Source organism: Chelonia mydas, chromosome 1 (assembly GCF_015237465.2).
Source record: "Chelonia mydas isolate rCheMyd1 chromosome 1, rCheMyd1.pri.v2, whole genome shotgun sequence".
NCBI classification, from domain to species: domain Eukaryota; kingdom Metazoa; phylum Chordata; order Testudines; family Cheloniidae; genus Chelonia; species Chelonia mydas.
The window spans coordinates 217,804,615-217,876,703 of record NC_057849.1 but is presented as its reverse complement, the minus strand read 5'-3'; the positions used below and the strand labels follow the sequence as shown (position 1 = coordinate 217,876,703).

Sequence of the window (72,089 nt, the reverse complement as noted above, 5' to 3'; positions counted from 1 at the left end):
TGAGACGGCGAGCTGTGCAGAGCGGAGCCGGTTGTGGTGGAGCGGAGCCGTTCGTGAGACAGCGTAGCAGAGCAGAGCCCTGTGGGGCAGTCAGCTTCAGGACACGTAAGGTACCCCTTACCTCTTTCCCCCACACACAGGCACATTTTAGCCAGACTGGGGAGTAACACTCTGCAGATGAACTTTTGAACTCTGGGGCTGGACTTTTTGGATTTTGGGTGATTTGAGGATTGCTGGACTCAAGAGATGTTTGGGTTCTGGGACTCAAGAACCCGAGGGAAAGGATGTGGCCCAATTTTCTGGGGTGGGTCTTTGCTCATGGTTTGGTTAATGAACACTAGTTGTGGTGTTTCCCCAATTTAATGCTGATGTCGTTTACCTCATGTTATTAAAGATTCTCTACTACACCGAGACTCTGTGCTTGCGAGAGGGGAAGTATTGCCTCTTTGAGGTGCCCAGGGGGTGTGTAAGATTTTCCCAGGTCACTGGGTGGGGGCTCGAGCCAGTTTTGTATTTGCTTTGATGAGAGGGAACCCCTGTGTACTGAACCCGGCCCTTGCTGCTATCAACTTGGCCTGGCAGAAGGGTTACATACAGATGGAGAACTGAGGCACACAGTCTCTAAATGACTTGCCTGAAGTCACACAGGATGTCTGTGGCACACCAGGAAAATGAACTCATGTCTCAAGCTCGCACCCTACTTGGTGGGCCACCCTTCTGTTCAATCTATCCTGCCCCCACAAAGAAAAATTGGTGGGAAGGCCTTGCATTTCAATTCACTCCTGAGTGGAAGAAGGACCTTGGCCATTGTACTGTTGACCCTCCTTGTTTTGTCTCTTGTCTCCTTCAGCTGCTGTGTCTCTGGAGTGTTATTACTGCCTTAATGGAGGAAACTGCTTCACCACTCAGAAATGCAGGGATGGCCAGGACCAATGTATTACCAATGTATTTTCCTAGTAAGTTGGATAGTCAGGGGAAGAAGTTGGGGTCACAGACTGTGACGGGTTCTCCCCCCAGGGGGGCACCACTGAGCCACCTGACCCAACAGCCTGGGCTCCCTCTCACGCTGTACTGCTGTGTAGCAGATCAAGCACTCACCACCATAGCACCGCTGGCTAGTCGCCCTGGAATTAGCTCTTTTCCAGTACTCGGAGCGCCTCCTGTTGGCCAGTGTCTCTCCTGCCCCAGGCCCTGTGTCCCTCCCAGACCCCAGTGCCCCTTTCTTTGGGGTTCTGCCCACAGCAGTACCCCCACACTCTGGGTCTCACCTTCTAGGGGAACCCCCTCCCCCTATGCCCACCTTGCCTCAGTGTCTACTGCCAGTCATCATCTAGCCCCCTTTCTCTGGGGCAAACTGCAGTCTGTAATGGCCACTCATCACTGTTAAGGGGGTTGGACCAGCTGCCTCTGCCTATCCCTGGGCTGCACCTCTGCAGCCCCAGTACCTCCTTAAGCCCTTAACAAGGCCTCAGCCTGGGGAGTTGCCAGGCTGGAGCTCCCCTGTAGGATTCATACAAGGTTCATGCACTTGGCAACATTCAGGGCACACCCGGAGTGTTGTGTAGGAGCAGTGCACACACTGCTCCATCCAAGGGCATGAACCTTGGAATCTCGCCCAGATGACATGAACCATGGGAAGCCTCCCAGGACTGGGCTCAAGGCCCGAGAGCAAGGAATATGGTAGATAGAAATTGGTAAATAAGAATGTTAAACAAAGCCAGTGTATTCCTTTTATCTGTTGGAGAATGTAATGCGCGGGGGGAGAGAAAGAATAAAGGAGAGGGTGGAAAGCTGACAGGACAAGTCCATTGGCAGACCAGCCTGCTTGCTTGCTTGCTTAAAGCTTTGTGCTGTCTTGTCATTGAACCGCAACACTCCCCAGCTCCTCTTGCCTTTCCCTAGCACTGCTCTGCTCTGCTCTGTTTCAGGTACCCTGTGCTTCCAGGAAGCTAGGTCCTTCCCACTCCAAGGCTGGAGTGAGCCTGACCCAGCTTCTCCCTTAGCCCTTATATCAGGGCCAGCTGTGGCCGCTTCCCCAATCAGCCTACCTTTTCCCCAGGAGTGGGGTAACTGCCCTGCTACATGCTGTGACAAGCTGCAGAGCCCTCCAGCCTGAACTTTCACTAGCATTCATACAAGTAGGAACTCACGCAGCTGTAGTTACACACTAACTCTCTAACCACCAGCTTCCCAGTCTGGGACCCCAGTTCAGTAGTGTCCTTCCCTGGTCAAATCTGACCAGTATATGGGTTTCATACCCAGCCCACCTCTCCCTCAATGTGAAGAGAACAATGCACATTTGTAGTAACCAAGCAGTGATTTCCCCCAAGCACTCCGGTCAAAACTTACTGGTTTAGATTAAAACAAAATCAAGTTTATTAACTACAAAAAATAGATTAAGTGATCATAAGGGATAGCAAATAGATCAAAGCAGATTACCTAGCAAATAAACAAAAAACTAATATACTAGATAGATTGGATATGAATTAGCAGATTCTCACCCTAAAAGATGATACAAACAGGCTGCAGATTCTCACTTGCTTTACAGCTTGGAATCCCCAGGTGTTCTATACACAGGGTAGAAATCCCTTTAGCCTGGGTCCAGCACTTCCCCTAGTTCAGTCTTTGCTCCTCAGCTGTTTCGAGGAGTCTTCTTGTGTGGGGAGTGAGGAACCACAGATGATGTCATTCCCTGCCTTATATAGCTTTTGCATATAGCGGGAACCCTTTGTTTCAAAGCTTGGTTCCCAGTCCAGTCTGTGGAAAAATATTGACATTCCAAGATGGAGCCCAGCATCATGTGGACTGGTCACATGTCCTTGCAGAGTCATAGCAGCCATTACTTACAGACTGTTTGGACCTTCTCAGGAAGGCTCACCAAGTGGGAGATAAGCTTCTCCTAAGGCCTATTATTCTTTCTAATGGCTCATTGCCCTGACTAGGCCCTTCCCAACCAGCCATTTAGACTGAAAGCGTCTTCTCTAGTGGGGATTACCTATTTGAAATACAGATACATAGGCAATATTCATAACTTCAGATACAAAAATGATACATGCATACAAATAGGATAATCATATTCAGCAAATAATCTTTTCAATGACATCTCACATGATCCGTCTTGCATAAAATGCATCATAACTATGCTATAATCATATCATAATATCACCGTGAAGAATATGGGGTGCAGTGTCACACAGATATCTCAGATTAGTATGATACCTAACTAAGTGCATATCAGGCACAGTGAGCAGGAGAAACCTAACAGTCAGGCCTAAGTCTTTGACCAAGCTCCCCAGCAATGGGTGAGTGTGGGAGGGACCTGAAGATAATTAACATTGAGCGTCCAGCCCAAACTTGCCCATTGTAACCAGAAGGAGAGCTGCTGGATAACTGCTGTGGTACCACAAGAGGCAAGGATGTGTGAAGATGGGAAACAGAGATAAAGTGTGATAAATGAAGGCGGGGGAGGTAGCTCCCTTTTATGGACACCCAGCCAGCCAGTTAGTTATAAGTCCCTCTTGGTGGTTGTTCTCTACTTGCTTTGCCTGTAAAGAGTTAACAGAGTCCCCCAGGTAAAGAAAAGGGAGTGGGCACCTGACCAAAAGAGCCAATGGGAAGGCTAGAACTTTTTAAAATGGAAAAAAAAACTTCCCCTTCATATCTCTGTTGTTCTCCAGGAAAGAGGGGAACAGTGAGCAGTTAGGGTATGAGAAGCTTTAAGCCAGGTATGATCATAAATCATACCTAGAACTACTTATTTGAAACTCCCAAAGGTGTAAGTAGATCAGGAATGTTTAGAAAGATGCAATTAGGTTTATTTCTTTTTACTTCTTGGCTTGTGGACTCCTCTATGCTAACCCCAAATACTTTTTGTTTTGCTTGTAATCTTTAAGATGAACCCTCAAGAAAACTATTCTGGGTGCTTAATTTTTGGAATTGCTCTTTTAAAATCTAGCAAAAGCCTAAGTTCCAGATGTATTTTCTTTCTTTTTTGTTTTTAATAAAATTTACCTTTTTTTTAAGAACGGGATTGGATTTTTGGTGTCCTAAGAAGTTTGTGCATGTATTGTTTAATTAGCTGGTGGCAACAACTAATTTCCTTTGTTTTCTTTCTCATCTCTTCCCCGGGGTGGGGGGGGGGGTGAAAAGGCTTGAGGGTACCCCATAGGAAGGAATTCCCAAGTGCATCTTCCTGGGTTCCAAAAGGGGTTTTGCATTTGGGTGGTGGCAGTGTTTTCCAAGCCAAGATCAGAGAAAAGGTGTAATCTTGGGAGTTTAATACAAGCCTGGAGTGGCCAGTATTAATTTTTTAAATCCTTGCAGGTCCCCACCTTCTGCACTCAAAGAGCCAGAGTGGGGAATCAGGCTTGACATGGTGGCAGAGCGGTGGGATCATTCTGAACCAGAAGCACAGACCTCAGGATTTTAAAAGGACACATTTTTCCTTTTGGCTGCTTGAAAGCCAGGGAGGTTTTTTCTTCTTGGCTGCCTGAGGGGGAACAGGCATGCAAACGGTTCAACCTGCAAGCCAGAGAGTCCAACAAGCAGTTTATTTTATTTTGTTTTTCTGTCTTCCTGGCAATGAAATAGCTAGGCTAGAGTAGGGCAGCCCTGTGCATGAGGCTGAGGTCAGGCACTGAAACCTTAGAAAAAACAGTCTTCCCAAAGTGGCACGCCACTGAGAAGACAGACCCAAATCAAGCCCAGACATCCAGCTCCATGAGGAAAATGAAGGGAGGAGACGGGGGAATGGGGACTTCCCAGGAGGGAAGGGTCAGCCCTTCCCTGACTGAGATCCATGTGCCAAGATGGAGGGATTCCTTTAACCCAGACCGAGTTCTAACTGTGGAAGACAGGGATTTCTTCCTACAGATGATGCATTAGGAAGCGAAGGACAAAAGAGAGGCGAAGCGTTCAGAGGCGGAAATGCAGGTGAAACACTTGGAGGCGGAAGTGGAGGAGAGGAGAGAGGCAAAGCGATTGGAAACAAAGTGCTTGGAGTTAGAAGCGGAGACAGAGCTGAAGCGCTTAGAGCTGGAAAGGGCTAAGCTGGATCCACCAGGTGACCGTAACAGTCCTTCTCCAGGCACCGCTCCCAATTCCAAGAAATTCCCCACATACAAAGTAGGCGATGATGCAGAGGCCTTCTTAGAAAATTTTGAAACGGCCTGCCTTGGGTAAAACACCCCTACAGACCAGTATATGGTGGAGCTGAGGCCACAACTCAGTGTATCTTTAGCAGAGGTGGCAGCTGAAATGTCTAAAGAACACATGAACAAATTCGAACTTTTTAAACAAAAGGCCAGAATTAGAATAGGGCTAACACCCGAGCATGCCCGTCAACAGTTCAAAGCCCTAAGGTGGAGACCAGACGTGACATTTTCCCGACACGCCTACCGCATTGTCATAAATTGGGATGCCTGGATATCAGGAGCAAATGTTAAATCTCTGGAAGATCTGTCTCTCCTAATACAAATGGAACAGTTCTTAGAGCGTGTTCCTGAGGAAATAAAAGGTACATCCTAGATGGGAAGCCCAAAACTGTAATCGAGGTGGAGGAGATCGGAACCAAATGGGTGGAGGTGGTGGAAAAGAAGAAAGCTAGTAGCAGTTGATGCGAATACAAGAAGAGGACATCCAAGACAACATCCCACCATCAGGGTGAGCCCAAAGCCCCACCTTGCAAGGAGGAGCCCTCCACACAGCCAGGGAGACCCCAGATGCCCTCTTGTGCCACCACCTCACTCTCCAACCACCCACCTCGCCCCAGCCCACAGTCAGCTGGGAGAAGCTTTAAATGTAATGACCTGGGGCATGTGAAGGCCAACTGCCCCAAGAGCACCAGCTGACTGCAACTGATTACCCCAGAGTCCCACCAAGAACCTTCAGGCCCAGATACCTCGTAAATACCCCCAGAGCGAAGGGAAACTATGCATGTGGGCGCAAGGAAGGTTAGTGCATGGAGAGACACTGGAGCACAGGTGTCAGCTATCCACCCATCCCTGGTGGACCCCAAATTCATTGACCAGAGGCCCAGGTGATGGTGCAACCCTTTAAGGCCAACCCTTGTAACTTGCCTACAGCCAAGCTGTCTGTCCAGTTCAAGGGCTGGTCAGGAATGTGGACTTTTGCAGTCTATGACGATTATCCCATTCCCATGCTGCTGGGAGAAGACTTAGCCAACCATGTGAGGCTAACAAAACAGGTGAGCATGGTCACCCACAGCCAGGCTAAACAGGTCTCCACACCTAACTCCATTCCTGAGCCTCCTACAGGGACCCAGCCAGAGGTGGTGGCACCAGACCCCAGACCAGAGTCTATGGCAGCAGTTGTAGATCCAGTTCCTGGAACCTAGTCACAACCAGCCCAAGAATTGGAACTGGCAGAGCAGTCAGCACCAGAGCCCGTACTTGCAACCCCACCAGAGTCTGGGGAGCCAGCACCAAAGGCTGCCACAGAGCTTGAACCTGCAGCAGCAGCTAAACCGGCACAAGAAACTCAACTGGAGCCTGAAATACAACCCAGTGCACCAGCAGAGAGCGGATCAGTCAACAGAGACACCTCCATCACCTGCATCGCTTCCAGTGGGACCAAGCTCAAGTCCACAACCCAGCAAGGAACTAATGTCTCCAGCATCAAGGGAGCAGTTACAGGCAGACCAGGACCAAAGACCATTTGGGAAAGTCATTCCACTGGGAGGGGATGGGCAAGGACGTTTCTACCTATGTCCAGTCTTGTGAGGTGTGCCAGAAGGTGGGAATTCCCCAAGACCAAGTCAAGGCCCCTCTTCAGCCACTCCCCATAATTAAGGCTCCATTTCAGTGTGTAGCTGTGGATATTCTGGGTCCTTTCCTTAAGAAGACACCCAGACGAAAGCTGTACATATTGACTTTCATGGATTTTGCCACCTGGTGGCCGGAAGCAGTAGCTCTAAGCAACACTAGGGCTAAAAGCGTGAGCCAGGCATTGGCAGACATTTTTGCCAGGGTAGGTTGGCCCTCCGACATCCTTATGGATTCGGGAACTAACTTCCTGGCAGGGACCCTGAAACGTCTTTGAGAAGTTCATGGGGTGAACCACTTGGTTGCCACCTCTTACCACCATTAAATGAATGGCCTAGTGGAACAGTTAAATGGGACTTTGGGGACCATCATATATAAATTTGTGAATGAGCACCCCAATGATTGGGACCTAGTGTTGCAGCAGTTGCTCTTTGCCTACAGGGCTATACCACATCCCAGTTTGGGATTTTCACCCTTTGAACTTGTTTATGGGTACATCTACAGTACGAAATTATTTCAAAATTATTCTATTCGAATTTTTGGAAGCTATTTTATACATTCGGTCTTCTGTGTCCCCACTAAAGTGCGTGAATTCGGCGGATTGCATCCACAGTACGAAGGCTAGCATCGAATGTCGGAGCGGTGCACTGTGGGAAGCTATCCCACAGATCCCGCAGTCCCTGCCGCCCACTGGAATTCTGGGTTAAGCTCCCAGTGCATGATGGGGCAAAAACATTCTCGCAGGTGTTTCTGGGTGTGTGTCATCAGAAAGCTATGGCAGACCATCGTTTCGTGCCTTTTTGGCATGCAGACGCCATACTGCTTTCAGCAGATGGTGCACTGCTGCTCTCCTGCTACTATGAATCCACCTCTCCAGCTCAACTCTGCTCGGCCATCATGAACCGAGCAGCACAGCTTCCGCTGCCAATTCTGCTCTCCTGCTATTGCCACGCTTCCGAGCTTCTCCATGTTGTCTGTCCTGGGCTCCCACCTCCGTGAAAGCCACAGAAGACAAACATTTTCAGCCGTTGTTCAGCTACCGTGAACCAAACAGCATAGCTTCCGCTGCCACTCTGCTCTCCTACGTTTCGTGCCCTTTTTCCAGGATTACTCGTACAGGCGCCATAGCCATGGAGCCTGATCAGATCTCTGCTGCAGTTTTGACCATTGTAAATACCTTGCGCATTATCCAGCAGTATGTGCAGTACCTGCAAAACTGGGCGAGGAAGCGACAACAGCGTGATTACTATACTGATGAGGACATGGACACAGACAGCACGGCATGTGGCGACTGGGAGATCATAGTGCTGTTGGCCCATGTTCATGCCGTGGAACACTGATTCTGGGCCCGGGAAACAAGCACAGACTGGTAGGATCGCATAGTGTTGCGGGAATGGGATGTTACCCAGTGGCTGAGAAGCTATCGTATGCGTAAGGCCATTTTCATGGAACTTTGTGACTTGCTGTCCCCTGCCCTGAAGCACAAAGACACCAAAATGAGAGCAGCCCTCACAGTTGAGAAGTGAGTGGCCATAGCCCTGTGGAAGCTTGCAATGCCCGACAGCTACCAGTCAGTCTGGAATCATTTTGGAGTGGAAAAATCTACTGTGGGGGCTGCTGTGCTGCATGTAGCCAACGCAATAATTGACCAGCTGCTTTCAAGGGTAGTGACTTTGGGAACTATGCAGACCATTGTGGATGGCTTTAATGCGCTGGGGTTCCCTAACTGCGGAGGGGTGATAGATGGAATGCATATCCCTGGAACACCAGGGCAGCCAGTACATAAACCGCAAGGGCTACTTTTCCATGGTGCTGCAAGCACTGGTGGATCACAAGGGACGTTTCACCAACATCAACGTGGCATGGCCGGGAAAGGTGCATGACCCTCGCATCTTCAGGAACTCTGATCTGTTTGAACAACTGCAGGAAGGAACTTACTTCCCAGACCAGAAAATTACTGTTGGGGATGTTGAAATGCCTATAGTTATCCTTGGGGACCCAGCCTACCCCTTAATGCCATGGGTCATGAAGCCATACACAGGCACCCTGGACAGTAGTAAGGAGCAGTTCAACTATAGGCTGAGTAAGTGCAGAATGGTGGTAGAATGTGCATTTGGACGTTAGAAAGTGCGCTGGTTCAGTTTACTGACTCGGTTAGATCTCAGCACAACCAATATTCCAATTGTAATTGCTGCTTGTTGTGTGCTCCACAATATCTGTGAGAGTAAGGGGGAGATGTTTATGGTGGGGTGGGAGGTTGAGACAACTCGCCTGGCAGCCAGTTTCACACAGCCAGACGACAGGGCGATTAGAAGAGTGCAGCAGGGTGCGCTGCACATCAAAGAAGCTTTGAAAGCCAGTTTCATGACTAGCCACGGTATGGTGTGAGAGTTGTGTTTGTTTCTCTTAAAGTTACTCACCCCCTATATATATATATATATATATATATATATATATATATATATGAATAAAAACCGTTCTTTATTATTTGTTGCACAAAACATTGAGAGAAATCAGAAGCTAGACAGGGGAGAGGGGTATTGGGTTAGGGGGGTGGAGGAGGAGGAGGGAAGGACAAGTCCAGAAACCAAATCAAAATTTAGGATATGACAGCTTTCTGCTGCTTGTGCAATCCTCTGGGGTTGACGGTGTGGGTCCCCGTAGCCTTCCCCTCCCCATGTTCTTGGACGTCTGGGTGAGGAGGCTATGGAACTTGGGGAGGAGGGAGGGTGGTTATTCAGGGGCTGCAGTGGCAGTCTGTGGTCTTGCTGACTTTCCCGCATTAGATCCACCATACAGCGGAGCATGTCAGTTTGCTCCCTCATGAGCTTGACCATAGCATCCTGCCTACTCTCATGAGCTTGACCATAGCACCTGCCTGTTCTCATCATGCACGTCCCTCCTCTCTTCGTAGTCATGTAACGCTGTACGCGACTTCGCAATTGTTTGCCTCCACGCATTCAACTGGGCCCTATCAGTGCAGGAGGACTGCAGGAGCTCGGCAAACATGTCATCCCGAGTTCGTTTTTTTCCACCTTCTAATCTGAACCAGCCTCTGGGATGGAGTAGATAGGCGCTGCATTGAAACATTTTCACCTGCTGCAGGAGGACAAAAAGGGAGGATAGTATTTTAAAAGATACATTTTAGAGAACAAAGGGGACACTGTTTCTCAGTGAGACAGGCAATTCATAGTACACAGCACATGTTCTTTCTGTACAAGGTCTCATTTTGCCTCTTATATTGAAGTGCCTGCCACTTTCGTGCGAGTAAGCCATCACATGCGGCCAGGCAACAGAATTCAGCTTGCAGGCAGCCTTCAGGCTCTCTGGGATGATCGCTTCACACAACACCCTCCCGTCCCACCCACACACACCCACACCCACCACGGGGCTCCAATAAGGCTCTGAGCAGAGATGAGCCCTTTAAACTAAACGCGAACAGCCCAGCGCGGCTGGGTTTCCCCCCCACCGCAGCTGGGTTCCCCCCCACCGCGTGGCTCCGATCAAGCTCTCACTCACCAGAAGTGCCTTCTCCAGGGTCATGGTCCGGGAGCATGCTTTGGGAGTAGGGGGAGGCTATTGGCTCCAGCGTTAAGACGGCGGGACTGCGTGGTCTCTTGAGATGGTGGACTCTGCATGGTTGCCTGTAATGGTGGACTGTGCTGATGGTCACCTGTGCTGATGGTGACCAAACAGGAAATTCAAAAGTTCCCGGGGCTTTTACTGCCCACCTGGCTAGTGCATCGGAGTTCAGTGTTGTCCAGAGCGGTCACAAGGGAGCATTCTGGGTTAGCTCCCGGAGGCCAATATCATCGAATTGCGTCCACAGTACCTGTAACCCGGAACTGCGATCTCGATTTTAGCACTACTCCACTTGCCACGGTGGAGTACAGAAATTGGAGTAAAGAGCCCTTTAAATTGAAAAAACTGGTTTGGTCATGTGGACGGAACCAGTTTTATTTTGAGGTAACTCAGCTAATTCCAAAATAACCGTGTACTGTAGACCAGGCCTGTGGCTATGAAGTTAAGGTGCCATTACAGCTCGTGAAGCTGCAATGGGTGGGGGTTACATCTCCTCCAGGAACTAACATTTTGGACTTTGTAACCAACCTGCAAAACACCCTCAAAGACGCTCTAGCCCTTGCTGAAGAAAACCTAAAGGATGCTCAACAAGAGCAAAAGGTCTGGTATGATAAACATGCCAGAGAGCGTTCCTTCAGAGTAGGTGACCAAGTCATGGTCCTGAAAGTACTCCAGGCCAATAAAATGGAAATGTTGTAGGAGGGGCCATTTATGGTTCGAGAGCACCTGGGAGCTGTTAATTACCTCATAGCATTCCCAGACCCTACCCTAAAACCTAAAGTATACCACTTTAATTCTCTAAAGCCCTTTTATTCCTGAGAAATCAAGGTTATCCAGTTTACAGCCCAGGAGATAGACGATGCTGAGTGGCCTGAAGGAGTCTACTATGAAGGAAAAAGCAATGGTAGCGTAGAAGAGGTGAGCCTTTCCATCACCCTTGGGCATAAGCAGTGACAGCAAATCCTAGAGCTGTACACCAGCTTCGCACCAATGTTTTCAGCCACCCCAGGACGGACAGAACAGGCGTACCACGCCACAGGTGATGCTTGCCCAATTAAAGCCCAACCCTACCGGATGGCTCCACAAGCCAAAACCGCAGTAGAAAGGGAGATCAAGGACATGTTACAGATGGGTGTAATCCGCCCCTCAGAGTGCTTGGGCCTCTCCAGTGGTTCTAGTTCCCAAACCAGATGGGGAGATCCGCTGTTGTGTGGACTACCATAAGCTAAATGCTGTAACTCACCCAGAAGACTATCCAATGCCATGCACAGAGGAGCTATTGGAGAAACTCGGATGTGCCCAGTTCATCTCCACCTTAGACTTCACTAAGGGGTACTAGCAAGTGCTGCTAGATGACCCAGCCAAGGAAAGGTCAGCCTTCATCACCCATGTAGGGTTGTATGAATGTAATGTGCTCCCTTTCGGACTGCGAAATGCACCCGCCATCTTCCAGAGACTGGTAGATAACCTTCTGTCTGGATTTGGGGAATTTGCAGTCACCTACTTTGACAATGTGGCCATATTCTCAGATTTATGGGCAGAACACCTGGAACACCTCCAAGCTGTCTTTCCGTGCATAGGGAGGCAGGATTAACCGTTAAGGCCCAAAAGTGTCAAATAGGCTGAAACAGGGTACCGTACCTTGGACACCAGGATCAAGGTACATGCTATCCAAAATTGGCCTGTTCCTCAGTCAAAAAAGCAGGTCCAATCCTTCTTGGGCTTGGCCGGGTATTATCTACAATTTGTACCACACTGCAGCCAAATTGCCATCCTACTGACAGACCTACCCAAGGAAAAAACAGCCAAATGCAGTTCAGTGGACTGAGAAGTGTCAGAGAGCCTTTAATTAGCTTAAGACGGCCCTTACGTCTGACCCTGTACTGAGGGCCCCGGACTTCAACAAACCATTCGTCATAATCACAGATGCGTCCGAACGTGGTATAGGAGCAGTTTTAATGCAGGAAGGAACAGATCAACAATTCCATCCTATCGTGTTTCTCAGCAAAAAAACTTTCTGAGAGGGAAAGCCACTGGTCAGTCTCAGAAAAAGAATGTTATGCCATTGTGTATACTCTGGAGAAGCTACACCCATACATTTGGGGACGGCGTTTCCACCTGCAGACTGACCATGCTGCACTGAAGTGGCTTCACTCAGTCAAAGAAACTAACAAAAAATTTCTTTGGTGGAGTTTAGCTCTTCAAGACTTTGATTTTGAAATACAACACATTTCAGGAGCCTCTAACAAAGTGGCTGATGCACTCCTCTAGGAAGGTTTCCCAGAATCAGCCAGGTAAAAATGTCCCTGCATTCTAAGTCATTGTAGTCCTTGAAATGTAAAAAGTAGTGTTTAGTTCTTCATGTAATTATTAGTGAAATTAGAGGTGCATGTATCTTATTAACTCTGTTTCCTAAACCTCCAGGAAGAAATCCCAGCTGGTGTGGACCCGACCTGAACCAGGCTGGCCAGCACCGTCTGTGATTTGCGGGGGGGTGTGGTAAATGAAGGTGGGGGAAGTAGCTCCCTTTTATGAACACCCAGCCAGCCAGTTAGTTATAAGTCCCTCTTGGTGGCTGTTCTCTACTTGCTTTACCTGTAAAGCGTTAACAAAGTCCCCCAGGTAAAGGAAAGGGAGTGGGCACCTGACCAAAAGAGCCAATGGGAAGGCTAAAACATTTTAAAATGGGAAAAAACATCCCCTTTTTGTCTATGTTGTTCTCTGGGAAAGAGGGGAACAGTGGACAGTTATGCTATGAGAAGCTTTAAGCCAGGTATGATCATAAATCATCAGATCATACCTAGAACTACTTATTTGAAACTCCCAAAGGTGTAAGTAGATCAGGAATGTTTAGAAATGTTTAGAAAGATGCAATTAGGTTTATTTCTGGGCTTGTGGACTCCTCTGTGCTAACACCAAATGCTTCAACACCAAAAAATCAATAAGATACACACTACATGGATTAAGAACTGGCTGACAGTTCTCAAAAAGGGGGTGGTTTTAGGGGGGGTTCAACATTTTCATTGGTGATGCTAAAGTTTGCAGATGACAAAAATTGACACAGTGATAAATAATGTGAGGACAGGACAGTCATACAGAGTGATCTGGATTGCTTTGTAAACTGGGCCCATTCAAACAAAGTGCATTTTTTTTTTTAGCCACATGCAAAGTTATCCATCTAGGAAGAAAGAATGCAGGCCATACTTACAGATGGAGGATTCTGTCTTGGAAAGCAGTGTTTTTTTAAAAGGACTTGGGGATTGTGATGGATAATCAACTGAACATGAGCTCCCAGTGTGATGCTGTGGGTAAAAGGACTCATGCAATCCTTGGATGTATAAACAGGGGAGTCATGTGCAGGAATAATGAGGCAATTTTTACGTCTGTATTCAGCATTGGTGAGGCCAGTACTGGGCTATTACACCCAGTTCTGGTGTCAGCATTTTAAAAAGGATGCTGAAAAATTGAAGAGGGTGCAGAAAGGACCACAGAAATTATTGTCAAGGTCTGGAGAAAATGTCTTACAGTGAAAGACTTAAAGAGCTCGATCTGTTTAATTTACCAAAAAGAAGATCAAGATGTGATTTGAATACTGTGTATAAGTACCTTCACAGGAGGAAAATACCAAGTACTAAAGCACTCTCTAAACTACTAGAGAAAAGTAGAACAAGAACCAATGAAATCAGACAAATTCAAATTAGAAATAAGGCACAAAGTTTTGACAGTGAGGGTGATTGATCATTGAAACTGACTACTAAGGGAAGTAGGGGATGCTTCATCTCTTCATGTGTTCAGATCCAGACTACATGCCTTTTTAGAAGATTGCTTTTGTCTGTGTAGTGTGAAATTCACACGTCTTTAACATTAGATTTTTAACTTTATTTTATTCAGTTCATTTTCTGAGTTCCTTTGAGTTCCATCAAGGTTTAATATTGAAGTCCTGTTTCAAATGAGTCCAAACACTCCTATTTCATATACAAAAGTCTTTCAACTCTTAAACTAGCCTTTTTGCAATTTAAGTGATTTAGTCTTTGAACTTAAATAGTCATCAGATACAGTAGTGCATTTTCTTCTTAGCAATCCTTGGAAAGGCTCATCTTGTCTTTCTGAGTTTGGCAAGAACTTCTTTAAGCACTGCTAGATTTTTACTTAATTCCCTAATTAATATCAATATTTTATTGATATTATTTTGATCTATTTGATTTTTGATATTAATATCAATATTTTATTGATTTTTATATTTTTGATTTTTATTATTGATATTTTAAATATTTTATTGATGTTTTTATTGTTCAAATGGCTTCTTATGTTGTAACTGATCATAGAATCAAATGACCTTGATGTAATTGTACATTAAGCATCTTACTATTCATATAAAAATGACATCAGGAACCTATTACATGGATGCTTGCATTTAGATACAAAACATTTACAAATAAATATCGCATATGAAGCTTTTGCCACTATAAGCAGTTGAGAGACAACAAAGGTTTTCACATTTAAGAGAAAACATAAGTTAGAAGTAACCAATATCTCCTGTAAAATGTTTTCCACCTATAAATGAAGAATTTAGAGTGCAAAGTGAGCTGTAGCTCACGAAAGCTTATGCTCAAATAAATTTGTTAGTCTCTAAGGTGCCACAAGTACTCCTTTTCTTTTTGCGAATACAGACTAACACGGCTGCTACTCTGAAACCTATAAAAGATCAGTTTCAATAGGGCTATATCTAAAATTCTTTGTGGATTTAAATGAGAGACTTTTTTTCTTGCAAAGAGATGGCATAAAGAGGCCCATTTTTAGCTCTCCTAACACACCCTAAAGATCACTCCTCTTTGGAATATCCCAAATAAAGAACAGCCTTAAATTAGTTTACAGTTTTTGTAAACTATAACTATCTTACAGAGTTTGTCCTCTTGAGATAAAGATCACACCTGTACCAGGATGGTGTCTTGTACAAGGAGGATGTACCCCAGGGATCTCAAACTCAAATCACTACGAGGGCTACATGAGTACTAGTACACTAGCCCAAGGGCCACATCACTGAAACCTTTTCATACAACAATATAAAAGTATAGTCACAAATGAAAAAAATGAAGAGTAATATAGTATGCTATTAAAAGTCAATGTATTAACTTTTTTAAAACTGTAATGCGAAAAGTCAGTGCTAATTTTGACAGTCATTTCGTTTGGCCACATAGCTGGCAGCGTTTTGCATCAACCAGAGCATCAATATTAGGTTTCAGAGTAACAGCCGTGTTAGTCTGTATTCGTAAAAAGAAAAGGAGTACTTGTGGCACCTTAGAGACTAACCAGTTTATCTGAGCGTGAGCTACAGCTCACTTCATCGGATGCATAGCATATCGTGGAAACTGCAGAAGACATTATATACACACAGAGACCATGAAACAAAACTTCCTCCCACCCCACTCCCCCGCTGGCAACAGCTTATCTAAAGTGATCATCAAGTAGAGCCATTTCCAGCACAAATCCAGGTTTTCTCACCCTTCCCCCCCCCCACACACACATACAGACTCACTCTCCTGCTGGCAACAGCCCATCCCCCTTTGAAACCCCTCTTTATAATGCGCATGATAATCAAGGTGAGTCACCTCCAGCACTAATTAGTGCTGGAGGTGACCCACCTTGATTATCATGCGCATTATAAAGAGGGGTTTCAAAGGGGGATGGGCTGTTGCCAGCAGGAGAGTGAGTCTGTATGTGTGTGGGGGGGGGGGGAAGGGTGAGAAAACCTGGATTTGTGCTGGAAATGGCTCTACTTGATGATCACTTTAGATAAGCTGTTGCCAGCGGGGGAGTGGGGTGGGAGGAAGTTTTGTTTCATGGTCTCTGTGTGTATATAATGTCTTCTGCAGTTTCCACGATATGCTATGCATCCGATGAAGTGAGCTGTAGCTCACGAAAGCTCATGCTCAAATAAACTGGTTAGTCTCTAAGGTGCCACAAGTACTCCTTTTCTTTTTACTAATATTAGGTTTGATATCCTGAGATGAAACCAGCCTCAGCGTGGCTTGCAAATTGTACCACATTCCATACAAAAAACTACACTAGACCCTGGTCTACACTGGTGGAGAGGGAATCGATCTAAGTTACGCAACTTCAGCTACGTGAATAACGGAGCTGACATCGACGTACTTAGATCGACTTACCGTGGTGTCTCCACTTCGGTGAGTCAATGCTGCCGCTCCCCCGTCGACTCTGCCTGCTCCTCTCGCGACGCTGGAGTACAGGAATCGATGGGAGAGTGCTCGGGGATTGATTTATCATATCTAGACTAGACGCAATAAATCGGTCCCTGCTGGATTGATCGCTGCCTGCCGATCCAGCAGGTAGTGAAGACATACCCCAAGAGAATGTTAAGACTGCACAGTGAAGCACACATGCCAAAATTAGGGTTGCACACACAACTTTTTCTCTGCCCCTTTGAGACTATGTGTTATCATGTAATCTTTTAATTACAGAGTCACATACTGTTTCTCATATAATATATACCTTTTTTCTACACCCTTAAATTGTACAGCATCTTACAGTGATTTGTCTATTGACTTTTATTGCGTTGTCACAGTAGCCCAATATATGCTTACTAGCAAAGGACTTGCCACTCAGGTTTATGGTAAGTATGAGTGAGGGTGGTGATGAATGTGTGTTGTGATGGGAAGATGTGTTGATTTGTGCCTCGGCTGTGTTGTGCTGGGAGATTTTGGTTGATTTGTGTTGGTGGCAAATAAGGGGTGTGTGCTGGGCTGAGGGGCTATCTGTATTTGGACTTGCTGTTTGTGTTGTTGTGTAGGTGATTGTGCTGATATGTGAGGTGGCAGCTAGACACAAGGGTGTGGCAGTTGGGCCAAGTAATCCACCTTCAAAATTGGTTGGTAACTGCAAAACCCCCACTCCACCCCTTCCATGAGGCCCCGCCCATGCCTTGCCTCTTCCCACCCCTTCCCCGCCCCCATTCCAACTCCTTCCCCAAAGTCCCCACCTCAACTCTGCCCCTATTCCAACCCCTTCCCCAAATCCCCACCCTGGTCCCGCCTCTTCTCCGCCTCCTCCCTTGTGCACGCCGTGTCCCTGCTCCTCCCCCATCCCTCCTGGAAAGTCCTAAGCACTGCCAAACAGCTGTTTGGTGGCGGGACATACTGGGAGGTAGGTGGAGGAGCAGGGATGCAGTGCACTCGAGTGGGGGCAGAGGGTGGGGAATCGGCGCCTATGGCAAGCCGCAGGAAAAAGCTCCATGGGCCATGTGTTTGAGACCCCTGATGTATCCTGTACTTCGATAAGGTGCTCTTATCGGTTGGTTTCCTTTTGATTGCATAGTTCCTAGATTTACAACCTTCCATGTTTCATACATTTAAAACTTGCAGTTAAAGATTTCTATCAAATACTCGATACAAAGCATGAATCACAATAACTAACATTCATTTACATCTTTTAAAAGTAGTATAAAAGAAAATTAAAGCAAAACGGAAGTTGTAAAGCTACATTCCAGAGTCAGTGAACACACTTAGAGGTAATAAATATGGCTTTATGATTATTCTGACATATTTGGTGCACATCTCTGGTTGACACAAAGCAAAGGTTTCTTGAACATTTTGTTTAACTGAATAAGCGCCAAAGACATAAGCTCATGAACTATCATGTTGTTCAAGCATCATGTATATGAAAGTAACTGGTAAGTATCTGCTAAAAGGCAATCTAGTGGTAACCTAACATTCTTTTTGCATCAATACTGAGATTTATCCCCTGCACCATGGAAATGTAAATTTGGTCACTGCTGCAGTATGGATGTGCTGAAATCTAATTTGTTGTACTGGGGAGATGGCATGGAGGCAATTCACCACTGGAGCATCCCCTTGACCTAGGACATGACATTGCAAGGATTCCTCCACCCTCACACTCCCTTTTGCCTTCCATGCTTGGCTACCTTACTGTCCTTTTCTGCTCACTCCTAGAATGCTGACTCCAGGCTACTCCCCTAGAGCCCCTCTCACAGTCTACTTTTCACTCGCTGAAGTTCCCTGGCCTTTGCTACTACTCCCTGGTTCTGCAACTTGCTCTTTGCTCCTTCTAAATGAGCACTACCTCCCAGGGGTTTCTCCCTACCTCCCCTCCCAGGAACTTCCCTGCTTCCTATTGCAGGGCCTCCTGTAGGAGCCTAACCTGTTTCCTTTGGTTCCTATCACAGCTTCCCCCTGACATTGATTTCACAAGGCTTTTTATTATGAATTCCATGTGTCTGCCATGCTAACACCTGACCTCATTAGCCCTGTCCCCTCTGGCTGCAAGGCAGTTAATTATGGCACAGGTATAGCTGGGCCAATTTCTCCTTAAAGGAGCCAGTCACCCTGTGACAGGTGAGAGGAGTGTTGAAACATGGTGCTATACAAACATGATTCCAGGCATATAAGCAGATCCACAAGCTTTGTGTACCCTCGGAAAATTATCTGTTGCTGACAAGGGTATGCAACTGACCAGGGTAACTGTAGCCAAGTCCAAACAGCATTCAGGAACTATGGTTCAACCAGATTTTAAACATGGCTTCTGATATGCTGAATGCAACTTGTCTTTGGTTATGCGGGCAATTAAACCACATGCAGCATCAGTTTAGTTGTCCCCATGGCGAACAGCTGGTGTCAACAAGTAACTTTTCCTTACGTGAACAAGGTCTGGGCATCGGTCATAAATATAAAGGGAAGGATAACCACCTTTCTGTATACAGAACTATAAAATCCCTCCTGGCCAGAGGCAAAACAATTTCACCTGTAAAGGGTTAAGATGCTAAGATAACCTCGCTGGCACCTGACCAAAATGACCAACGAGGAGACAAGATACTTTCAAAGCTGGAGGACGGAGGGGGGGAACAAAGGGTCTGGCTGTGTGTGTGATGCTTTTGCTAGGAACAGATCAGGAATGCTCTTCAGATGATCTCCTGTAAAAAGTTAGTAAGCAATCTAGCTAGAAATGCGTTAGATTTTCTTTTGTTTAATGGCTGGTAAAATAGCTGTGCTGAATGGAATGTATATTCCTGTTTTTGTGTCTTTTTGTAACTTAAGGTTTTGCCTAGAGGGATTCTCTATATTTTGAATCTGATTACCCTGTAAGGTATTTACCATCCTGATTTTACAAAGGTGATTCTTTTACTTTTTCTTTAATTAAAATTCTGCTTTTAAGATCCTGATTGCTTTTTCATTGTCCTGAAGATCCAAGGGTTTGGGTCTGTGTTCGCCTATGCAGATTGGTGAGGATTTTTATCAAGCCTTGCCCAGGAAAGGGGGTGTAGGACTTGGGGAGATGACATCTCCAAGCGGGCTCTTTCCCTATTCTTTGTTTAACACACTTGGTGGTGGCAGCATAGGGTTCAAGGATAAGGCAAAGTTTGTATCTTGAGGAAGTTTTTAACCTAAGCTGGTAAGAATAAGCTTGGGGGTCTTTCATGCAGGTCCCCACATCTGTACCCTAGAGTTCAGAGTGGGGAAGGAACCTTGACATGGTGGCAGAGCGGTGCAATCATTTTGAGATCATTTTGAGATTTTTTTTTTCAGATCATTTTGAAGCAGAAGCACAGTAGGATTTTAAAAGGACTTTTTTTTCCTTTGGGCTGCTTGGAAGCAGGTTTTAAGCTGAAAGCAATTAGAGTTTTTCTGTCTCTGCCTGGGAGCCAGAGCAGCAGGCATAACAAAAGGAATCGTTCTTTTTGAGCTGGAGTTTTCTCTACCTAAAGGCAGGGTAGTTAACATCCTGCAGAGAAATTCACAAGTTTTTTATAGACCTGAAGAGGTTTTGTTTTTTGGTTTTTTTTTTTAGCTCAGAGCAACTAGAGGGTTTTTCTATCTTTTTGCCTGGAGACAAAGGATTTTTCTGTAGGCTGAGAATAGCAATCAGAGAACATAGGTATCACATTACAGCACAAAAATTTACAAGCCAGTTTTTTTGTTTTCTTTCTAACTCTCAGGTGTAAAGTTAGTTAAAAACAGAGAGGCTAAGATGACAGAACCCAAGGCAGCAAAAGCCAAAGAGGCTGCCCACCGGAGAGAACTGGAGGCAGAAAAACCCCAAGAGACAGCCCACAGGAGAGCTATGGAGGCAGAAAAAACCCAAGAGGCTGCCCCCAGGAGAGCTATGGAGGCAAGGGAAACAGAACTGGAGGAGAAGGAAAAAGAGAGGAAGCATGCTGAGGAGGAAAAGGAAAAAGAGAGGAAGCATGCACTGGAGATGGAGAAGGCAATGGCTCAGCTGAATATACCAACAAACCCTAGCAATCCTTCTCCAGGTACCACTTCCCATCCCAGAAAGTCCCCCACCTACAAGGCAGGTGATGATACCAAGGCCTTCTTAGAAAACTTTGAAAGGGCCTGCCTTGAGTACAGCATCCCTACAGACCAATACATGGTAGAGCTGAGGCCGCAGCTCAGTGGACCCTTAGCTGAGGTGGTGGCTGAAATGCTGAAGGAACACATGAACAAGAATGAACTGTTTAAAACCAAGGTGAGAGTCAGAATGGAGCTAACACCCGAGCATTCCCGTCAGCGGTTCAGAGCCCTAAGTTGGAAACCAGACATGTCATTTACCCGACATGCCTGCCACACTGTGAAACATTGGGATGCCTGGATATCAGGAGCAAGTGTTAAATCTCTAGAAGATTTACACTTCCTAATGCAAATGGAGCAGTTCTTAGAGGGTGTTCCTGAGGAAATAGAAAGATTCATCCTAGATGGGAAGCCCAAAACTGTAATCGAGGTCGGGGAGATTGGAGCCAAATGGATGGAGGTGGCAGAAAAGAAAAAAGCTGGTCACAGTTGGAGCAGATACCAGAAGGGACAACCTCAGACCACACCCTACTACCGGGGGCAGCCCAGGGCCCCAACTACACCCCAAGGAACACTCCAGACCCATTATCGTCCCGCCACACCGTTCTCCAGCAACCCACCTCACCCCAGTGACCCGTCAGCTGGACGATGTTTTAAATGTAACAAGCTAGGGCACGTAAAGGCCAACTGCCCCAAGAACCCCAACAGATTACAGTTCATTGCACCGGAATCACACCAGAGGTCCTCAGGCCCAGATACCTCCCAGATACTTTCAGAGCAGAGGGAAACTGTGAGTGTGGTCGGGAAGAAGGTCCCCGTGTGGAGGGACACCGGAGCACAAGTGTCGGCTATCCATGCTTCCTTAGTGGACCCCAATTTAATCAACCCAAAGATCCAAGTGATGATTCAACCCTTCAGGTACAACTCTTTCAATTTGCCTACAGCCAAGTTGTTGGTCCAGTACAAGGGCTGGTCAGGAACGTGGACTTTTGCAGGCTATGATGATTATCCCATCCCCATGCTGTTGGGGGAAGACTTGGCCAATCATGTGAAGCTAGCCAAGAGGGTGGGAATGGTCACCTGCAGCCAGGCTAAGCAAGCTGTCATAACTAGCTCTATTCCGGAAACTTCTACCAGGACCCGGTCAGAGGTGATGGAATCGGACCCCATTCCAATGTCAGCTACAGCAGTAGTGGATCCAGTCCCAGAGACCCAGACAGAGCCAGTCCCAGAACCGGAACCGGCGGAACAACCAGCACCAGAACCAGTGCCCACACTGAATCCAGTGCTTGCAACCCCAACACCAGAGGGCTCCACCAAACCTGCACCAGCAGCAGCAGATAACCCTACACAAGAGGCTCAGCCGGAGCCTGAACCCCAACATAGTGCACCAGCAGAGAGCGGTTCACAGTCAACGGAAACAGCCCCATCACCTGCATTGCTTCCAGAGGGACCAAGCTTAGGTCCACAATCCAATGAGGAACTGATGTCTCCAGCCTCAAGAGAACAGTTCCAGACCGAACAGGAAGCAGATGAAAGCCTCCAAAGAGCTTGGACGGCAGTACGGAGCAACCCACCACCTCTCAGCTCTTCTAATCGATCCAGGTTTGTTGTAGAAAGAGGACTTTTATACAAGGAAACTCTTTCTGGTGGACACCAGGAAGACTGGCATCCTCAGAGACAGTTGGTAGTTCCAACTAAGTACCGGGTCAAGCTCTTGAGCTTAGCCCACGATCATTCTAGTGGCCATGCTGGGGTGAACAGGGCCAAAGACCATTTGGGGAGATCATTCCACTGGGAGGGAATGGGCAAGGACGTTTCTACCTATGCCCGGTCTTGTGAGGTATGCCAAAGAGTGGGAAAACCCCAAGACCAGGTCAAAGCCCCTCTCCAGCCACTCCCCATCATTGAGGTTCCATTTCAGCGAGTATCTGTGGATATTCTGGGTCCTTTCCTGAAAAAGACACCCAAGACTTTCATGGATTTTGCCACCCGATGGCCGGAAGCAGTAGCTCTAAGCAACACCAGGGCTAAAAGGGTGTGCCAGGCACTAATAGACATTTTTGCCAGGGTAGGTTGGCCCTCCGACATCCTTATGGATTCGGGAACTAAGTTCCTGGCAGGGACCCTGAAAGGTCTTTGGGAAGCTTATGGAGTGAATCACTGGGTTGCCACCCCTTACCATCATCAAACAAATGGCCTGGTGGAGAAGTTTAATGGAACTTTGGGGGCCACGATTTGTAAACGAGCACGCCAATGATTGGGACCTAGTGTTGCAGCAGTTGCTTTTTGCCTTAAGAGCTGTACCCCATCCCAGTTTAGGGTTTTCACCATTTGAACTTGTATATGGCCGTGAGGTTAATGGGCCATTACTGTTGGTGAAGCAGCAATGGGAGGGGTTTACACCTTCTCCAGGAACTAACATTCTGGACTTTGTAACCGACCTACAAAACACCCTCCAAACCTCTTTAGCCCTTGCTAAAGAAAACCTACAGGGTGCTCAAAAAGAGCAAAAAGCCTGGTATGATAAACATGCCAGAGAGCGTTCCTTCAACGTAGGGGACCAGGTCATGTTCTTAAAGGTGCTCCAGGCCCATAAAATGGAAGCGTCATGGGAAGGGCCATTCACGGTCCAAGAGCTCCTGGGAGCTGTTAATTATCTCATAGCATTCCCCACCTCCAACCAAAAGCCTAATTAATTCTCTAAAGCCCTTTTATTCCAGAGAATTAAAGGTTTGTCAGTTTACAGCCCAGGGAGGAGATGGCGCTGAGTGGCCTGAAGGTGTCTACTACAAAGGGAAAAGTGATGGTGGTGTGGAAGAGGTGAACCTCTCCATGACCCTTGGGCATATGCAGCGACAGCAGATCAAGGGGCTGTGCACTAGCTATGTGCCGACGTTCTCAGCCACCCCAGGACTGAGTGAATGGGCATACCACTCCATTGACAAAGGTAATGCTCACCCAATTAAAGCCCAACCTTACCAGGTGTCTCCTCAAGCTAAAACTGCTATAGAACGGGAGATCCAGGATATGCTACAGATGTGGGTAATCCGCCCCTCTGGCAGTGCAGGGGCATCTCCAGTGGATCTAGATCCCAAACCACATGGGGAGATACATTTTTGCGTGGATTACCGTAAGCTAAATGCTGTAACTCACCCAGACAACTATCCAATGCCACGCACAGATGAACTATTGGAGAAACTGGGATGGGCCCAGTTCATCTCTACCTTGGACTTAACCAAGGGGTACTGGCAGGTACCGCTAGATGAATCCGCCAAGGAAAGGTCAGGCGTCACCACACATGTCGGGCTGTATGAATTTAATGTACTCCCTTTGGGGATGCGGAATGCACCCGCCACCTTCCAAAGACTTGTAGATGGTCTCCTAGCAGGGTTAGGAGAATATGCAGTCACCTACCTTGACGATGTGGCCATATTTTCTGATCCATGGGCAGAACACCTGAAACATCTACAAATAGTCTTCAAGCGCATAAGGGAGGCAGGACTAACTGTTAAGGCTAAGAAGTGTCAAATAGGCCTAAACAGAGTGACTTACCTTGGACACCAGGTGGGTCAAGGAACTATCAACCCCCTACAGGCCAAAGTGGATGCTATCCAAAAGTGGCCTGTCCCAAAGTCAAAGAAACAGGTCCAATCCTTCTTAGGCTTGGCTGGTTATTACAGGTGATTTTTACCGCACTACAGCCAAATTGCTGCCCCACTGACAGACCTAACCAAAAAGAAACAGCCAAATGCCGTTCAGTGGACCGAAGAGTGTCAGAAGGCCTTTAACCAGCTTAAAGTGACACTCATGTCTGACCCTGTGCTAAGGGCCCCAGACTTTGACAAACCATTCCTAGTAACCACAGATGCATCCGAGCGTGGTGTGGGAGCAGTTTTAATGCAGGAAGGACCGGATCAAGAATTCCATCCTGTCGTGTTTCTCAGCAAGAAGCTGTCTGAGAGGGAGAGCCACTGGTCAATCAGTGAAAAAGAATGTTACGCCATTGTCTACATTCTAGAAAAGCTTCATCCATACGTTTGGGGACGGCGTTTCCACCTGCAAACCGACCATGCTGCACTACAGTGGCTTCATACCGCCACGGGAAATAACAAAAAACTTATTTCGTGGAGTTTAGCTCTCCAAGATTTTGATTTGGACATACAACACATCTCAGGAGCTTCTAACAAAGTGGCTAATGCACTCTCCCGTGAAAGTTTCCCAGAATCAACTGGTTAAAATCGTCCTTGAGATGTGGAAAATATTGTTAGTCTTTATACACTTGGTAGTATATTTAGAGGTGCATGTGTCTTATTAACTCTGTTTTCTCCTAGAGCTTCAGGAATAAATCACAGCCAGTGTTTCACCCTCTCTGTGATTTGAGGGGCGTGTCATAAATATAAAGGGAAGGGTAACCACCTTTCTGTATACAGAACTATAAAATCCCTCCTGGCCAGAGGCAAAACACTTTCACCTGTAAAGGGTTAAGAAGCTAAGATAACCTCGCTGGCACCTGACCAAAATGACCAATGAGGAGACAAGATACTTTCAAAGCTGGAGGACGGAGGGGGGGAACAAAGGGTCTGGCTGTGTGTGTGATGCTTTTGCGTGGAACAGATCAGGAATGCTCTTCAGATCTCCTGTAAAAAGTTAGTAAGCAATCTAGCTAGAAATGCGTTAGATTTTCTTTTGTTTAATGGCTGGTAAAATAGCTGTGCTGAATGGAATGTATATTCCTGTTTTTGTGTCTTTTTGTAACTTAAGGTTTTGCCTAGAGGGATTCTCTATGTTTTGAATCTGATTACCCTGTAAGGTATTTACCATCCTGATTTTACAAAGGTGATTCTTTTACTTTTTCTTTAATTAAAATTCTTCTTTTAAGAACCTGATTGCTTTTTCATTGTTCTTAAGATCCAAGGTTTGGGTCTGTGTTCGCCTATGCAGATTGGTGAGGATTTTTATCAAGCCTTTCCCAGGGAAGGGGGTGTAGGGCTTGGGGGGATATTTTGGGGAGAAGACATCTCCAAGTGGGCTCTTTCCCTGTTCTTTGTTTAACACGCTTGGTGGTGGCAGCATAGGGTTCAAGGACAAGGCAAAGTTTGTACCTTGAGGAAGTTTTTAACCTAAGCTGGTAAGAATAAGCTTGGGGGTCTTTCATGCAGGTCCCCACATCTGTACCTAGAGTTCAGAGTAGGGAAGGAACCTTGACAGTATCTGTCTACAGTCCTGGAACCATGTTTTTTTAGTGCAGACAAGGTTTCAGGTTCAGAGAAGAGTTGCTTTGCTGAACCTGTGACGTACTAGTCTGATTGGCCATTCACATGTGTCTGCCACCGTCAGTGATCTGTTCCATGATTTTGTTTCCAGGGCAAGGATGTAATCTTTCCATTGTGCAACTATCATTTCATACTTTTATCATTTAAATAAACTAACACCACCAGCAAAGGATGCTAAGGAGGCAAATGCAGTACAAACTCAAACTTGGCATGAACTAGAGTGCCTGGCATTAAATGAAGATATTATTATAATAGTCATTAGGCATCACAGAAATTTGGTGGAATGAGGATAATCTATGGAATGTGGCAATACCAAGCCTCAAAAATATAGGAATGACAGATTAGGTCATGCTGGTGAGGGAGTAGCACTGTATGTGAAAGACAGCACAGAGTCAAATAAAGTAAAAATCTTAAATGACTCAGATTGTACCAGAGAATCTCTACTGATAGAATCTTTATGCTTGAACAATAAGAGTATAGCATTAGGCATATACTACTGACCACCTCACCAGGATGGTGACAGTGACTGTGAAATGCTCAGGGAAATTAGAGAGGTTATAAAAGCAGAAAACACAATAATAATGGGGGAATTCAACTATCCTCATATTGACAGAGTACATGTCACCTCAGGACGGGATGCAGAGATAAAATTTCTAGACACATTAAATGACTGCTTCTTGGAGCAGCTCATCCTGGAACCCCCAAGGAGAGAGGCAATTCTTGATTTAGTCGTAAGTGGAGCACAGAATCTGGTCCAAGAGGTGAATATAGCTGAACCACTTGGTAATAGCAACCATAATGTAATTACATTTAACCAACAGGGGGGAAGGGGGGAATGCCAAAGAAACTCACCACATTTAACTTCCATTGAAATTTAATTTTTACAGGTGTTCACAGTGACAAACATTTGCACGGGGCAAACAAATACAGGAAATAAGAGTGATTATTACAGGAGTAATTACAGCTGATCCTATCAAATAACAAACTGAAAGCAGAAAATGAAGCAGTGTTGAGCTGTCCATCTGACTCTCACCAACAAGTCCAATTTGCCTGAAATCAACCCTGTGTATCAGGGGTGAGGGAACATGGAATCAATTTATTTAAACAAACACATTTACTCATCACCATAACCAAAGAGAGAGGCAGGCAGCATGTAGCGAACAAACTTCTATTAAACTGTCCTTTACTGGAAATGCTTACTCTGTATTCCTGAAAAATGTACTGATGGGACAGTGTAGTGTTCAGCTTGTAAAACTGAAGATAAAATGGGTATGAAGACCATGTAGGAAAATGCTGCTCCAAGAAATGCTTGCAAAACACCTACAATCTGGAGCAATCCATTGCTCAATTCCAAAAGCTAACAACATTTTCTGCTTCCGTTCTCAGAAGTATTTTTATGAGCCCCAAGGATAAATCTTTTCTGACAGGGATGGTTTGGCAGTATCCACAGAACGAGGGTAACTCATTTGGAGACAAGCAAATCACCCCGGACTTCACTTCAATTTGGCAGCAGGCTTTTGACAAGAAGCTCCCAGAAGCCACCAAATCACTGGTCCATTGCATCACTGGCTAACAGATTGGATGAGTGGATATTAGCAGTGGTGAGCTGGAGCCGGTTCCCACCGGTTCGCAAGAACTGGTTGTTAAATTTAGAATCCCTTTAGGAACCGGTTGTCCCTCACGGAACAACCGGTTCTAAAAGGTCTTCTAAATTTAATGGGCCAAAAGTGGCACCTTAGGCGCTGACTCCATGGGTGCTCCAGCCCTGGAGCACCCAAGGGGAAAATTTGGTGGGTGCAGAGCACCCACCGGCAGCTCCCCACCCCACCCCCAGCCCCAGGTCACCTCCGCTTCACCTCCGCCTCCTCCCCTGAACGTGCCGCCCCGCTCTGCTTCTATGCCCCCCGCCAGGCTTCCCGCGAATCAGCTGTTCATGCGGGAAGCCGGGGCGGGCAGAGAAGCAGGCTGCAGCTTCCTGTTTAGGCCCAGGGAGGCAGAGCGGAGGTGAGCTGGGGCGGCGGGGGCGCGAGGAGCGCTTCCCACACCTCAGCAGGTAACCCGGGGAGGGGGGCGCAGGGGAACCGCTCCCCGCCCCAGCTCACCTCCACCACCCTCAGCCTGAGTGTGAAGCCGCCCAGGCTTCCCGCCGAACAGCTGATTCTCAGGAAGCCGGGGAGTGGGGCGCGGAGAAGCAGAGCAGGGCAGTGTGTTCAGGGGCGGAGGCGGGGCGGAGGTCAGCTGGGGCCGGGGGCAGGGTGGGGAGCTGACGGTGGGTGCTCTGCACCCACCAAATTTTCCCAATGGGTGCTCCAGCCCCTAGCTATGCTCCCCCGCCCCTAGGAGCCAGAGGGACCTGCCGGATGCTTCCTGGGAGCTGCCCCAGATAAGTACCTCTGGGACTCCCCACCTTGCCCCCCGACAGGTCCCTCTGGCTCTTAGGGGTGGGGTGGGCACCCACTACGGTGGCCCACGAGACCCTCCCGCCCAGTTCTGGGGGCAGTCAGGAGACAGGGGAGGGGGATCGATGGGGCAGGGGTCCTGGGGGAGGGGGGCGTCAAGGAACGCGGGGGGTTGGATGGAGCAGGAGTCCTGGGGGGCAGAGATGGGCAACGACCCCCTCGTGGGGTGAGGAGGGAACCCATTGTTAAGATTTTGGCAGCTCTTCACTGGATATTAGTGTATAAAGGTCAAGCTGAAATCAGGGTAATTTCCCATCCACTGAAGGGCCCCTGAATATAAAAGGCAGGGTACAGATATCATGTATAGGTCTCAACCAAGATCTTCAAAAATAAGAGGCCAGTGCAAGTAGTTTATTGATTTCAATGGGAGCTCAACATTTTTGAAAATCAGGCCACTTATTTAGAAGGCTCACATTGTAAAAAAACAAACAAAAAACCTTGGTTCTGATTTTGAGAGGTACTGAACACCCGGCTTTCCAACTGAAATTAATGGGAGCTGTAGGTCCTGGTCACCTCTGAATAATACATTCTTTATAACAGGGGTTCTCAAACTTTTGTACTGGTGACCCTTTTCATATAGCAAGCCTCTGAGTGTGACCCACTCTTATAAATTAAAAACACTTTTTTATATATTTAACATTATAAATGCTGGTTGCAAAGCGGGGTTTGGGGTGGAGGCTGAGAGATCGCAACCCCCGCCCCATATAATAACCTTGCGACGCCCAGTTTGAGAACCCCTGCTTCATAACATCTCTGTTTGCATTTCCTTAGTTTCCCCTCTAACACAGAATCTTCAAACTCCTGCCCGAGTGGTCTACACAAGATAAATTTTCTCTCATCCAGTCTTCAGTTCCAGTTTGTCCTCACTGACTGCCAACTTAAATACACACAACGATAACTAACTACCTATGCTACATGTGTCTGTCACCCTCCTGTTTATGTGCCCATATCCTCCCATAATTCAGAGCATACATTCCTCCATACCAATTATGTGCTCCCCAAAATGTTATAGAGTCTACCTGAGATAATCTCCATTGTGTAATGTCCTAGCAACATAGAAGTCTTGCTCTTCTTTGGAAACCTCTGAAGAAAATGTTTTCCTGGTGATCCCAATTTCCCCACTTCCAAGAGTCAATGCCAAGTCATCTGTTGGTTGGGATAAATAAGCTATCTCAGAGCACTTCTCTTACCCCAATCCTTTACTGTGTGTTGAACATTCCATTTTTGTCCACTGCAGTTCTGCATTACAAGTCTGTCAGGCGAAGACGGATTGTCCTTTACAATTTCGAGGCATCTCCTAGTTTTCTTATTCATCACGGATGATCCCTGCAAAACGAAAGAAGCATGAGACAAGCTGCAGTCTGCATTTCAGAACTGAGTGCCAAGGCAGTAAACAATTCTCTTGATTTCTGTAATATGTCAGGTCAGTGAAAGTGTTCTCCGCACACAGACAGAATAAATTTTTGTCACTGCATCTAGCTTGACTGTGGTCATAGGTAGGAAAGAAAGTTTCTTGGTTTGACTGAGTGAACCAAACTGTGCAGCTTCAGAAGGTGGAAAGTTATTATTCTAGAGTGAAGTTAGCATCAGGCTGCCAGTTAGCAATAAATTAGTAATAGAAAAAATACTTTGGTCTCATTTCAGTTGTTGGAATAGTGTGCAGGTGCTGGGTGGGGTCTGTGGCCTGTGCTATACAGGAAGTCAGATTAGATGATCTAGGTGCCCCTCTGGGTCTTAAAATCTATGACTCTATAAGTCAGCAAAGAAGAGGACAAACCAGTGAGACACAGCAGAATGATAAAGTTATTCAAATATTCAAAGCCTGGACAATATTTACAGATGTGATCCCTATAAATTAATCAGAGATACAAAAACAACAAGTCTTTTCTGGTAAACAGAAGAGTCTTCATGTGTACTGACAAAGAAAGATCAGAGGAAAGTTACAGGGAAATCTATAAAGCCTATTCAAATACAGTTACCTTCTTTAGAGTTCAGATAAATCACTGGATAGGTCTTTAGGCTGGCACTAATGCACATGTTGCACAAGGACAACCCTAACATCAAAGGGAACTCACTCAAGGCAGCTGGTTTTTCACAAGTCAATACTAGAATGTGAAATGTTTTCTGTAGGGTGGAGTAATTTAAAGAGGTGAAATCATAGCAATATCAATATGCTCCCAAAGCTTTACACTTTAATATAGTTTACCTTTTAAATAGAGTTGGTCCACCCAGCTTCAATGGGCCCCGCTACAAAACTCAGTTTTTTGTGCGTCACAGCATAGCCTTGTATATGACTTATATGAATTATAGGTTTGCTTTTAAGATGGATTGGCAGCCTTTCAAAGGTATCCATTCCCTACTTTAAATTGTCTCCAGGCACGTGTCACAAGCCAGATTAAGGACAAAAGAAATCTGTCAGAAACCCACCCTTCATGCCAGGTCAGTAACATTGCTGAGGTGGGTGATCTACAATGTTTCAAAACATTTTTCCCCGGGGGGCAGGCTAACTCGTGGCGGGGGGTGGGGGGAAAGAAAGAGGATTGCAACTAGGGGATACTTGGTTGAGAACTCTGGGGAGCAGAGCCAGGCTGGCCTGAGTTCTGCCAGGTCTCAATTCTCTCTGCCAAGAACTTGTCAAACTCTTCACCATGCTCTTCTCTCTCTCCCTGCCTACATTTTTATACCACCCCATCACAGTAGTATCTGAGTATCTTAGACCAGATCCCAAAGAAGCAGAGGGAGGCCCTGTGCCCAGAACTTGAGTCGGTCTATCTAATGATTTGAGGCCAGCTATCACTGCGGTGTTTTAAGTACTGCACAAAATTAAGGAACTCAAATCCCAAATCCAAAGGTATTTTTCTGGGGCGAGGAGTATGGCTTTGCTGGGTCGGGCTGTTTTGCCTTTGTAAAAATTGTCTGTCCTGGGTGAAGGCTTTATCAGATCACTTTGTACTGAACAGACGTCAGCCCACTCTGATCTCTTCTGACAAGTAGTAGCCAAGCTCCTGCAGCCGAGAATGGCCTGATCCCAGTGAGTGATGGTCAGAATCTGGGTCCGTCCTGCTGTGTTGTTGCTAAGGAGGCTGGGTGTCTTGTTGGGAGAGCGGAGGATAAAACAGAGTTTGAGGTATCCAGGTCCTGATCCATTAGGCGTGAAGCACCTGCTGTTCCCAGTGACATCAGCTTGGCTCCTTGAATTGCATGTCCAAATCCTACAGCTGAGGCTTCCCCATACGAAAATTGGTCCTCTTGTGTGTAAAGCATTTTAGGCTCCTTCGGGATGAAAGATGCCATTGAAATGTAGGGACATAGAAATTCACCTACCTGCTTAAAATCCCAATGCATGTTCAGTCCCTTTTTCACAGCCTCATTACATTGCTCTATAAATGGCAGGTCCCCTGTGCCAGGGTCAGTTAGGCACCGATCTACTGTATTCTGTCGAGATCGTAGGCCTCCTATATACATTTCTCCAGTGCTGAGATAAAACAAGTGCTGAAAGGGAAGGTTACATTGGAGTAGGTGAGCTAAGACATTGACGAAATCCCAAAGGAGGATATCAGACATTTGTGAAACTGACTAACATTGGATACATAGGGCCAAATTCACTGATATGACTGAAGTTAAACTAGGATGAATTTAACCCACTAGAGCAGGGGTCGCCAACCTGTGGCTCCAGAGCCACATGAGGCTCTTCAGAAGTTAATATGTGGCTCCTTGTACAGGCACCGACTCCAGGGATGGAGCTACAGGTGCCAACTTTCCAATGGACCAGGGGGTTCTCACTGCTCAACCCCTGGCTTTGCCACAGGCCCTGCCCCCACTCCACCCCTTCCTGCCCCCATCCCATAGCCTGCCATGCCCTCGCTCCTCCCCCTCCCTCCCAGAGTCTCCTGCACACCAGGAAACAGCAGATCAGGAGGTGCAGGGAGGGAGGCTGCCGGTGGATGAGAGGCCCTGGGAGTAGGGAAGCTGACAGGGGGCTGCTGATGTATCACTGTGGCTCTTTGGCAATGTACATTGGTAAATTCTGGCTCCTTCTCAGGCTCAGGTTGGCCACCCCTGCACTAGAGCTATGATATCACTCTTGTTCTCCTCTGTTCATAGAAAACAGGTAGATTATTACGGTGGAACTATAAACACTAGTGTCCTTCCTAGTGACAGAACAAGAAGTGAAGAGTGAGAGTTCAGTCTGCATCCCATTCAGACCTTCGCCTCTCTGCTGGAACCACCACTGGCAAGAACAATGATTGTCAATATGTGTATGGGAAGGGGAGGTGGTAAGTGAGGTCACCTCCCCATAAAGATGGAACTGACTTAATGTACTTAGACCATGATGGAATCTGCCCTGGCCTGCAATGAGCAGGAGGTCGGACTAGATGATCATGATGGTCCCTTCTGACCTTAAAGTCTATGAGACTACAGCCATTCATTTTTGATTTGGGATTTTACTTCATAGAATCATAGAATATCTGGGTTGGAAGGGAGCTCTGGAGGTCATCTAGCTAAAAGCAGGACCAATCTCCAATTTTTGTCCCAGACCCTAAATGGCCCCCTCAAGGATTGAACTCACAACTCTGGGTTTGGCAGGCCAATGCAACTTACAAAATAAAATGTAGTCTTCCCTGCATGACAGCACATGAAGAACAATTTTCAGGAGTCTATTTCAATGTCTAGCTAAGAATCCAAAGCAAAGGCTAACAAAAGATTTCTGGTTGCAATTAAATAGCTTGTTTTTAATACCTGTGGTGAGTAAGCATGACAGCCATACATTATTGGAGTGCTTCCGGGGACAGGGCCTTGATCTATGCAGATGTTCTCATTCAGAGTGTTTTTCATCTACAGAGATAAAACAGGCATATTAATGCATGGAATAACGACCACATCTTCCTGCTCCCACCACTGTTTTTGTAAGCTCTGCTGAGAGCTATGCTGGTTTGCAGTTTTGCTTCAGAGCTCTGAAGTAACGGGAGAACATAGGATGGATTTAGAAGAAGAAACTGTAAAACAGCTTTTCAGAGTTGACTTAATCCCAGAAAACATGAGAAGCAAATCTAAAGGCTTTTCTAGTGTCTATACATCAGAGAAACAATGGAGCTTGGTCTACACTACAAAGTTTTGCTGGCCTAGCTATACGTGCGAAAAAATCAGATCCACTGGCCAATGTAGCTATGCCAGCAAAAACCCCCGTGTAGACGGAACTATACTGACCAAAGAGTGCTTCGCTTAGCTAATGTCATTGAGGGAGGTGTTTGTTGGGATATGTAAGGGTCCTTATCTGGTAGCTGACATGATTCATCCATCTCTGGGGCTCAGCATGAGGGTCAGCACTGGTGGGCTCATGTCTCTCAGGTAAAGCATTATAATGCCTTAACCAAATGCCAAAAGGAATGAAGTGATTCTGTTTTTCAGGACTATGGCCATTCCTGTGGATAATTCCCACAGCCCTCTGCATCAGGTTTTATCGGCCTCGTTATCCAGCCCCTGATCCGGTGGATATTGGAATGCAACAGGAATCGAAGTATTACACCCCGGAGCATCCAGCCCATTATCCAGTAAATTCTGAAAAGCAATAGGAACCAAAGTACTACTAGCAGTCCGACAGTGGCCCTGGTATCAAAGGTGAACAATTCCTTGGTGGCAGGGAGGAACTTGTAGTTCAGAAAGGTGTTCATATTGTGGTACTGCATATCACCTGGGGTTCATTCCCTATCCTCGCCACTGTGGGTACAAAGAGGTGGGAGTAGGGTGCATTGCCTTACCCAAAGCACCCGAAGTGGTCAGTAAACCTACACTCTCCGTGCTATCACACACCATGGCCCACGGGGCACCCAAGGATACCCCATGTCAATCCACTCTCCCCTCCCCTTCCCCTAATGCACCATCTACTGACCCTGACACCCTCAGTGCGCGGTGCCAAGCATACTTGCAAAATGGATGCAGCCTAACCAATCATTTTTTCCAGTGGTTTAATAATGGCTTCTTACAAGCACCTGAATATACCCACAATAGTTCAGCAAAGTGGACGTTTAAGGTGGGAGGAATGGGTGGTCACTTAGGTCCCTTTGTACAAACCACTCAGGCGATTGTTTATGCAGGGGTGTGTGCCTTTCCCCTCTCATTAACCCTGCGGAGAAATGATTCGGCTCTCTGGGGAACGTGGACATCGGATGGAAATCTCACCCCTCTCTGGATTCCCCTAAATTCTTCAGGCATGGCACCCCCTTTTTATTGGACATGTCGTGCTGCCCCCTTTTGGACCAAGGGAAAATGCACCTTAATTAAACCTCTTCCCCCTCCCTACTCCTCCACCTCCCTCCAAATTGTCTGTAACACACCTATCCCCATGGTGGTCTACCCCCTTCCAAAGACCTGTGGTTCTTAACGCATCAGATTTATAAATATCTATTACTCCATTCCCCACTGACTGGTACCTCGGTAATGCATTTACTAACTGTTCTCGGTTTATCAAAGTAGGTGAAAGAATACTGCTATGGGCAATTACAAACTCAGTAGAAAAGAACACCCGAAAATGGTGAGCCCTTACAAACTACCTATGGGAAGGTGGGAACTCGCTGCAGGAAGCTGACTCAGCAGCTTGAATTCAACGCCTGGAACATGCCCTGGGGTTACTGGACAGGGTGGATTATTGCAGGGGTCTGCACTTAGCTCAGCTGACTGACTGTTGGGAAATGTCATTCAAACTCTCAAGAATATTACAGAATCCCTTACGAGTGAACTGGTAAACAGTGTGAAAACTATTTTGTGGGGAGAAGCATGTGGCCAGGTTCAACAAACCCTCACCAATCATCTTGTAAATCTCTTGCAAGATGCCCGCCGGGGTTCATGGCCATCTGGGTTGGAGGGAACCAATGTAGCAAATCAATTAAAGGTGTATCGACCCTTTAGAGCCACCTGGCAGACAGCCTTGGGGGACTGTACGCTGGGTCAGTGTACCCTTACTGTCAGGGGAGTGGCTGGAGGAAAATAGACCTTGCCCACCCTTTTACAGCCAGGGTTTGGGGCTGGATGCAAATGGAAATGGTCCCAAGAATCCGTGTGGCAGGTGGCTAATGGAAAATAATGACACACAGTTTCTAATGGGGTCCGAGGTGTACTATCCACGCATAGGCTTAGTGCAGGTGGGACAGGGAAATACATGGGAGGGATGGCCACAGAAACCACCACCCCTACAGTGTATAGAACCCATGCCCACTCAGCTTTGGATGGAAAAGGGAAATAAAATTTGCTAGGAGGGATCGGCCATGCTTAATGGCCAGGTTTTGGAGGGTGGGAGGCGTGTGGAGAGGGTGGTATTTGGACCAGGAAACTTTTCCTTGCAGCTAGAAAACTACACTTATCAGATTCATATACCAGCCGTGCGACTGCTTAACGTAACCAGATGCCCAATGATACCTACTAATTGGACTATGGATGAACTGGGACTATTTAATCCAGGTGTACGGGCAGCTCCAAGTCAAGCAACATCGAATGCGGGTCTTAGAAGCCCAGGCCCTTCGAGGAATGAATGCCTTCCAACTGGCTACTGAACTGCCTGCCTGATGGTACTTGAATTCATGGCTGCAATTGTTGTAAAGAAATGTATCTTCAAAGTAAAAGTGATTTGTAGAATATGCTAATGCTGTAAACAGTAATCGGGGGCGGGGATAATTATATTCAGTATAGAGTTATTAACATTCATTGTATGGGCGTTCATACTACTCAAGACGTGGGGGTGTTGTAGTAAATGTAGGAATTTACATACTAACTTAGATAAAAAGAGTGTGTTGTAATTTATCCAGTGCTTACTCGACAATTGGGTCCAGGGGAACAAATATTGCAATAAAGAAGCCCATACTCAAATCCGCCTCTGGGTCAACCTGCTCATTTCCTCTCTAACAGTGTTTTACGTATGCTGGCAGAAGAACTCATTCAATTAACATATGGTGCATCTCCATTAGGGGTTCTGGCAAAGGCTCTACAGTGTAGACAACTCCTCAGGGAACCCTGCTATAACACAATTGTTTGCTGACACAGTATAATCATAGAGCAGTCCCATATAAACCACATCACTATAAGCATCACCAATAGAAAAGGCTGATTTTTTTCCATTGAAACTTTTTGTAAACGTCTTTTTGATGAAAACAAAAAAAAATAATAATTTGATTGAATTTTTAAAAACAATTGTGTTCAGTTTCATTGTGCACAAAACAAAGGTTTGCATGCGTTTGAGTTTGCACTTGGCACAACCTGCACGTTTGAGTTTGCATATGGCACAGTCTGCGTGTGCCCAGTTCAGCCAGAGGAGGTCTGGAAATGTGGTCCATTGTTTTTAAATTGACAATTGTTTCTTTCACAGTCTGTATATTTTACTCTTCTGTAGCTATAGTTTTCCCCTCTATCATGACGTTTATGATTATTGTTCCAGTCCAAATTAAAACAGCAACTTAATGACTCTGAAATGAGTGACTAGAAGATACTGTCCTCCCTTGATTTATAGCTGTACAGCAGGCAATGATTACTTTGTTGAACTTTTAATTTCTGTGATGCGTCTGCATAATATTCTACTGAACCTTGCAGACAATTATAGGGAGAGATTTCATCCATTGTTGTTCCCTACTCTATGAGCATTCTTATGTGGCACAAAAATGTGTCCTTCTAAATATCTTCCTATGCTATGTAATGCGTATGCTTGTAGACATGCAATGGGCACAGTTTAGATATGCAATAGGTACAGAAAGTTTTACAGAAAGACGACACTCACTTTAAATGTCTCTAAAACCTCTAGTAAAACATACCTGAATATGACCAATTTACAAGAGCAACCCGGGTTAGACTGATCAGGAACACAGAAGAAATTGCCTTCAACAGCCTTCATAATACTGGAGATATCTAACTGTTGCATCTAGTCAGTAGACATGCACAGTACTTACTGTTCCGTAGCCAAGAACGGTGGTCAAAGGTATTAAATTAGGATAAACGTTCTTTATGTACCAGTCAAAGCTTTTACAGTTCAGTTTCTTTCTTAGCTCCTTTCTGGAAGAAACATCTCCATAGTCTATTCCAGGATTCTGAAAAAAAAACAAAACAAAAAAAACCCACATTTTTTCAGACAATTTTAAAAGTGACCTGCAAGAGGGAGGGGGGAAGAGAGGAGGGAAAATGGACTTGTGCCCCCACCCCCTTTTTGTTGCTTCTTCATAATATATAAAGAATATCTACAATCTGCTTTTAAAAAATCCCTGATGACTTTCACATTAGAAATTCAGATTGTGTTTTGCCTGGAAGACTCTATGGATGACTGAAGAATGAGTATGTCTATTGTTATACCTATAAAATAAAAACCAGCAGGATCTTATTAAAGGGAAAAAAGGCAAAATGCCACATTTATTGTGAATACAGAAAGAATCATAGTAAGCAGTTAGTTATAGCTATAACATTCCATTCAATTTCATATTTATTCACACATTCATTCACACACACACACACACAGGTTCTGCAAGGTTGTTATCATAGTTACCAGCCTTAGAGTTGCTCATGCCAAGCCACTGGCCAGGTGGCCTGGACATGAGGAGGGAGCAGGGCCTTGTCAGATGCACATCTGATGCTCCTGGAAGTTGGTTTGCAGAATTAGACCCCAAAGTTCTCACTTTCTAGAGTCCATTTTTATAGGAATTTCTTCCTATGTCAGTCTATGGGAATTGCTTCATCATGCTGTTGCTGAATCAATCAGCAGATGGCACATTCCTGACGGCTCCGTGCTGCCAGATGTTATCTTGTTCTTTGGTTCTCCCATTCTTGAGGCTGTTGGGTGGATTCCAGTCTGTCCTCCAGGGGTCCTCTGGTTATTTCCACTTGACGCCTTCTTCAGCCGATGGACACTGGATTCTTAGGCTGGCACCTCCCTAATCATTCAGTTGTTATCCACAGCAAGCATCCATCCACATACATCCTCTATCTCTATTTTAATCACAATTGTTAACAAAGCGAGATGAATACAACAAAAGAGCGGGGAGTCTCTGGGTGCTGTTTCTGTTGTTACAGAGTATTGCTTTGAGTCTCTCTCTATGTGAGTAGTTGTTGTTACAAAGAATTGCTTTGAGAACAGACTCTGTCTTAGAATGTACTAACACAATTAGCAGCTTGCAAGTTTCACGCATAGAGGGAGAGAAACAGTACCAAAAACCAAGAGACCTCTTAATTAGTAATACCCTGGAATTTAAACTATGGGGAATCAAACTCATTTGTGATTTTAATACAGAACTTCTTTAATATGATCCAACACTATGAAATCACAGATACAATGGATGTAAAAACTAATTAATTGAGAGAATAAGTGTTTTTTTATTCAAGCTATTTTGTTTTCATTAACATCTAGTTAACTACGCCACTGGCAAAAAAAAAAAAAAAAACTCCTTTTCTTAAAGACTCAAAACACTATTCCAGGTAAGGGTAACGCACCTTTGATCTATAAATTCTTCCATTAAAAAATGACTTGACATTCCTGATGTCTTTAAATGGGAGGAAATAAAAATTAAAAACAGTATGCAGAGTTTCTTAAATCAAGAAATAAAGGAAATAAGGTCACAAAACCTCCCACCACCACCACCTTTGCCAGGTCACATTTAAAGGAAAATGGCAGTGTACAAAAATGTGATCTGTTACTAGTTATGAAGAACAATAAATCACTACGCATTTTAAATGTGTGAAATAGAACCAAAAATATCTCAAAGTATCAAAGAGGAAGCTGCCATTTTGCTACGCTGGTGAGGTGTGCTTTGTTGATCTCTATGAGATTTACAAATCTAGCCAAGCTTGAAGAATGTAAGCACTGCACTGGGATTTACTATAATAACGATGTATAAGAAATTCCAGTTTGCATTATATATGGTATTAATTGGCATAACTTACAATGATATGTAGAGAGACTGTAGTTGAAGGCATGAGCACAAAAATGGAGGAAAGTTAAGGTTGAGCTTTCAACCATCTCTCTGAATTTCCTTAATTCTGAGTACTTGATTTCCCAACACAAATGTTTCTCAGCCTGCAGAGCATGCTGTAAGGGCCTCTCTTTCTTTATCCCTTGCCTGTGAGAAAATCAGAGTCAGATAGTGGGGATGTGGGACTCTACAGCATTTTGGGCATGGATGTCAATTAGTGTAGGGTGTTGCTGGGTCATTTGATGAAAAGTAACTGGCTTGCCTATTATATGTTAGTGCATTTTTAAAAGATATTAAAGGATGCCCAGTTCATTTGCTCTATTATCATAACTTGCAAAAATCCAAACAACATACTTTTTGTTTTAAAAAAGTTAGAAATTATTACATTGTTTGGGGCAGAAACCATCTTTTTGTTCTATGTACAGCGCCTAGCACAATGGGGTCCTGGTCCATGACTCCGGCACCTAGGCACTATAATAATAAGATTAAAGGTTTTAAAGGGACAAATCTCACAAACACCTCTGTTTGCTACGTCTGGCCTCATTATGATTTCTTGGCCTGCTTAGACCACTATTAGTCATTTGCTCCCCTACGAATTACCATCTCAGTTTAAAGAAACCAATTCTAAACAACCAAACAAGCATATCCACCTCAACAGGAAGATTCCATGCGAAATAAACCATGTATTTATACTCGTCCATCCATACTTCGGCCACTCTCAGGGCATTGCGTCTCACAGCAATGCTGAAGTCCAGCAAGTAGGGTTTGTGTGCTCGTTCCAGGTGAGCAACTCTTGAGCAGGGCAAGACTTCTATCTGACCACCACACTGCCAAACCTGTATGGATGAAGCAGCAGTTTCAATGAATGTGGATTTGGACTCGGCTCTTTTCACCAGTCATTAACATGATTTTGTTCTACACAAGTGACTAAAAATTGCACCGCAGATCTGCTCACTGTCAGCATTCAGAGTAATTTCTCCTGACTTTAACGATTAAGGGAAGTTTTCCGTTCTTTTCTTTTAGGCCCTGCAGAGCCAACACAGGTACAGGAGAGTGAGGTGGAGGCTATTTAGTCTTTTGCATCATTATTAATTTTCAGTTACAGGACCTAGCAGTTACTCCCGTGTAAATCCTTTGCAGGAGGTTATACAGGTGTCACAAAGAGCACAACTGGCCTACAGAATCTTAATTATGAGTGAGGGTGCAGGAGAAGGGTGCATATGCCAGGCTGTTTACAGGGCTGGCACCTAGAAACCCCCCTTCCCCCCCCATCAATCTGCTTACAAACTGAGCGCATTTGATACAAGAAATCACTGAGGGACAATGCAAAAGGAGCCCTACAATGCTATTTTTGAAGTCACTTTTCTGGGCAGAAATGTATTTAATGGGCCTGATTCTCCATTCCCCTGCATTTTGTGCAGTCAGATATACCAGCACAGAGAAGAGGTATAATGGTACCATTCTGATATGGTGATGCTTTACACCCACCTTGCATGGTGTAAATGAATATACATGTATCAGGGCAATGAAGAATGAGGCCTCCCTGTATTTTAATGTATTAAAAGTGGAAAGGAGTTCATCCCCTGTCAATCCCACCTTTTCCCTAGGTGGATCCTGAGTACTCTGAATCTACCATATTTATTCCTCCCACACTTCACACTTGAGTCCTTGAGATGCAGTCACTACCCTTCTAGCCACAGAAAACTACCTGGGATTCTCCTCACAGGATATCAATTATGTCACTTTAGTCACTGCAGTAGTTGCTGTTGAATAAGACAAAATACATTCTGCCTATAAATTAGATACTAAATGGCCCCTATTGCTGTAGTAACAGTGGGCACCTCACAATCTCTAACGTATATATTCTCACCAGACCCACCGACAGCAATTCCGGGCCCCAGGGCAGAACAGTCAATGGGCCCCCACCCCCACCCCCACCCCCACCCCCCCCAGCACGCACAAGCCGCGCCGGTGCCAACATGATCCACATGACATTTGGGCGGTGCTGCTCCTGCGCTGGCTGGTGCCCAGCTAGCTGCCAGCTGCACTGCTGGGCGCGCTCTTCCGGCACGGCCAGGGCTTCCACATGCCTGCCTGGTAGGGCTGCCAGCTATCTAATTGCAAAAAGCCAAAGACCCTTGCCCTGCTCCCCGCCCCACCTCTTCCCAGAGACCATGCCCCTGCCCTGCTCCCTGCTCATTCCATTTCCCCTCCCTCTGGTGCTCACTCTCCCCCACCCTCACTCACTTTCACCAGGCTGGAGCAGGGGGTTGGGGTGCAGGAGGGGGTATGGGGTGCAGGCTCTGGGAGGGAGTTTGGGTGTGTGGTGCAGGCTCTAGGCTGGGGGTTGCGGTGCGGGAGGGATGAGAGGTGCAGCCTGGGGCAGGAGGTTGGGGTGCAGGAGTGGGTCAGGGGGTCGGCACTTACCTCGGGCAGCTCCCAAGAGCGACTGGCACACCCCTCTGGCAGTGGCTCCTGGCCCTGAGTTCTTTTGAAAATCAGATTCCCACACTTACATTATTTATTTTACAAGAGAAGCAGAATTAAACGTACCCGCAGGCCAAGTTCCACATTTTCCCCTCCATATATATGCATTCCACCATCCAGTACCCCAATCTCACCCAGAAACACTCTATGTGCAGCAAGTATCCCCATAATAGAAGGGCTCCTGGGAAAAAGAATAGATACAGTTGGAGAGAAGAAATAACTATGAAATAAGCAGGAAGAGGAATAAACAAACATTTGAAAATTAATTATGCTCTTTTGAATTTCCTGTTCAGTGGGAGACTGAGTATTGGGCTCGTTGGGATTCTTATTTTGTTTGTGCTAGTTTGGGGGTCCCTAATAAATTGCTCTTTAGCTAGATTTGGTTTCTTCCCATTTCATTTCTACCACGACTCTTTATTTGGGTGTGAGCTTTCGTGGGTTAGAACCCACTTCATCAGATGCATGGACTGAAAATACAGGAGCAGGTATAAATACATGAAAGGATGGGGGTTGCTTTACCAAGTGCGAGGTCAGTCTAACAAGATAAATCAATTAACAGCAGGATACCAAGGGAGGAAAAATAACTTTTGAAGTGGTAAGATAGTGGCCCATTACAGACAGTTGATAAGAAGATGTGAGTAACAGTAGGGAGAAATTAGTATTGGGGAAATTAAGTTTAGGTAATGACCCAACCACTCCCAGTCTCTATTCAGGCCTAATCTGATGGTACCCAGTTTGCAAATTAATTCCAGTTCTGCACCGTCACATTGGAGTCTGTTTTTGAAGTTTTTTTGTTGAAGAATTGCCACTTTTAGGTATGTTATTGAGTGACCAGAGAGATTGAAGTGTTCTCCGACTGGTTTTTGAATGTTATGATTCCTGATGTCAGATTTGTGTCCATTTATTCTTTTACGTAGAGACTGTCCGGTTTGGCTAATGTACATAGAAGAGGGGCATTGCTGGCACATATCACATTGGTAGATGTGCAGGTGAACAAGCCCTTGATGGTGTGGCTGATGTGGTTAGGTCCTATGATAGTGTTCCTTGAATAGATATGTGGACAGAGTTGGCACCAGGGGTTGTAGCAGGGTTTGGTTCCTGGGTTGTTGTTTTTGTTGTGTGGTGTGTAGTTGCTGGTGAGTATTTGCTTCAGGCTGGGGGGCAGTCTGTAAGCAAGGACTGGCCTGTCTCCCAAGGTCTGTGAGAGTGAGGAATCGTCCTTCAGGATAGGTTGTAGATCCTTGATGATACGCTGGAGAGGTTTTAGTTGGGGGCTGAAGGTGATGGCTAGTGGCGTTCTGTTACTTTCTTTGTTGGGCCTGTCTTGTAGTAGGTGACTTCTCAGTACCCTTCTGGCTCTGTCAGTTTGTTTCTTCATTTCACCAGGTGGGTATTGCAGTTTTAAGAACGCTTGATAGAGATTTTTTAGGTGTTTGTCTCTGTCTGAGTGATCGGAGCAAATGCGGTTGTATCTTAGAGCATGGCTGTAGACAATGGATCGTGTGATGTGGTCTAGATGAAAGCTGGAGGCATGTAGGTAAGTATAGCGGTCAATAGGTTTCCAGTATACGGTGGTGTTTATGTGACCATCGCTTATTAGCACTGTAGTGTCTAGGAAACGGACCTCTTGTGTTGACTGGTCCAGGCTGAGGTTGATGGTAGGGTGGAAATCATTGAAATCTTGGTGGAATTCCTCAAGAGCCTCCTTCCCATGGGTCCAGATGATGAAGATGTCATCAGTATAGCGCAAGTAGAGTAGTGGTGTTAGGGGACGAGAGCTAAGGAAGCTAAGTCCGCCATAAAAATGTTGGCATACTGAGGGACCATGCGTGTATCCATAGCAGTCCAGCTGACATAATGTACATAATGACTTTCATCTCCAAAATGCACTACTTTAAAAGAGAATGTTCACACCACCACATGTGAGGTAGGTAGGGTGACCAGGTGTCTGGTTTTCGACCGGAACACCCAGTCGAAACGGGACCCTTGCGGCTCCAGTCAGCACTGCCAACCAGGCCATTAAAAGTCTGGTTGGTGGTGCTGAGGGGCTAAGGCAGGCTAGTCCCTACCTGTCCTGGCACCGCGCTGCACCCAAGAAGTGGCCAGCAGGTCTGACTTCTAGGCAGGGGGGCCACAGGACTCTGCATGCTGCCCCCACCCTGAGCTCTGCACTCCCATTGGCTGGGAACCGCGACCAGTGGGAGCTGGGGGAGGCGGTGCCTGCGGGCGAGAGCAGCATGCCAAGCCTTCTGCCCTCCCCCACCCCCCACCTAGAAGCCGGACCTGCTGGCCACTTCTGGGGTGCAGCACAGTGCCAAGACAGGTAGGGAGCCTGCCTTAGACCTGCAGCACCACTGACTGGGAGCTGCCTGAAGTAAGCCCATGCCCCAACCTCCGCCCCAGCCCAGAGTCCCCTCCTGCACCACAAACCCCTCATCCCTGGCTCCACCCCAGAACCCACACCCCCAGCTGGAGCCCGCACCCCCTCCTGCAACCCAACTCCCCGCCCCATCCCAGAGATCCCTCCCACACCCTGAACCCCTCATTTCTGGCCCCACCCCAGAGCCCACACCCCCAGTTAGAGGCCTCACCTGCTCCCACACCCCAACCCCCTGTCCCAGCTCAGTGAAGGTGGGAGAGAGGAGCCACTGAGGGAGGGGAAATGTAGTGAATGGGAGCGGCATAAGGGGGCAGGGCTTCAGGGAAGGGGTGGGTCTAGGGTGTTCAGTTTAGTGCAGTTAGAAAGTTGGCAACTCTAGAGGTAGGTGCGAAGGACTTGGAAGATGCCTGTCATATCTCATGAATGTTCTATTTCTTTGTTATTATATGGTTTGCTACATGGTTATAAGGGGCTAGATCTCAGGAAAGGGAGGAAAGTCCCAGATAAATGTTCTTCAGCAAACATCAAGACCTATTAACTGTGATGTTACCTCAGAGCAACCCAGTAAGATATATAAACTGTTTTGACCAAATTTAAGAGAGACACAGGGACTGTGGAGAAGCAGACTGAACCCCAGACCCAGAAGTGGGGGTATTCGGGTAAGCTAGGCCTATCTAAGTTGTAGGTAAGACAGTTATGCATGTACACTGTTGTGTCAAAACCCTTTTCTTGTTATGCTGTGTTACTGCTGTACGATGAAACAATTTTTTGTTTCGAAAAGGTTGTTTCACATCACTCTAGTCATATACTGGCCTCAGCTTCCCAAGGGAAGAACTGCAGGGCTTGAAGCCAATTGGGCCTGCTGAGGAGTCAGTTGGTCTTCAGAGGCCTGTAATCTGGTACTCCTGTCAGAGTGGGAAAAATGTGAGATTCCACCACAAGGAGGTAAAGAAAAGGCACAGGGCCTGTCACTTGGAGAGGTTGCACTCAGGCAGACATAGGGTATGTCTACACTGCAATTAAAAACCCATGGCTGATCCCATGGGGCTTGGGCTAAGGGGCTGTTTAACTGTGGTGTAGATGTTCAGGCTTGGGCCGGACCATGGACTCTAGGACCGGGCGAGATGGGAGGGTACTAGAGCTCTGGCTGCAGCCGAAGCTGTAATGTCTACATGACAACTAAGCAGCCCCTTAGCCCAAGCCCCATAATCACAGATCAGCTGGAATGGGCCAGTCATGGGTGTCTGACTGCAGTGCAGACATACCCCTAGAGAGGAGCCAAAGGTACAGCTAACTCTCAACTGTGACAGTAGGTAAGTATTATTATCCATTTATAGATGGGGAAACTTGGACAGACAGATTAAATGATTTGCCCAAGATTGCAGAGGGAGAAATGTTTAGGACCAGACTTAGAATGCAGGAGAGCCTGGATCCCAGTCTTTTACACAGACCACATGGGACAACATGAGATCTCTAATGTTACTACACCACTTTCAGATCAGTGACAGTTTCAACTCACCTGCATTTTGCAGATATCTTACCCACCCACGCGAGAAAACCCTATCCTTGTTAGTTTTAAAGGTAAGTCTAAAAACATCTCAGATGTCTGGGGTCTTTGTTCCTTCAAGAATACTATTCAGACTTACCGGACTGGAGCCGTTTCATCTTTGAGCTCATACCATTCTCTTGGTAATGGTTCATAGAGACACCATAGTGCCCAGTCAAATCCATCTGCAGCCACAGCATACTCAAGAAGTTCAAAGTCATCAAAGCGAACATTGTCAAATACTGGAGATATTATAACAGTGCGATCTTCTTTGATTCGAGACAGAATAGGTTCAGCCCTAAGATAATGAACAAATACGTTATTTTCACCTTGCAGCAAGTATGGACCTGATGAACCTTGGCTCCTGTCTCAGCTCTACCAAGCAATGACAGGTTGTGATGGATGACCAGAAAGGGTTAAACATCCTGCAAATTAAACAACCCTTAAAAACATGTGAGGAGATAATGTTTGTGTTTTTGTGTATTTACATATGTATGAGTAGGATCAACAATGTAATCAACAGTCCCTGTCTATGTTGTATTCTGTTAGTTCAGAAGATCAAAAGAACATCCTGACATTTAAATGAATTGTAAACATGGGATATCTCTGTATTCATCTCTCTTTGAAATATACTGTGAATGGCGGAGGAACAAGTAAATTGCCTCATGTTTAATTCATATAGCTAAGTACCGGTGAGGGATCTCCTTCAAAGTCATCCTAATTATTTTTTGTTTCCAGAGGAACTCCAACTTGCCAAAAAAGGACCTGAAATTGTATAAAAGACCCTTGGGTCCTGATCCTGTTCCTCTCAGATCTGCTTATGGCTTCATACAGGGGAAACTTAGGCCATAAGGACTGAGATCCCAGTTCTAACTGGATCGCTCTGAAATATAAACATTGGACTATAACCTATGCACTATTTCTGAAAGAACTCTTTGCAACTACAAAGCTCACCATCTCTGCTATGAATCTGAATCTTAAGAACTGAACTCATGTCTGTATGTATATTGATCTTTTAACCATACTCTCTCTCTCTTTTGTTTTGTAATACATTTTAGTTTAGTTAATAAGAATTGGCTGTATGCATGTATTTGGGGAAGACCTAAAACATTCATTAACTTGGAAGGCAATGTGTCCGATCCTTTGGGATTGGTAGAACCTTTTCTTTTATATGATGAAATAATATTTTCAGAAATCTTCATCATATTTGACGTGGGTACGTGGATGGAGGCCTGAGGCTGGATCACTTTAAGGAAACTGTGTTGTTTGAACTTCTGAGTAACCAGTAAGGTGTAAAAGAAACTGTTTTATGCTGGCTTGGTATTGGCTAAGTATTGGAATGTCCACCAGCTTTTGGGGGATTGTCTGCCCCATTCTTTGCAGTTCACCCTAATTGAGTGACCACAGATGGCCCACACTGGGACCCCAGTCACACAGGTTTTATGTACTACTAATCCATCTTTCTCTCTAGTAGCCTTACACTTTCTCCCAGGCCATCCCAGCAGTTCATGCACCATAACCATTGCTAATTACTCTAGCCATAATCACCTCTCTGTTACCTTGCCTGTCTGTTATACCACTATGTTGCCTCTCACCATAGATTTATATTGTAAACTGTTGGGGGCAGGAGCCTTCTTTTCATTGTGTATGCACAGCACCTATCATGATGGGGCGCTGATCCCTGACTGGGGCCTCTAGGTGCTATTGCAATAAAAATAACAACAACAAATAGGAGGAGTCCCTTGTTGTGCTATCTGTGACGAATAAGGCCACCATAGCATGAGATAGGGTGAGATTAGAGATGCAATACAGTCTCAGAGATTAAACGCTGTCCACTAGGGAAATGAAACAATGTGGGGAGTGGTCAAGCACTGAACCCAACCAACCAGGATAGACGTATGTTAGAGAGATACGGTACAGAAAGGGAGGGTAAATACACTGATCTAAACTATATTATAAGTACCTGTTAACAGGGACCTTGTCTCGGTTCTCTTTGTAATGAGCCATGCACATCTATAACTCTATATGCAATCATTAATTGGTAATAATAATTAACCATGTTAAATAGACCACAAGTACACATTAGTTTGGTTTAACTCCTATCTAACAGTTGATGGATGCTATTGCTCTTTACAAGTACCTAGAAAGGAATAGATCAGGACTTTGGTATTGAAAGAAAACAATCTGCATAAGTTCCGATTGAGTGTCCTTTTGTATGTGTATAAACAAGGGAGACAATCTCCTGCTCACAAATACAGATACAAAGAAGCTGGGCGCTGCTTGCCTGCACTTCTCTAAATAGCCTATTCTGTTATTTGACTGCTTCCCTAATTTGAATGTGCCAGTTCTTTTCCAAACCAGTGCATCCCTTTGCCAATCAAAAGTAAACATCCAGCTGGTGGCCTCTACTTGCCGTACACAATCAGGGCTGACCTTCGGGGTGGGTGACGTGGGTGACCGCCCAGGGCACCATGGGCACGGGGGCGCCGTGGCCCAGCTTGGTGCAGGGGGTGAGCAGGTCAAACCGGCTCCCAGCTGGGGAAGGAGCTGAAGTTGCAGGGGGTTCACCCAGGGCACCATTTTCCCTAAGGCCAGCCCTGTACACAGTGGCACTTTTTGGTGAGGCAGAAGCAAAGCCATGCACCTGAGCTCCATAGTTAGACTCCTCCCTCCCAGAAAACAATTCCCTCATGATCTTACCATCCAACATTTACTTCAATATGGGCATCCAAGATTGCAACAACATCAGCAGTAGATGCTTCCCAGCCAGAAATCCGAGCTTGTGTTAGGCCTTCTCTCTTCTGATGCCTCACAATTTTTAGCAATCCAGGATGCTTTGCATTGTAATTTTTTATCTGTTCATCCAAATTTCCTTTTAGATCCTCTAAAAATAGTATGGCACATTTTAGGGTGGGTTTTTTTCCAATTAATGGAAATTGTTGAGATTGGAAAACAGAAAAGACCAATTAGATGACACCTTTTCCAGCTTCTCCCAGCCCCGACACCGCTATAAATTTCTTCCTTCAAAAATAATGGCTAGAATTATTTGGTTACTCAGAAGAACTCCTCAGGAAGTAAACCTTGACCTAGGGTAACAGCTCATCCAGGACTTAATAGACCTGATTTTTAAACCCAGCTTCTATTTTGGAGGCCACAATTTTGTGCCCAAACTTAATTGCACCCACTATAATTATGGGCACATATACCAGACATTACACCTCTAAATACCTGATTGTTCCCGAAGAGCAGGCAATTAGATGTCTAACTGCTAGCATTTGTGTCTACAGTTAACTGCACCTGCAAAAGAATATACCAACATGAAAATGCTAAACACGAGTCTATGTAATATGAGTAGGGATGTGCTCTCCTGGGACATGGGGCCACCATTTCCTTCTCCACAGGCAGAAATAAGAAGGATCTACCTAGAAAATTATAGAAATTCAAAATGGGAAAGATCCATGGATGAACCAGTCCAACTCCTTGTAGACCAGTGCAGGATTGTTCCCTACAGTAGATTTCCTAATGCTTTGTCCAGTCAAATTTTAAGAGCAATGAGGCTTCCATTACTTCTCCAGAAAGCCTATTCCTCAGCCTAAAATATCACCATCAGGAAGTTTATCCAGATAATCAGCTTAAATGTTCACTTTGCTGCTTTCATCTCATAGCTATATCCCAATACACCATGTGGTATTGGGAACTGTACCGTTAAGTGGCTTAGCTTCAAAGACAGGCAGCTTGCAGGGAGCAGGGTGCCGCAGAACCCATGTTCTGTTATGCAGAGGCATTTGGGAACTGTGTCACTGAATACAGAGGATCTCTTTCAAGCACTTTGAGTTCAGAGCAATTCAAGCACTTTGGGTTCAGAGCAATCACATGGCACCAGGAGTAAATAGAAATTAAAGAAAGAAATTAAAGAAATCTGCGTGGAAGATTGGAGCAGTTAAAAGCTCCACCAGAGCTAAAACTCTCCGGGAACACGGAAGTCAATCAGAAGAGAATTAAGAAGCACTTCACTGTGCATCTGTAAGCAATGAAGTCCTGAGAAAAGGACAATAGAATGTAGCCTTATTTCTGACAATAGCAGGTTGTGATGCACTTGATGCATTCAATGGCGTTCACTTCAGGCAGAGAGGACCACCTATGAAGGTGCAGTACAGAAATTTGAGGAGCTGTGCACTCCATGTAAAAATGAGACCTAGGGGAGAGATGTTTTTAACCTGAGGGTACAAAAAGAAAGTAAAACTATAAAGAGCTTGCAACTGAACTAAAGCTGAAAAGACAATCTTGCAATTTTGGAGGCAGAAGGTCCCACCTAAGCTTCTAACAAAGGACCTGATTGCGGTTGACATCTGGAACAAAAAACTCAGAGAGACATTACTGGGAAACCCAGAATTAATCCTTGACTAAGCAACTGGAAATTTGCAAGCAACAGAAGTCACCCAGTCCAGAATGAGAGTGGACAGTGCTCTGACACTGTGGACATGATAGAGAGAATCCAAAATACCACAGTCTGCAGTCACTCCCTAGGAGAAGGGAGGTATGTTTGGAGCTATAGAGTCAAGTAACCTATAGCTCAGGGGTCGGCAACCTTTCAGCAGTGTTGTGCCAAGTCTTCATTTATTCACTCTAATTTAAGGGTTCGCGTGCCAGTAATACGTTTTAACGTTTTTAGAAGGTCTCTTTCTATAAGTCTATAATACACAACTAAATTATTGTTGTATGTAAAGTAAATAAGGTTTTTAAAATGTTTAAGAAGCTTCATTTAAAATTAAATTAAAATGCAGAGCCCCCTGGACCAGTGGCCAGGACCCGGGCAGTGTGAGTGCCACTGAAAATCAACTCGCATGCCGCCTTTGGCACGCGTGCCATAGGTTGCCTACCCCTGCTATAGCTACTCCCTGGAAGGTGGGGCTGGCAAACCCAGGGAAAGAGGAAAAGTCAGAAAGTAAGGAAAGGCTCAGGGAACAGGAAGTAATGTCCAGGACGGAACAGTCCTCGGGTGCTGGCTAGAGGGTCCCTGGGCTGGAACCTGGAGCAGAGGGCAGGCCCGGGTTCCCCTACCAGCCACTGGGGAAGTGGCATAGACCAGGCAGTGGAAAGCAGACTGCCTGGGACAGTACACTCTGGAAGAGTTTGATACCCTGGAAGGAGAAGACACATATAACTTGAATGGAGGGCTAAGCCACGAACACCAAGTATCTTGCCTCGCTGAAAGCAAGGAAGAGAAGGCAGGGTGCGTGGCAAGAAGCAGAAAGGAGGTGTCGGACCTGGAATCAGCTAATCCCCAGAGTGGCCAGGAGGAGGCGCCACCTTTGGTGAGTGGACCCCGTGACACACACAAAAAGACACTTGAGGCAGAAAGGCACATAGCTCTCAAAGTCAGAGTCCGGCAAAAACAGTACATGGTTGCGGTGACAACCAGCACAAGCCAAAACAATGCCCAGCATATGAGAAAAGATGCAAGAACTGCAACTGAGCACATCATTTTGCAAGAGTTTGCAAATGTCAGCAGATGGTGCATAGCGTGAACAAGGAGACATTGACAGCACCACTAGCTCAGTTGAATTCTTCCTAGGAGTAATGGACAACATTGCAGCACAAGATTCTTAGCCTGCCAACCTGAAAGAAAATGGGACACTTATTAATTTTAAGTTGTATACTTTTGCACAAGCCATGTTGCCAGAAAGTGTTACTAGCACACACAAAAAAAGTCACAGGTAGTGAAAGATAAACAGGTAAAACACAGCTGTTCGCAGTGTTGTAGCCATGTCCAATCCAAGACAGGAAAGAGAAGGTAGGTAAGGTAATATCTTTTATTGGCCCTTCTCCTGTATGTGGAAGGGATAAACTTTTGAGCTTGTAAAACACAGGATTTACAATGTGAGCTGATCCTCACTTATAGAATATACAAACTTGACGTATGGGTAAATAAACTGGAAGAGATACAGCATGCAATATTACCAGGGGAAGAAGGAACCTGTTATTGGGTAAAAACATGTCAAACCCTTGGTCCCATCAAGAGGAGAGACTGGCGAGACAAGGGACCAAAACAATTAAGGCAGAGTTTGAGGGTTCCTTCTAGAGGATAGGAAAGCTCTCAGCAGAGTACAGAATAGAACTGAAAGAGCCTAACCCATGCCACAATTCACACCCCTAGGAAACTTCTCATTACCCAAGAGGCAGAGGCTAAAAAAGGAGCTGGATAGGCTCACTGCTCTGGGGATCATAGAGCAAGTAGGGGCCACTGGCATGGGTACATTTGTTGGTAATGGTAGAGGAAAAGATGAAACCCTTCGCTTATGTACAGACCCAAAATCATTTTAAAATATATGTGAAAAGGGAACATTTTCCACTACCTACAAAGTGAGACATTTTTGGAGAGATGGCTGTTGCCAAATATTCTTCTATGCCTGACATGTCAGCAGAATTCTATCAGGTTCCCTTAGAAAAACAGAGCACATGATTGTGCAGTCAACATTCGCTTTGGCAGACACTATATCTGAGGAATGCTATTTGGTTTGTGTCTGATACCTAGAAAATACAACTTTTTGATGGTCTAGAGGGTACTAACATTTCCATACATGACATTTTGATCGGAGCGGGGGGGAAAGTTGGGGCAAGATCCATAAAGAGATTTAAACATCTAACTTGTCACTTTAGGTGTCTAAATCCAAACTTTAGATCTTCCAAAACCCTGCTCAGATGTCACCTAAGCCTATTGGCTCCTAAATTCCCTAGGCACCTAAGTTTCTGCAAGTGAAATCCCCTAGATGCCTACATTTCTGACAACGGACACTTGCAAAGCCACCCAAGTCCTGATGCCACTGAGCCGCTCAGCACCTAAACCCCAGTGGGATCCTCAGAATGGGCATTCCTACATCTATCTTGCCTGCAAAGCCCTATCCAACAGGAGTTCTCAGAAGTTACCTTCTGCACAAAACTGAGAAGGATGTCCCCTTATATCCTATATCCTAATGGTTAGAGCACTCATTGACTTAATTCAGGTCTCCCCCCCAGTCATTAGGACAGTGCCCTAATGACTGAGCTATAGGGTATTCTGGGTAGATCTGTCTCAATCTCACCTGTTGAAGGTGTGTATAACATACTTAAATATTAATTGGGCCAGGAAGAGAGTAACAATGACTCTATACCCTAGTGGCTAGGTCACCCACCTGTGAGACCCAGGTTCCAATGACTAAGTATTTCATACAATAGAAACAGCTTCAACAGGACTGACTGAGAGACAGCTACCTCAGACAACAGACAAGGAAGGGATACAATGATTCCTTGGAACAGCGAACAACACAGGGAAATTTGTCCTTAATGTATCTGATCAAGCCAGCAAACCGAGAACACTGTTGTGCACAGATGTCCAGTGGACACGGGATGCAAATATTAATAAAGAGTTTGAGAAACTGAAGGCATTAATTAAAGAGGCCCCAATCCTGAGGTAACAGAACACTAAGCACAAAACTAAGTTGTCCACAGACACCTCCAAGGAGAGTAAGAGTGCAGTCCTCCTACAGCAGTATGGTCAAAATTGGAGAGCAGCGGCTTATGTGTCATGAGCACTTACAAAAACTGAGAATCAGTTACACCCAAATAGAAAAAGAGGCTTTGACCTTCATTCATGAGTGTGAAACATTCCATGTCTTTATTTATGGGACACAGGAGTTAGCTGAAACTGACCATATACCACTTATTGCCATTACCAAAAGGGGTCTGGCAAACAACTCCCTGAGAATACAGAGATTGCTTTTTTCAGTTACAAATGTCTGATTTGTAAATTCAGTACAAAACTGGGAGTGATTTGGTCTCTGCAGACACACACACTCTAGAGCATTTGACAAAAAAATGCAGTGGAGCAAGTCCAGAACTAGATATTGTATAGGTCAATCTGATTGGGAAAAAAACAACCTTGTCCAATCTCACATGAAATGTGGATTGTGATTGCCAGAGCTACTGCTCGGGATGAGACCCTACAGAAAATAATTAAGGCTATTGGAACAGAGCAGCTGGGACAGCATGTTCCCAGCCCCTTTCACTGATTCAGGGGAAGTTTTCACTGATTCAGGGGAAGTCCTAGATGGGATTACTAAACTGTTACAGAAAAATAAGTTTAAAAGGCTACATGATGGTCTTTTAAGGATTGAAAAAAGCTAAGAGAAGGGTGAGAGACAATTTATTACTGGCCTCAAATGAAGAGCAATATTGAGGAATCTGTCAAGGCCTGTTGCATATGCCAAAAATACAGGCCATGTCAAGCAAAAGAGCCATAAAAACTAGTCCCCTGGAGCACAGTAGGCATAGATTTGTTTATGTTGACGGGAAAAAACTATGTACTTGTCCTAGATTATTTCTCTCACTTCTCAGAGATAGCCTTACTGGAAGATACTACAGCTAAACAGGTGACTGTCAAATCTATTTTTGCTAGACTATATCTATATCTAGTATAGTAATGCCTGACAATGGGCTGCAGTTCAATGAGCATGAGTTTAAGTAATTTCCAGTGCAGTTTGGGTTTAGACATGTAACGACAATCCAGTGGGTTGGTGGAAAATGATGTTAAAATCATAAAACAGCTACCAAAAAAGGCTGCAGAGTCAGACTCGGTACTTTGCACTGTTAAAACATGGTTTGTCACCTGCAGGGGGCACCCAAAAGCAAATGAAGATGTCTCTGCCTTAACTGTGTCACTTACCATTTGAGCTGTAATCATCTACCAGGACAATTTCTTTCAGCAAATGAGAAGGAGTTCGGTTAATTATACTGGTAATTGCACGCAAGATGATCGACATTGCCTCATTCATAAATATGAGAACGACACTAAGTGTCGGGAGGTCGTGGGAATATTTTTTCTCTTTACAGCTGTAAGAGAGTGAGAAGAATATTAGCAGGATTCCTGAAAAGACCCAGTAGAGAAGCAGCCATCTTCATCTTCAGGGTTATACACAACTAGCACAAAGCGGGAAATAATTTGTTCTGAACACTGGCTACCCATGAAAAAGAGCCTTGAAGGCCTGATTCTGTGTAAAGGGGCTTTCACATAACTGAGAACCAGGCCTCAGTCTTTGCAAAGATCTTGCCCCTCCACAGAAAGGCAGGTATTCTTTGCCAGAGGAAAACGTGAGTGTTTAAACACAGCCACGTGAATTTCAGTGAAATCTAAAGGGCTGATCTTCCCTCTGTTGGAGTAGATTCAGAGTAATTCCATTTTACTTTAATTCTACATTTCTTCTTAAGTGATTGCACAAATCCCTCTTAGGTATGCGTGTGCTGGGTGCACTTGAGTGACAAGTTGGGATGGAGCATGGGCCCTGCACTTCCTCATGCCTCCAACAAAGGATATAAAGGGCGGAGTCACCTTGATCCTCCCACATTGCCTTCTCACCACTATTTTCAGCTTTAAGGTTTCCTGAATATTAATTTTAGCATGGAAGTTTATGTAGCTCCATCACCTCTTCTTATTTGTCTCCTTTCCACCAACAATTGTCTAAGGCAAAACATTTTCAAAGGGTCCCTACAATTAGGCACCTACAATTTCTGGGTCCCTACAATTAGGCACCTACATCCATATTTAACCATTTAGGTAAAAGAGGGTCTGATTTAATCAGAAGGTGCCAAGCCAGCAGGGCCTGCGGGTGCTCAGCCCTGATGAAATCAGGCCACTCACTGCCTACCTATGCACTTAGGCGGCCAAGATTGAAAATGTTAGCCTTAAGCTGGGGTTTTTCAAAGGAGCCCAAAGAAATCAGGCACATAAATCCCATTGACATTCTCTGGGATTTGGGCACCTAACTCCCATAGACATCTTTGAAAATCCCAGCCCTAGTTTTTCCTCTCTGTATATGGAAACTTGCAAATGCAGGATACCTCTTTAGGCCTTTGGCCATTTTTGTTGCCTTTTTCTGGTGCTTTCTGTGTTTGATGCATTTTTTTAACCTTAATACAGTATTTAAAGTGAGGACTGACCCATGGTTTATATAATGACATGAAAATACGTAACTCATTATTCCCTGGCCCCTTCTTAGAAAGCTGGTGGCTTATACATTTTCTCGGTTGTTGCTGCACATTAAAAGGTAAGTCTGTGCTGCATGCTTCTTTCGGCAGCATGTAGTGTACATATGCATAGAGCTCCCCTAGCACAGGGATAAATAGCAGCGTAGCTGGTGAGGCAGGGCTTACGCGAGTAGAGTAGACACACACCTGGAGGGTATGGGTATGTACCCGAGTACATCTCCTAACATGGCTCTCTCCTCGCCCAAGCAGTGCCTCCCCATCTACACTGCTATTCGTAGCAGTGCCGTGTCCTGCTGCCTCCCCACTGCTGGACCCCTTCCCCTCTGCAGTGAAAGACTCCAGCAGCAGGGACAGGCTTTGGCTGGGAGGGGGTGGGGGGCAGTGAGGAAAGGCTCTGGCAGTTCCCTGCTGCTGGAGCCCTTCCTCCCACAGCGAAAGACTCTGGGGAGGCAGCAGTTAAGGGCAGTGGGGAAGATTCTCTGCAGTGGGAAAGGGCTCCAGCAGCAGGGAGCTACGGGAGCCTTTCCCCACTGCTGCAGTGATTCCCAGGGAACACTGTGGCAATGGAGAGGCAGTGGGAAAAGGTCCCACCACCTTCTGCCTGCCAGAGCCTTTCCCCACCTCGTGGAAAGATTACAGCAGCAGGGAAAGGCTCCGGCACGCTCCGTCTTTCCCCGCTGCCTCCCCTGCCTTTCACTGAGACATGTAGCTATGCACCGTAGCCTGGACACGGCCTGCTTTTCACTGCAGTGTGTAGCTTACAGTTGCCAGGTGTCCGGTTTTCTACTGGAACACCCAGTCGAAAAGGGCTGGCAACTCCCGTCGGCACTGCTGACCAGGCAGTTAAAAGTCTGGTTGGTGGGACTGGCAGGCTCGCTACCCAGCTCCGTGCAGCTCCCTGGAAGCAGCGACATGTCCCTCAGCTTCTAGGCGGAGGGACGGCCGAGAGGGTTCTGCATGCCACCCCCACCCTGAGCACCGGCTCTGTGGCTCCCATTGGCCTGGAACCACAGCCAATGGGAGCTGCGGGGGTGACACCTGCAGGAGGAGGCAGTGAGTGCACAGAGCCACCTGGCCGCACCTCCACCTACGATCTGGAGGGACATGTCGCCACTTCTGGGGAGCCCCCTGAGGTAAGAGCCACCCAGAGCCCACAGCCCACACCCTCCCCTGTACCCCAACCCCCTGTCCCAGGCCTGAGCTCCCTTCTGCACCCTAAACTCCTCATCCCTGGTCCCACTCCAGAACCTGCATCCCCAGCCGGAGCCCTCACCCCCTCTGACACTCCAGACCCCTGCCCCAGGTGGGAGCCCCATCCTGCACCCAGACTCCCTCCCGGAGCCTGCAACCTGCACCCACTCCCACACCCCAACCCCATGCCCCAGCCAAGATCCCCCTCCTTCACCCCAAACCCCTCATCCCCCCTCTAGAGTCCACACCCCCAGCTGGAGCCTGCAACTCCTCCTGCATCCCAACCCCCTGTCCCAGCCCTGAGCTGCCTCCCACACCAAAACTCCCTGGTGGAGCCCACACGCCGCATGCCCCCTGCACCCCAACCCACTACTTCAGACCAGAGCCCCCTCCCATACTCTGAACCCCTCGACTGCACCCCCCCCCAGCCTGAAACCTCCTCCTGCACCCCAAACCCCTCATCCCCAGCCCTAACCCAACCCCCTGAACCCCAACCCTCTGCCCCAGCCTGGAGCCCCCTCCCACACCCTGAACCCCTCATTTCTGGCCCCACCCTGGAGCCCACATCCCCACCTGGAGCCCTCACCCCCTCCCACACACCAAGCCCCTGCCCCAGCCTGGTGAAAATGAGTGAGTGAGGGTGGGGGAGAGCCAGCGATAGAGGTGTGGGGTCTCGGGGAAGGGGTGGGGCAAGGTGTTTGGTTTCGTGCAATTAGAAAGTTGCCAGTCCTAGTGTAGTTGCACATAACCTACATGCCACCGCCGCAGTGTGTAGTACATACATAGCCTAAGATGTGCCCAGTGACACCTAGATCTTTTGCCTAATAAGTTATAACCAGAGGCGCTGTAGTCTGTTGTGTCTAGATTTGAGCATCTTTGAGGATGTTATAACCCCTTTCAGCACCTACTGATTTGGAGGAAGATTTTCAAAGGCCCCAGGGGGGAGTCATGCAACTGACTCATATCTGTGTCTAGGAAAACCTCCCCTTTATACTTTGTGTAATTTCATCATGTTCATTACATTTCTTAGTTCTGCCTCCAAGTTATATCCCTAGGTAATTCTTGAAGTCTAGTACCTTGTCGCATCTTAAATTATCCTGCATCTACTATATATGGCCCATAGTCTGTTCTCAGATACGCCAGTGTAAATTCAGATTAACTCTACTGGGCTCAAAATAGTTACTCCAGATTTGCACTAGTGTAACTGAAACAAGAATCTGGCCCTATCCATTTATACCATGCTCGTCCAGGACCGGGATTTCCACTGTAGGTGTTAGGCGTACATACTGTGACTTTAAGAGCAGAGCACGTGTCAGAGAGAAGGGGATTGGGCTAGGAAGACCCACTGGAAGCAGTCCAGAGTCAGCTTCACTAGATACACAACTCTCCTTTGGTTTATGTAACCCTGTTTTAGTTCTACTAAAGCCTTACTTCTAAGAGACCAGACAGTGCCTCCTTCTTTTAAATCCACAAGACAACACAGTAAGTTTATTTGTAAGCAAACCTGGCAACTGACAATCTTCTTCCTCATAAAACAGAGCATTATCTGATTCCTCTGTATCCTTGAAGCTGGCACCATGTAAGATGTTCACCTACAGTACAACAGAACGCCTTGTTCCTTATACTGTTTACACATTCTTTGTTCCATTACTTTTGTACCCACTACTGCAGGCTCAATCTACTTCTCAGGATACAAATCTTTCCCAGGTGGCCAAAGTGGTGAAGTAATAAAGTTATAATGAATGAGAAGGGTTAGGCGGGTAGCTGGAGGATTTCCTAACCAGATAAGAATGAATTTATCATTTTTCCTCAAGTCCACATGACCAGTTTTCAGAGAGATTAATAGTTTTGTTTCTTTTTGCTGCTATTCAGTATTGTTTTGTTTTAGCCCATTACTGAGGTAGGAACTGGGTGTGAACATTTTCATTCAGCTCTGAATCTGAACACCCCCAAAGTTCAAGTAAGTTGATTCTGAGCCATCTTTAAAACAGCCCTTTTGCAGCTCCAGGGTCCTCTGGGGAGCAAATCAGAGGAGACTCAGAAGTGTTCAGACATTACGGTGAGGGGGGACACCTCCACAGATGGATAGATCTTATTCTGATCTCATTTACACTTGTGTAAATCAGGAGTAATGCTGCTGAAGTCAATGAACTTACACTTAGAGCTGATCAAAAAATGGGAACTTTTCCACAAAACATTTCGCAAATAATCTGTCCCAGGTTTTCATTTAAAAAAAAATATCAAAATTTGTTGACCATCTTTAGTTACAGTTGTAGAAGAGTGATATTTATGACTGGAGCATCAAGTCTATGAGCTTGAACAGTGCACTAGGGAAAGGGAGAAAGCACTCAAGAGGCTTGTAGCACACTGCCACTGATAATATAAGCCCTGGGTAACTGTTTTTTAGCCAGGACTTTTGTCCTGGCTCCTAACATGTATTGCCACATGATCAGTCTCTCCGTCTTCATAAATCTCAGCTCCCAGCTCACCCTGCCATTTATCATAACGCTTCCCTCGGATACTGGGCTTACTGTCCCCTAGCATTAATAATACCTAGGTAGTTACATAGACCTTTTTATCCAAGCACATTATAAAGATATGTATGTATCAATATCCCCCCCCCCTTTTTTTTTTTAACAGATGGAAAAAGTGAAGAACAGAATGGCTGAGTGACTTGCATAATGTCCCACAGTGAATCACTGGCATGGAATTCACATCTCCTAACAGCCCCACAGTACCCTCTCCTTTTGACAACATGGTCTAATGTGTATAAACACAATACAGCTTCCTTGTCCTTTCTAGCTTGCTTCTCCCTTGGCAGGCCCTGTGCACAGGGGACAATTTCACTCTTGGAGCTCAAGTGGAGCTTAAACACAGCAGAGAGTAGAGATAGAGATAATGTTGCTTTTACTTTTCTCCTGTGCTAGCATGTATCATTAACAAGATCCTATTTTATTTAAAACTTCCCTATTATATCTTTTGCATACGTCGCCTATAAGCTCTCACCTCCTGACTCGCATTGTGTGTGTGCGAAGAATTACCCACTGCTCTTTGTAAAATGCAGAAGGAAGTGAATGGAAAAAAACCAACACATCAAACTAAATGCAGCACAAATCCAGATCTGCTCATGGATCCCTTATAACCTTCCATTCCAAATCAGCTTGGGGCCTTGGATAGCACCTCTTTACATTCATACATCTGCCTATGAACATATACAGGGTTCATACTGCACCTGGGATATCTGGTGTCTGGAATAGGCCGATCCAGGGGCAGACGGTCACTGAGATAAACGTTATACCCATATTTAGTGAATAGATCCTGGGCTGTGGTTTGTTGCTCTTCTGTTAAATCTGCACCCCAGCGCTTGAACAGCCTTGAATCTGGAAACAGCTTTCGGTGCACAACCTTCTTTTCCTTTTCCATCTTGTCTTCCTCCTTTGCTTTCTCAGCCTGGTGCATTTCACCCTTTGATTCCTCTGGCAGCTTTATGTCATCTTCTTTTTGTTTCATTCGTTCATTATGAGAGGGCTTTTTCATGGAATTTGCTGCTTAAAAATAAGGTGTGTTTAGGGTCTAATGACAAGAGAGAATAATGTGTAATAAAGATAATGGGCCAGATTCTCCTCACACTGGTTTAAATCAGGAATAAATCAATGCAGTTACAATTACCATGAAACTGCCATGAGACGAGAATCAGTTTCTAGCTTCTTTATAAAAACGAATCCGTAAAGGCAGGATTCCAAGAGTTAGTCCTAACAATGTCAATATTATTGGTCACGTTCTGCTTTCCGTTTCCCTGGTGTAAATAAAGAGAAACTCCACTGAAATCAATGGAGACATGCAGAAAGAAAATCAGTGTACAAGTGATATTAGAAACAGGACTCAAGATGTTCAGTAGAGTTTGTTCTGATACACTGAAGTAACTAAAATCAACATCTGGCCTTGTCTGAACCACGTTGCTTGTGCAATATGGGCTATGAGAGTAGTTCTAAGCATAAAGCACAAACGACCTCTCCACCCTATCCCCATTACATGGCTGCTTAATAATATCTCCCTTGCCTAGATAAATTTCTGGGGGAACTGGCAAATTAGGCTGAATCAGAAAGGCAGGGGATTCACAGGAACTGTCTATAGGTATATATCTCAGGTATTTATATTTATTTTTGGACTTCGCTAAACAAGAGTGCCATCAGTGTGTGCAGGGTTGTTGTTACATATTAACTTTTTAATATTAACATTTTAACTTTATTTCTCCTGATTTTTATTTTATTGAATTGTAAATTCCTGTATTTCAAAAGGAAAATGTCCCTTAAAGACTTGTATGCCGCAGAGCCCTTGTAAGAGATATTTTGCCTTTTGATTTAGAATAACAAAAGCAGTGTCTTTTTCAAATACTGAACCAAAGACACCTGTTACTTTTCATAGCTATTAAAAGCAATTGGCAGAGAAATGCAAGGCAGTAAGTGCCCAGGTGAATTGGAGTCATATTCTGTCATTAAGGGTGGTGTGATCACTGGGCTGGGGTACTTATTACTAGAGCTGGAGAAGTGAACCCACATATTCTGAGCAACTTCTGGGGCTTCCTAAGAGACATTTGAAAGGGCTTCTTTCATCTCTGGCTGATCACTGTGCTGTATATCCCTGCTCTATATCCCCTTTCCCTGGTACTCACAAGCCTATCTAACAGCAGAGTAAGTCTAGACCGGGGTTCTCAAAACAAATTTTTTGATGGCCTCAGAGTACGGCTACTAACTCTGGCTAGTAGCCGCTCTGACAATTTTTCCTAAAATACGTAATTAACTTTAGGGAAAAACAGATAAATATTGTCCAAATCATTGTAATTTATTTATGTAGCAGGAAGTTGTCAAGTTTCCTTCCCCACTCTGAACTCTAGGGTACAGATGTGGGGACCTGCATGAAAGACCCCCTAAGCTTATTCTTACCAGGTTAGGTTAAAAACTTCCTCAAGGTACAAACTTTGCCTTGTCCTTGAACCCTATGCTGCCATCACCAAGCGTGTTAAACAAAGAACAGGGAAAGAGCCCACTTGGGGACATCTTTCCCCCAAAATATCCCCCCAAGGCCTACACCCCCTTTCCTGGGGAAGGCTTGATAAAAATCCTCACCAATTTGCATATGTGAACACAGACCCAAACCACTGGATCTTAAGAACAATGAAAAAGCAATCAGGATCTTAAAAGAAGAATTTTAATTAAAGAAAAAGAAAAAGAATCACCTCTGTAAAATCAGGATGGTAAATACCTTACAGGGTAATCAGATTCAAAACATAGAGAATCCCTCTAGGCAAAACCTTAAGTTACAAAAAGACACAAAAACAGGAATATACATTCCATTCAGCACAACCTATTTTACCAGCCATTTAACAAAAGGAAATCTAATGCATTTCTAGCTAGATTACTTACTAACTTAACAAAAGTTCTGAGGAGTTATGAAGAGCATTCCTGATCTGTTCCAAGCAAAAGCATCCCACAGACAGCCAGACCCTTTGTTCCCTGCCGCTCCAGCTTTGAAAGTATCTTGTCTCCTCATTGGTCATTTTGGTCAGGTGCCAGCGAGGTTATCTTAGCTTCTTAACCCTTTACAGGTGAAAGTGTTTTGCCTCTGGCCAGGAGGGATTTTATAGTTCTGTATACAGAAAGGTGGTTACCCTTCCCTTTATATTGATGACAGAAATAGAGCTCCCCATTCTGCACACATGGATTCCCCAGTCCATACACATTCCGTACACATGGATTTTGCTCCTATTCTTGTGTTCAGAGCATGTCACAGAACGAGAGTGCCTCACCCTGCTGGGGAGCTGCCAAGCCCTGCAACAGCCCAGAGCCATCAAGCTGTTGTAAAGGGTGAGTGTGGCCCCAGGTGGAGGAAACGCCAACCCATTTCTCTGTCCCTGCAGCCCATGAACCTTGGGTGAAACCCACCCCGGAGAAGGTGGGTTGGGAACTCACTGGCCGCCTGCAGAGTCCCAGATTCTCCATGCCATTGCCGGGCAGGAGTGGGGGAGCTGCCCAGGGGAACACCCCGGTGACCAAACGCCACAGCCACTAACAAGAGTCGCCTCCGGCACTGCACACACTGGCCCCAAGTGACTGCAGAGGCACTGCCCAGACCCACCGAGGAGGCTGCGCGTTCCACAGGACACCAATCCCTGCTGGCCGCATTTGAGAAACGCTGCCCTAGACAACACGTTGATTCTAAAACCATGGCAGCCGGCAGTGCCTTGGCTGCACTATCCCTCCCACCATTGCTACCAGTCTGGTGGAACAGAAAAGTCCTAGCTATGATGGGGAAAAATATCCTAATAACAGCACGGCCTGAAGGTCTGATACTGCAGCACTTATTCGGCTGATTTCAGTGGGACAACTCGCTTCAGTAAGGCTGCAGAACTATACCCGTTTGTCACCAGGACAGGTTTCTCCCCAGCTCCAAAGCCTGTGCTGACACACCCAGTCTTTCACTAGGAGGTTTATTTCCTTAACGGAGGTTAGCAAACAAACAGTCTTTGCTCATTTCTTAGCCTCTAGCTTCAGTTCCAGGGGTCTCTCGCATTCCTGCTCCTTGGCAGCTTCCCAGTTTCAGTCAGCTCTGCTCCCTTCTTGGAGCAACACAACCCCAGGGCTGCTTCCCTTAGCCCCTGGCCCCTTGCAGGGAGCCACCACAAAAGCTAGCTCCACTCCAGAGTGGACTTCTTTCTCCAGGGCACAGCCTGACTTTGTCCCTCTCCCAACAGCTCTTTATAGCAGCCTAGCCCTCTTTAATTGGCTGGATTGGATTCACCTGCTCTGGTTCAGGAGCGCTGGGTTTAGTCTATCGACAGGTACCAGCTACCCTGTGACATACCCTCACCCCCAGTTTTCCAGGAATAAAAAAATGCATATATTTTCCTTCTTGTGAGGTGGCCTCCTGGGGGCCGAAATGTTGGGGAAGAACAGTGTTTTTGCACTGAGAGGGGGAAGAGTAGCCCCGGCCCAGGGCTACTTTTCCCCCTCTCAGGGCAAAAACACTGTTCTGCCCCACCATTCTGCAGCATCATTCATTTTACAACATTTCAGGCCCTGAAAGTTTTTCTTACTCCAACCCAAACATTCCCCTCAGTGGTTTAACATAATACCAACATTTCAACTATCACTTCCCACAAGTCCCATCGCGTCACGGAGTGTTCTCTGAGCCCTAGAGGTCCTGCCCCCAGGCACAGACTCTCAGCGCCAGTCACCCTGATTATGCTGCAGTGGGGCCAGGGTTATATAACCAGGCTCACTGGGCACGGTTCCTACATAGTCTTATCTCCATCGCCTGGACTTTGGAGTCCCTGCGTGACTAGCCTTTACCGTCTCTGCACGCAGAGTCTCTACTTCAGTCTCAAGTTCGTGAACCACGAGGAGTAAACGTTCCCTGTTCTCCTCAATCACCTGGAGATCTGTAGCTAGTTTTTCTTTCTTGAACTTGAGGTTCCATAATTTGCTGTCCACTGACTCCATTGTTCTATAAACTCACCAGGCCTTTGCAGAGGAGCTATAAAACAGATCTGTGCTATCTCTTTCCCTGCACTGGAGCCCTGTTTCTCCCCCTGGCTCCCTATTTAGGACTCTACTTGTTGGAATAGTCCTGTCTGAATCCCCACGCTGGCTTGTTTTACAGGTAGTTCAGCCTGGGTCCCCATAGTACCCTGCTGAATTTGGGATTTTGTTTGAGTTCCCACAGTATCCTGTGGGATTTGAGATTTCATTTGGGCCTCCCCAGTGTCCCACCAAGCCAGGGACCATGTCTGAGTCTCTACGGCAGCCTGCTGAGCCTGGGACTTGATCCGGGTCTCTCAAGTACCCTGCCGAGTGTTCCTCATCTGGGCCTGGGTCAGTTCCTCCTACAGAACCAAGCATTGCTGCTTCTCCTTCTTAACCTCCACCTGAACCCGGGCCAGCACTTGTTCTAACCTTGCCAGTTGGCTGATGATTTTCCCCAATGAGGTGCGTACATTGTCCAACTCTTGTTGGTACTTTCTAAGCTGATGCCTCAGTCATTAGGGAAGGTTGTGGCCTCCCCCTTGGTCTCCCTTTGCCATCTTTGCTCCAGTCTCTAGCCCTCTTATTTCTTTTCCTAGTCGATCATGAACCCTCCCAGTCCTGGGCTCTTGTTCTAGCCCCTGTTGTACGAGAGCTGAGAAATCTGCCTGGTCTCACCACAGAACTGTGGACCAACGCAGACCCTTGACCACCGCAGCGTGCAGTCAAGCTCTTCGATCCTGAACCTCCAGCTCAACTTCTGCAGTGGGATAGATGCAGGTCTTACCATGAGTATAAGAGATGTGTACTTGTCCAGGCTACTTACCCTCACCTAATCTTCCTGAACCAGCATGCACCCCCAATCTGAGTCAACAAGTCCCTCAACTACTGTTCCCCCACCCTAACTTCTACCTGCAGAGGGGCTCCTGTGTGCTCCTAAATGAGTAAGCCATGTCCAACCCTAAGAGAGTTTTGGAGTGGTCTCCCACTGCATGGTCCCACTCTACTAACATTTTACTATGCCCGGACCGGTCACACCTGAAGCAAACCATAGGGCCCCTCTGGTTCCCTCTCACCAGTATTTGCAATAAACAGTGGGGCTACCTGGGTACCTTGTAGGTCCTGCATGTCCCTTAGTTTTGGTCACTCAAGGTCTTTCCTCCTTGTGAGCTTCCCTGGGCCATCCTCTAGTGAATTCACCTCAGTTTATCATAGTGCCCTGGCCACTTGTTTCCTTTCTCCTCAAAGAAGACTTCACCTCATTCCACCACTTCCCCACTAAGGCCAGCTCTGTGCTCCCCTGGGTAGAACTTTCAGGAATTGCTCCAACATGATTTTCTCCACTGAACTGGTCTCAGGAGAGAGCCGCTCTGTCGCAAGGTCCCATAGTTTCTGGGCCACTACTACCATCAGGCCCCTTGTGGGAACAGTTCTACCCACAACCTATGTGTATATGCCTCAGGACTCAGCCCTAATCAATCCAGGATGGCAGCCTGCACCACTGGATAGGAGTTCACCATCTCATCTCTTACTACCAGGTAAGCTGCCTGCTCCTCACCCACTAGGAAGGTGCTAAGCGGACACCCCTGTCAACACCTCCCAGTCTGCCACCTTTGCCACCCACTCAAATGTTCAGAGGAAGACCTCAGCATCATTTTCCAGTCCAAGATTCTCCAGGCCTGGGACCAACGAGCCCCTAGTCCCAACACCAGCTGTGTTACCAGGTGTGGCTCAGCCTAACCTTTTCTGTATTCACTCCTGTTCTTTGTAGTTAACTTCTTGTCACCTCTGTTGTGCAGCAAATGGCCTCCTGCTGTTTCTGTTGGTTTTCCATCAATTGTATCAGCAGTGCCTGGGTCTGCTGTTTCTGTCCTGCCACTATCAGGCAGATTACCACCTCCATCTTTCCCTTTACTCCAGGGCCGACTGCCAACCCCACTTCTAGTACTGTGTGTCACTGGGCTAGGCATCTACCCAGTGCTGAAGCATGTGCTGCCATGTCCAATCTTTTGCAAGGAGGTTTATTTTCTTAGCGGAGGTTAGCAAACAAACAGAAAACCAGTTTTAGCTCATTCCTTAGCTTCTGGCTTCAGGGCCAACCCCTCTGGAGAGTCTCTGGCACTGCTGCTCCTAGCAGTTTCCCAGTTTCAGTGAGGTCTGCTCCCTTCTTGGAGCAACAGCCCCAGGGCTGCTTCCCTGAGTCTATGGACCCTTGATCCAGGGACCCACCACAGGAGCTAGCTCCATCCGGTGTGCCTTTCCCTCCCCAGGGCACAATCTGTCTCCGCCCATCTCTCTCTTTAATTGGCTGGATTGGACTCACCAGCTCTGGTCCAGGGGAGCTGGACTTATTCTATCCATAGGGGCCAGCTACCCTGAGACACCATTCCAAACAAAATCCCACTCAGAATGAATTCCTGACACAGGGATTTCCTACATCTTCAGTCATAAAGCCCTGATCTCGTCTTACATAAATATCCCATCCCATTCAAGATATGTCTGTCTGCAGCAAGGAGGTGTAATTCCCAGCTCAGGCAAACACACTCATGCTAAAACAGATTGAGCACTAAAAATAGGTGTAGCGACCTGAGCAGCGGGAGGTTAGCCGCCCAAGTACATGCCTAGGGTTTCAGATGGGATCATACTCAGGGTGACTAGACCCTCCTGCAGCTCTACTGTTTTGTTTAGCATGCTAGGTCAATCGGAGCTAGTGCAGGTATGTCTACCTGAGCTGGAAATTACACCTCCAGCTCTAGTGTAGATAGACCCTTAGAAGTTTCTTGCCTCATTCTGTATTCTGAAGGTTGAACAACCTTCCCCTTCAGCTCTCAGTGCTGCTTTTGAACACAGGTCAATCAGCAGCTATCACCAAACTCAGCAACCCCCTTTCCCAATAGCAATTCTGTCAGTGCCTTCTAGCTCAGGGAATGAGAAGAACAAAAACATGGCATGGTCATGGCTTCCCGTGTTCAAATCCTTTGCTTCCCACGACAGCAGAGGCCAGGTGAAATGAGCAAGGGGATTCCCAAGGCCTCTCTTCCCTTCAAAACAGATACATTTCTCACGATAGATTTCTTAGAGCAACAACAAAATCTAAAACATTCTTTTCCCTTGTGATTAATTGGCTGGTGTGATCAGTTCTGCCAAGTGTTTCACATTTGATCTTAATCTCTTCCAGCTAACTCTGCAAATCTTGCCGTTTCCAACATCTATAGCTATGGGCCCCTAAACGATTAAGACCTGTCTAACTCCATGAGAGTTTAGGGTGATACCAGCCTAGAAAGCAAAGCAGGTAAGGGCAAGTGGCATTTCCTTGTAGATACGACAGAGAAATCCTCAAATCTTTTCTAAATCAGAATATTGCAGAGAAAATGTGTTCAGACAAATCCCAAGAAACACACACAAACATAAATTACTTCTAAAATGCTATAAAAGTACCCACAGGGCAAAAGAATTGAGAGACCTAATTCTAGTGAAGTTAGAGGTTCTAAATATGCTGCTGAATAGCAATGTGTTTTACTTACAGATGTTGTGAATATACATCTCCAAGTGCTCCAGCCGCTCAATTACTGCATTTTCATGGCTGAAAGATGGGGGGTGAACCTCTAAGTATCCGTGGCTTTCCTTTTTCAGTTCTTGTATTACATTCTTCACATAAAACACAAGGAAGATATTTGCAGTGGATATAAGAAACAGCAGGGTTGGAAAGAGACCTGGTAACCTTCTCCATGACACCATTTTCTCTCTCTCTAAATATATATCTGTCCTGGTAGTGATTCTTATTCAGCTGCAGATCCGTGTAAGTTGTTGCGGCCCCAAATTAGTTCCAAATAGACCTCTTTGGAGCAGACATCAAGACTGCTCAGATGGAGCGATCTCTTTGAACTTGAACGTGTAACAGAGCAGACTGCAATTTACAGTACCTGGAAGGGATGGGCTTTTTCAGCCTTTTATTACACTTAGTGCGATACAGGTTACCCTTTAATAGGAAGGTACGCAGCTGTTACAGACTTGCCTAGTGAGTTAAAGAATTTTATTGTTCTCATGTGGCCAGTGTTACTGGCGGTCTAATATTGCTGGATGACTGTCAGAAAAAAACACACACACAATAAGATTGCAAGTGATTCCTTTGCCACTGATCAGGATCATCTGATGAGATTTTTATATGTCTGCAAACGAAACAGAACAAGTGAAGACGGTATCCTGTAGAATTAGGTTATTGTGTATCCCCTGAAGATGGATGGCTCCAAAGAACTGCAGAAGAGAAAATAGCTTAAGGAACTAGAGAGTTTAACAAAAGGGAGTGCATGTCTCAAGATAATCAGGGATGGGGCTGTGCCAGCGAGTTTGTCCTGGTTCACTCCAGTCTCTGTACAGTGGGATATCCCCAGACATTGTAGGTAGCTGCATTTGGAGCCGCTTACATTCAGCCAAGAGTTGTGGGTCATTTCCTCCCTGACTGGAGAACTGGCTAGGATTATAGCGCTGTCCTTGATTTCTATTTGAGAGAGAGGTTCATAATGTAATGGTCTTATTAGACCTGAGGCTGAAACCGGCAGCTTGGGTAGCTGCCAAATGAAGAGATTTTTTTCCATTTGTACTCAGAAAGGAAAATTTAACTAGAGCTAGGAGATAAACTGTTTCCCCATCCTGAGAACATTTCAAAGATTCACTAGAATTAAGTCTCTCGATTCTTCTGGAGAAGCCTGCTTGATTCACAGCCCAACCCCAAGAAGGAGGGCTGTCAGGCCCCAGAACAAGGGGACCAAGTGTGAGAGTCCAAGGACCGGGGGGAAGGTTGGGGCTCCAGGGAGTGGGGCAAGAACATGGATACTGGTGGGCTGAGGAAGCCTTGTTGGATCATATTAAAGAAGTTCTGTATTAAAATCACAAATGAGTTTGATTCCCCATAGTTTAAATTCCAGGGTATTATTAATTAAGAGGTCTCTTGGTTTTTGGTGCTGTTTCTCTCCCTCTATGTGTGAAATTTGCAAGCTGCTAATTGTGTTAGTACATTCTAACAATAGAAACAGCACCCAGAGACTCCCCGCCCTTTTGTTGTATTAACAATTGTGATTAAAATAGAGATAGAGGATGTATGTGGATGGATGCTTGGTGTGGATAATAACTGAATGATCAGGGAGGTGCCAGCCGAAGAATCCAGTGTCCATCGGCTGAAGAAGGCGTCAAGTGGAAATAACCAGAAGACCCCCCGGAGGGCAGACTGGAATCCACCCAACAGACTCAAGAATGGGAGAACCAAAGAACAAGATAACATCTAGCAGCACGGAGCCGTCAGGAATGTGCCATCTGCTGATTGATTCAGCAACAGCATGATGAAGCAATTCCCACAGACTGGCCTAGGAAGAAATTCCTATAAAAAGAGACTCTAAAAAGTGAGAACTTTGGGGTCTGATTCTGCAAAGCATCTTCCAGGAGCATCAGATGAGCATCTGACAAGGCCCTGCTCCCTCCTCATGTCCAGGCCACCTGGCCAGTGGCTTGGCATGAGCAACTCTAAGGCTGGTAACTATGATAACAACCTTGCAGAACCTGTGTGTGTGTGTGTGTGAATGTGTGTGTGCGTGTGTGTGTGAATGTGTGAATAAATATGAGATTGAATGGAATGTTATAGCTATAACTAACTGCTTACTATAATAACAACCTTGCAGAACCTGTGTGTGTGTGTGTGTGTGTGTATGAATGAATGTGTGAATAAAGATGAGATTGAATGGAATGTTATAGCTGTAACTAACTGCTTACTATGATTCTTTCTGTATTCACAATAAATGTGGTATTTTGCCTTTTTCCCTTTAATAAGATCCTGCTGTTTTTTATTTTATTGGTATAACAGCCTGCTTGACTTACAGCACAGCCCTATGGTGTGGGGCTGTGGAATCCCCTAACCAAGAGGAAGGGTTTGGAAGTGTGGGGCCAGAAAAAGCTGACCTGTGGAGAAGACTCTCTAGAGAAGTCAGGGACACCAGTGGTACTGGCAGAGCTGCCTGGCTGAAAGGGAACTGGCAACCTGAAGTTTTGGAACATGGATGAATTGGAAGCTGCCTGATGCCTGGGTAAAGCTCCTCACTCCTGCCAAGACTCCCTCAACCTTTCTACCCATCCCGCGCCCTTTTTCTTACACACACACACAAATACACACTCCCCACTAGAGGCACCTGCACTTAGGGTTGCCAACAGTCCCATATCACAAGGGATGTCCCTTATTTAAATAGAAAATTGCCTGTCACATACTAAATCAGTATGAGATGCCTTTTATCCCGTATTTCAGCATACTAAAAAATTATCACTATGCAAAGCCAGATTTATTATTATACCTTACTGTCACTGTGCATAAATGCCCAGTCCCCCTTTGGGGTGGATCATGGATGTCCTGGCACTGCGGTTGCAGTCTACCAGACTGTCCTTGGATTCAAGATAGTGTGGCTCAAAGTCCAGAGTTAGTATGGCTGCCCTTGGGTTCAGAGCTGTGAATCCTACTGGCCAGAGTCCGGGGCCGCCACCCAAAGCGGGAGAGTGGTTGTTATAGCTGGGGTAGGGGGACCCGGGCCCTCCCTGCTCCACTGGGTCCCAGTCTATGGCCCTGGCAGTGATGAGTGTGTCCGCCACTCAGTCAGCAGGGATCCTACGGCAACACACTGACTTTGCTCCAGTGGTGTTACAACTCACTCCCCCGCCCTGGGCCACTTCCTACCCTATCTCTGGAAGCCATGGTCCATATGTTGATAGGGTCTCCTGGCTCCTTGCACAGGTAGCTCCCTGGGACTCTGACTCCAGCCAGTTGGCTATAGGCAACAAGTCTCCGGTCTGGTTCTCGGGATCTCCAGCTCCCGCAGTCAGGGGCTGTAGCGTCTCCTGGGCTGGAGCTCCACCAGGAGTCCTTCCTCCTCAGCAGTCTGCCTAGACTGAGCTAGTCTGCTCCCTTTTATACTGGAACAGCCATTGGAGTATGCCCAGCACAGTGTGGGGTTAACCCTTGCTTGGGGGTTAACCATAGTGTGGGGTTAACCCTTGCTTGTTTAGTGCGGGGTATGCACACACCCTGTCACGCTTACCTTCCAGTGTTACAAAGTTTGTAAAATTACACAATGTAGTAATGCAGAATGGGTTCCATGATTTACTGAATCAATGTACCTACAGCACAGAGGTTCCCAAACTATGGGGTGTGGTGCAATAAGGTTATCGGAGGGCACGAAGACCTGATGGGGCACATTGAAAGGCTGGAGTTAGCAGGGGGCTCTGTCCGGCAGGAGGAGTGGACAGGGCTCTGTGCAGATGATCTCGGCTGCTAGGACCAGGCTTCTTGACCACCTTGCTCTCCCCTTTCCCCCCGCCCCCACTGCTGCAGCTGCAGCAGCCACAAACCAGCAGTTATGCTCCTCTGCTGGGGACATTGGCAGATACTCTGCAAGTGGGGAGGCTAACACCCTGGGAGTACTGATCCCCCTGCCAGACAAAGCCCTTTCCTGACCCTGGCCCTTCAGCGCAGCTCTTGGACACAAAGCCCCATCCTCTTACCCTGCCAGACAGAGCCTGCACAGGGAAAGCAGACGGGGCTGCTCTCAAAGG

General features: G+C 46.1%; 1 protein-coding gene across 1 annotated transcript; it reads right to left on the bottom strand.

Annotated features, from left to right (window-relative positions):
- Positions 1-29,318: 29,318 nt before the first annotated feature.
- Positions 29,319-68,240, bottom strand: GALNT8 (polypeptide N-acetylgalactosaminyltransferase 8). The gene is made up of 11 exons (XM_007056942.4): positions 68,027-68,240; positions 60,215-60,527; positions 54,473-54,639; positions 48,472-48,655; positions 45,872-46,069; positions 41,912-42,026; positions 40,009-40,194; positions 37,352-37,489; positions 33,162-33,257; positions 31,746-31,913; positions 29,319-29,747 (listed from the first exon to the last, which is right to left on the bottom strand). The coding sequence occupies exons 1-11, from the start codon at positions 68,238-68,240 to the stop codon at positions 29,589-29,591; spliced, it is 1,938 nt and encodes a 645-aa protein (XP_007057004.2). The 3' UTR covers positions 29,319-29,588.
- Positions 68,241-72,089: the final 3,849 nt, after the last annotated feature.

Coding starts and splice junctions, on each gene's coding strand:
- GALNT8 (XM_007056942.4), bottom strand. CDS start 68,240: ATGGTGTCATGGAGAAGGTTACCAGGTCTCTTTCCAACCCTGCTGTTT. Junction 48,656..54,472: donor AGATGATTACAGCTCAAATG/GTAAGTGACACA, acceptor TACTATTTTTAG/AGGATCTAAAAGGAAATTTG. Junction 40,195..41,911: donor ATGTGGAACTTGGCCTGCGG/GTACGTTTAATT, acceptor TCATCCATACAG/GTTTGGCAGTGTGGTGGTCA.